We start from the raw sequence: 57,786 nt of genomic DNA on the forward strand, positions 1-57,786 counted from the left end.
GCAGGCTTTTTTTCCCCAAATCTTGTTCCTCCACCTATTCTCCTTAGAAGGGCACCCAATCTCTGCTTTGGAGTTCTGAGCTTTCCTTGTGCAAACCATCATCTCTGAAAACTGGCACTGGTACACATCTTAATCCATAGCCTTGCAAGTCTTCTGTGCGTTGTTGTCTCCTTACAACTTGCATTTGCAGGCATGAGCTGTAGCCAGCTCTGGTGATAGTTCTTCTGTAAAAGAAGAAAAATGACATTGTAAAATCTGGAGCTGATCAACAAATCCGTTGGTGAGGCTCAGAGCAAATCACATTCCAAAGTTAGTCTACTGCTATTATTGCTGCTCGCATGTTGCTTATCATATCATAGAGATTAGCTGGTTACAGCCTAGTTGCACTCTTAATTAGTCGAGCCAGAAGCCTGCCAAGTTTGAAAAAAAAATAGTTTAACTGAGAAGTGAGACATTAACTATTTGAGAGATAATATAATCTATAAACTTGGTCGTTTTGTTCAGCAGTTTAACCTTTTTCTCATTGAAACTTCATTTTCAAGTCAATACAAAAAAGAGAATCCAAAAGTTGGGCGAAAATGTGTGCCTGCCCTGTGAGACCTTAGGCTTGGAGTTTTGGCTTAAAAATCTTTCTGGGGCTTAGGTTTCAAACTCTGCCCTAGATCAATTACAAAAATGATTGGCTTGGTTTTTCCATATGACTACAGGAAAATCATACGGACAGTTGCCTGAGAGCTCAGTTCCTACAGAGCCTTTCCTTGCAGGACTGGGTGTAGATGTCAATTTGCTGCTGACCTTTAAACGACTATAAAACTGTAACTTGGCCATGCTGCAAGCACTCCCACTAATTTTATACTTCCTGGGGCTTATCTATTATGCAAAACCAGACAGGTTTCACAAGCTGTAAGTTGTGTAGAAGAGCAGCTTTTATCACAGCCCAGTACTATGCATGTGTATAGTCTTTGTTTTGACACAGCTCAATTGTGTCCTGTTTAGATAAATGACCAGAGAAGAACTACAAAAATTTCCAGGTTAGATAAGGTATCCATCTTGAGGAAGAACCTGACAGAAAAGACAGATAGGAGACAAAGCATTTTTCTTGGTTTCTCCAGCTAAACTGATTTGTAAAATATACAACTCTCACACAGTTTTTAGAGTAATACAGACCTTGTGGGACAGTTTTAAGACTCCACATGGGAATATCCTAAAACCACTGCAATGTTGGGTTGGAAGTACTATTTGGAATGTGTGTAAAAACTAAAAAAATAATAATTTTCTTCATTTTAGTTAGCCTCTTTTAAACTAGATTCACTAGTTTCCCCACCCAACAGCTGGGTCTTTAAAATGTCAGGTAGCTGGCAGGAGGGCACAATAAATTTGATGAGTATAAATATCAAAGCAAGAGATTCCCCAGTCAGGATGGAAAGCGGTAAGTACCAATTAGTTTTGTTTCAGCTGTTGACAGGAGCACATCCTAACAGCCTGCTTGAACTTTTTGGATGAAGAAACTGCTAGCCATTAACTGGCTCCCACCAGGGTATATCTGAGACCTCATTTCTAAATCAGACAGAATTCTTAGGCCGGTTAAGTTACAGGAATTGATGCTGAGCCAGGAGAGCAAAGGGAATACAAAGATAGTAACAGACTCCCAAGATCCTTGGAGGAAAAAGGTGTTCAGGGCAGAAAGGAGGAAGAAAAGGCAGGGCAAGAGAATTGAGTTGCTCTGCAAAAATGAAACAAACAAGGTGGGGTTTGATTGTTTTCAGAGATTTAGGTTCTTTGTCTCCCAAAATCTCTGCCGTAACAAACTCAGGTTCTCTTCCCAAAACCACTCTCTAGAGAGGGCACATGCTATGCTCAATCCAGAATCTTTGAGCATGCTCTGGCAGGCTGGCGGCTCTCAAGCACTGTGTAAGGGCTGCCTGCCTTCCACCTGCCTTTTCCTCAGCACAGGCACTTAATCACACACATTGTCCTCTGTACAACTGCAGTTTTCACAGATCTCATTTATCTTGAGATTTCAACTCATCTCTCAAATTTTGGTTGAAATTTGGTACCAAAGTTTTTAAGGGGAATTACTGAATGTACAGAGAGATAAACAACACAATCTCATAAACCTCATTTCAAAGGCAACCGGGCTAAAAAATGCCAGTTTTTAGTTTCTGATCCTGTTCATCCCAAGTGTTGTCTAACATTTCAGAAGCAATTTGTGGCCCTGAGAACTTCTTCCAATATCCTATCAAGAACATAAAATAAATTCTGATAAACGTAGTCAGTATAAAATAAAATTAGTTGAAATTGGTTGCTTGGATGCAAAACTGAAGCTGACAGGCAGTTGTGAGGACACTTGCAAGAAAATGCTTCTTTTATGTATTTCTTTGGGTCTTAGCAGCCTGGAGCTGTCAAGATAGTTTTGCACATGCACAGCAGCAAAATCAAGGGTAATGAGTGATTTTACCAGTAGAAAATATAAGTTCCTACTGCATTAAGCAAACTTTCAAGATTAGAAATGCTATTAATGTCTATAACTTGAATAAACTTACTTTAATATGTATTTGGGGGCCTAAGTTTCCCCTATAAAACTACATTTTGAATTTCTTTAGCAGCCTGTTGTGATAATTTTGCCAAGGGCTTGTGAAAATCTAAGTAAAATACATTACTAAGTTCACTTTCACCCACAGCTCTACTGAACCATTCAGATACCAGTATGTGATTAATGAGATTTTTCTACTCTAGAAACTGTTGTTTCTAGAATCACCTCATAAAATGACCCTTGAGGTGCTGTCCTAGTTCAGCAGGAGGGACCAGCTAACCCTGTGTGGGGGTGATCAAAGCTGTGTATTCTACCCCCTCTATTCATTCCCCAAGGTCAATGGGCCATTAGCAGCAGCTGCCCAGGGAGCCATTATCACCTTCACACCCAGCCTGAGGGGGGCGGAGCTGCTAATGGGCCATCAACAGCTCAACACCCCCTGGCTCCCAGAGTTAATCACCCATTGTGTGAGTCCCCGCCCAGGGGGAGGGACTGAGAGCTCCCTGAGGGTACATAAGGGGTGGGTAAGAAGACCTCGGAACCTCTCGTCGGATCCAGAGCAGCAGCAGGACCTTGACAGGAGGAGATCCCCGCTCTCGCCCAGACCACAGCCCTCGCCTGCACCAACAGGTTTTTCTTTTCCTTTTGCTCTGGACTTGGGGGAACCACTTGGGTCTCAGCACAAGGGCAAACAAACCCCCTTGGGTTTGTGCCCCAGGACACTGGGTTATACTGCTGGGGTTTGTGAGTTGAAAGCAATTTCCCTTTTGTGTCAGTGTATTTATTGTAATATTATTATTAAATTTTAGGTCTGACTTATAATCTCTCTTGTGGTGAGTTCATTTCCCCTGCTGGTTCACCTTTAAACCAGCACAGGTGCTGTACTGTTTTATTTTTAACTTCAAATAATCATCTCATAAACAACTCACTGTATTAATAATTCCTTGGATTACCCTACAGAAATACAGATTCAATATGTTACCCATGTTACTCATTGATCCTCTTAATGGCAAATGTTTATAGTGAGAGTTGAGAAGTCAGCATGTATCCTATACCAGCTGTTTCTTTTTTGGAGACCTCCAGAAATACTCAGAACATGCCTCATGAGACTGGTAACTTGCACCTTAGCATTTTTTTCTGATCCCTCTAACAACTCTAACAGCTATGATCTAGTTCTATAGAATGTAAAGAAAATAAATAATTTCTCTTTAAAAAATAAGAGATAAACTCAGGATAAACCCATGCAAGACAAGAAGCTCTGAAATTAAGTGGCAGAAGTGACTTGAAACAAAACATGGAGGTTTTCTCCTGACAATCAACATTAAACTAACATGTGCGAATAAGCACAGATAAATAAAAAATGAGTCCAAAAATAAATCAAAGTAGGTATAATAGAATTATGTTAGTCTCAAGTTTGCTTTGAGACATCCTGTCTCTTCTGGTAACACTTCTAAAGTATTATCTTGCTCACTCAAGAGCAGCTATGCATAACAGAAATGATACAAGCTAAAAGAGTTCTGAGTTCCCAAATCCCAACAGCTATTGTTTGCAAAGAGTAAAGAACTGTATTCATCTATAAATGAACAGGATTACTATGAATTCAGTAATCCAGCCTGGTATGAAGGATCAGGATGAGACTGATGCACAGGTAATTTATCAACATCATGCTAAGAACACTTGTACTTGTACTTGTAGCCTGGAGGACTCATGTTCAGTCCGTGCAAGCATCCCAGGGCAAAGCAAGCCTGTTTTGGCACCGTCCGTCTTACTTCCTGCGGGCAAAAGGGTGAGGAAAATAGATGTGATGTACTCTTTAAGTGTATCTTTAGAAGGCATGCAAATACCTCAGCATTGGACAACCATTTCAGAAAGAGAATATAACATCATAATATATATATTACACCAGCAGGCCTCTCTCTAGCCAAGTGTTTTCAAACACTCATGCTAAATCTCTTTTCTTGTTGCTGATGCTGGGGATATTTCCTTTGATTTCTTCAAAGTTCTGATGACTGCACCAGGCTCCCTCAAATGCTTGCTCCTTATCTATGTTTCAAAATAGTCCGATTAATTAACTTCATTCATGAGTGATGAACTTTGTTCTTCCATGCAGCTTTTGAGTTTGTTTCTTATATTGTAAAATCAATGCAGGTGCAGAAACAATTTTCCCTAGGAAAGCAGATACACCCAAAGCAATGGCAAGATGTCTTTTTTCAAAATGCACTCTCAGCAATTCAAGAATTTGCACACTTTTACAACGCCACTAATGTCCTTAAGCACTACAATGAAAGGAAACAAATGAAATTCAGTATCTATGTATGCATACAAACTCACAACACAGGCCCCTCAAACCCTCCTTCCAGCTAACGGGTTCCTGGAAGTTATTGCAGCCCTGTGAGTGCAGCCAAATCCTGAGGTTTTCCTCCATCTCATACACTGAGGTTCAGAAATAAAGTTCTTTAAATTAAATTCAACTCTTAGTGACCTCTGTGCAACCTTACCATCTTTCATACCATTCAGAAGCTTTTTCTAAACAAGGAAGACCAGCATCTATCTTCTTTTCTCAGAAAGGTCAGTAGGAAGCAAAGAGCAGTGCTGATTTATCTTCATCACTTGGTGACAAGTTCTGTGAAGGCAGTTGCCATTTTACATTACTTTTTTTCAGAATCTAGAAACGTGGTAACTTACAATTCATCATTTCTATGCCATTTATTTGGTGGGTATCCTGACATCCTTCTTAGATATTTGTCACTTTGCTGACAAGATGTTTGCAAACATTTTTAATTATTTAGGTGAAAATGACCTTTGCATTGTACTGACAGATGAATTGGAGAAATCATTCTTGCAGACACTTCCAACCATGCACTAACTCTCTAATATATATATATTTAAATCCATCTATATACAAAATTGTTTGGGGATTTTAATCTAAGGTACAGGATTACTTATGCAAGACTCATTGGTACGTTGATTCCTTGGCTAAATATGTAATTTTTAGAAAACTAGACTATGAACAGACTGGTGAGGAGGTTAGAGAAGGTTCAGTGAGGCAGAGAGAAAGGTCATGTGAGATCCAGCAGCTCTATTTTCTGGTCTGTGATGGAAATTAGTAGCCTCATCCACAATTTATATATTTTATCACTGGCACCAGAGTCAGAATCTGACTCATTGTAGACCTCTGGAGTGGGGGGAGGGAACAAAAAACATAAGAAAATTACATGCATGCATTCTTCACTAAAGTCTTTCAGTTGGGCCAACCTACATGAGTATCCTGATGATGAAGGGTGTCCATTGATCCAAAAGCACAATCAGACTACAAAGGAGATGAACGAAAGATTTCATTTCCTAATGCAAAGCTTGAAGTTTGACTTGCAGATCACAGGCTGTGGCCAAGGCAAGAAATAAAGATAGCTAGGATATATCCCTAAAAATATTAATAAATGTTTTGTGCCAGAAAGGTGGTAATACTCCAGCAATCCTGCTTTTGCTAAGTTGAGGAAAAGAGGCACAGAGCCCTACAGAAGCACACAAAGGCTGCATAAAAATATTCCTATATACATAACAACATGTAGCCTGAGAATCAGCACAGAAAGGCATGTAACAAAGTCACAACAGTCAGGATTTTGAGCAAGCAGCTTTTGGAAAAGTAGCTCTTAACAGTAGCAGAGTACATGACAGAGCTGCCAACTTCTTTTTCTCCCCTCTGCAGGCCGTAAATTTGCAGAATCATCTCCTGGTCTCTGGAGAAATGTCCTTTGCTCGGCTGCCTTTCCTCATTTTCCTGTTCTCAGGAAAAGAAACCACAAACCAACCAACAGTAATTCAGAGCATCTCTATTTTCTAGCAGCAGCCTGGTTAGCACCAAGAGTCACCATCACCACACCTTCCAGTCCTGACAGCATTCGCTGACTTGTAAGAGCTATTCCTATGGACTTCCTGGATTATTGCTCCTGGTCTGGGTGAGGGTAAACCCCCAAAAAATCCTTCCATCCTCTTCTGGTATGGGGATAACTCTACCTTGTAGTCATTCACTTTTAATTAAATATGTTTAAGCATAGGAAAGAATAACTAACACTTGTAGGAGAAAAATGAGAGGGAAGAACTAAAAGCTGTATTAGAGGGAGAATAAAAGATATCTGGGGTTATTTTCTCCCCTCCCCATCCCTTAATTTCTTCCTTTCATGTAAGAAAGTAAAGTAAGGATGCCTGGAAATAAACATGCATATATATACTTTCATATGCAAATGTTTCTAACTCTACAAATGAGTTTTTGCTGCTGGCTGCTGACTAGTATGCCTGAGAGTCTGAGATAGTGAAAGTGCAAGTCATCGAACAAAAAGCTGTGGAGAGCAGCAAGAAAATGCATCTGAAGAACAGGGAAGCTGCTTAAAGCCACGCTTTTTAAGAGACCAAGTTCCCTGGTCAAAACTGCAATAAGCAAGACAAAATAAAACATTCCACACTGGGGGAAAAGTGCAGGAAATATAAGAATAGAAGACAGCAGGAGAATATCTGTTCAAGAGACAGCATATACAAAGGTGAGTAATGTCTAATTTCTTGGATCTGTTTCAAATGGCAGTGTTCATGAAATCCAGGGGAGTGGAAATGGTGTTTGGCAAAAATAGTCCACTTGAAGGGGAAGGAGTGCAGTTTCTATTGACACATGGGGCTGTTAGCAAACAAAAACTATGGTGAGTGGCAATTAGGGTTGTTGATGATGTTCCCTTTGCTCCCAAACCAAAAATAATGGAAAGGACCCAGTAGAAAGGCTGATGTGTTTCCTCCCACAAAAGTATTAAGGCTGCCTACAGTATTGCAGCACAAGGGGTTCCCCTGTATTTCCTGGAAGTATCAAAAAGCAATACAGGCTCGTGTTTCATCTAACACATGCTCCAGTCTGGGTTCTTATGCACTTTTAAGGATTACAATTTTTTCTGTATTTTTCATTATGCTACCACAAAACATTCAAGTACTTCTGCAGACGTATGGTCTATATTTGGGTGGTTGCCATTTCAATGAGACTTTTCTACAAAATAAAGGTTTAAAGCTTATGTTAAAAATGAACTCTGTAACACAACTTGAAACAAGTTGCAGCAAATGCTGTGCCATCATACCATCTGTGTTCAAGTACAGCTCTAAAGCTCTCCTCCTATTGCTTCCTAAAGTGGAATATAATGGTAAAAACTAAAAACAGATAAAATGAAGAAGAATTATGTATTGGATTACATTATGAACCTTAGCCTTACAATGCTTGTTTCAAAAAATGAACCCCTCTGGACCTGTACACACCAACAAAGCATCTCTGGGGAACGAAAGAGGAAGGTTATATACTTCTTCACATCTAAATTAAGCAATGGTGATGTTCTCACCTGACACAGCTAGTAAATTCTGGTGAGCTTCACTCTACACAATATTTCCCATTTTGCTTTTTTTAGTTTTCTTCACAAGCTTTCCAACAATAATCCATAAGAACGTGAGTGAAATTCATTAAACCTTGGAGTTAATGAAAGGAACTAGAACTGATGAGAAATAATTTAAATTAACGTCTAAGATAACAGTGGTTGCTGACAAAACTCACATTATGACAAACCCCAACAAACATGTTAGGCCACAAGAAAAGGTAGTAAGAGATCAAAAAAACCCAAAAAACAAGAAACCAACCAAACAAAAACCCCTGCAGGTAAAATGCCACTGCAGAAGTACTAACTGCTCTTTATATTATACAATTAAAAAAGCCCTGTTCTTAAAAATTCGACTTTGTCATGCAGAGCTTAGAATAGCACCTTTCCGATATTCAGTCAAGCTACAGGGTCACAGTTTTGGAGATGTAGAAATAAACCCCCTGGTCACTTTATCTCACTCTCAGGTCTGTGGTCAATTTGGCACTTCAGGGTGGAAGACAAGGAGCATATCGGGAAGCTTCCCCCGACCTGGCTGGAAAAGACAGAGAGAGGCACGCAGACAAGACCAGGAGGCCCGAGGCAGAAGGCAGTGCATCTGTGGGAGAACTTGTTGATGCTGCTTTCTCTGGTACTGCACCAACCTGCTCCCGGCCAGTCACTTGTCTGGAACACAAATAACTTCCTCTTGCTTTCCCAGAAGCGAGCACTTCACTCTTCCTGTGCTATTCCCACACACTGCCCCACCAACAGATTCTTAGAGCTCTGTCAGCATCCTTATAGGCCCGTCCTGCGCTGGGGCTCTTCTGCGTAAGTTGTTTGCAACAATCAGTCACACCACTACTGGTGATCCGAGCAGGAGTCGCTCGGGAAGCCGCTGCCGCTTCACTTCCAGTCGCGGCTTCACAGCCGGGATACAGTAACGGGACACGTGACTTCAGCCCGAGGTTTTATACGAGACCTTGCTCTGAACAGGAACAGGGCGGAGAGCTCACCGGGATCTCCCGGAGCCGCGACAGCCTGGAGCGAGCTCCCGGGAGGGAATCCCACTCTGGAGATGCTCCTGTCCCGTGGCACTGTCAGATCCATGAGTCTAGAAGAGAACCTTTAGCCTACCTGACCCTTTACAAAAAACATGTTGAGCTGCTTTCTCCATTTTATTTTTCTCCATTTTATTTCTAATCCCGTGAGACAGTGCCGCTCCCGGAGCCCAGGAGAACCAGGAGAGGTCAGGACACTGCATACCTGAGACAGGGATCCAAGCTGAGGCACGCTGTTCAGACACGGGACAAGCCAATGCCAGCTTCTAACACCTTTGGGAAACACTATTTTCTTTCAAGAAAAAAAGCGTTTCCAACAACAGCAATGTTTATTAATATTCTTCCTACTCCTGTCAGCACGTTCTAATCAGTGTGGCGCGTGGTGCTCCCCGAAACGCCCGTTTGCATCCCAAGGCAGAGGCTTCCCAAGGGACCGCCCTGCGCGCTCACCAGCCAGCCCCCGGAGGGTGTCCCAGGGCCCTGCACCGTCCCCGGGCTCCCATCCTCTTCTGGATCTTTCCTTTCCAACCCACAGCGTGTCCCGCTCCCGGTGCAGGAGGAGGCTCCCGGGGCGCGGTTCCATGCGGGGCCCTCCCGCAGCCCCGCGTATGCCGGGACAATCACGGTCCTTGCGTACCCCGGGGCTCACCCACCCACCCACGGGGCTCGGCGGGGGTTACGGGCACTCTGGGCGGCTCAAAGCCGGGAGGGCCCGCCCGGGGTGACACTCCCCGCGGCCGCACGAGGCGGTGCTGCCACCCCCGCTCTGCGCCGCAGGCACGGGCACGGCTCGGCCGGCCGGGGGCGGGCGCGGGGGTGTCCCCGCGGTGCCGGGTGTGTGGGCCCCGGGGGGCGGGCGCGGCGGTGTCCCCGCCATGCCGTGCCCGGGTGTGTGTAGGGCCGGGCGCGGGGGTGTCCCCCCGGTGCCGTGCCAGGGTGTGTGTGGGGGGGGCCCGGGGGGCGGGCGCGGGGGTGTCCCCGCCGTGCCGGGTGTGTGTGTGGGGCCGGGACGCGACCCCGAACCGGCGGATCCCACGGGCGCCCCCCCGGCCCGTGCCGGGGGCAGGGGGGGGTGTCAGGCGCGCGCCCGCGGGCGGGGCCGCCGGTGCCTCTGGGCGTGTCCGCCAAGGGGGGGGGGGTGTATGGAGGGGGGGAAGGCTCGCGCGCGCCCTCGCGCGCCGTTGCCATGGCGGCGCTTGACGTCACGGCGGCGCGCGGCCCGCGCGGTGCGGCGCGGTGATTGGCGGAGACGCCCCGTGCGCGGCGCCGGCAGAGGGAGGGAGGGAGCGAGGCTGCAGCGCCGCGAGCGCCAGAGCCGCACAGTCCGCGCCGGCCGCCCGCCCGCTCCGACGCACCCGCGCCCGCCGCGCTCCCGCCCGCCCGCCCGCCGCGCACAGGTAACGGGGCCGCCGCCCAGGGCCGGGCCCCGCGCACACGGCGGACCGGGGGCGCCGAGAGGGGCGGCCGGTGGGCAGCGCCCAGCCCGCCCTGACGCCCCGGGGCGGCTCCGCGGGGAGGGAGCGGGGCGCGGGGGCCGCTGCGCGCGGGGCCTCTTGCCCACCGGGAATGGGGGCGGAGAGGGAGGAATAACCGGCGGAGGGGGCGGCAGGTGAGGCCCCCGCTCGTGGCGGCCCCGCGGGGAGAGCAGGGCAGCACCGCCCCCGGCGGGCGGGGGCCGGGGCGCGGGCGGCGGGCGCTGCCGGGTGTGGTCGCCCGCCGGGAGCGCTGCCCGGGCGCGGAAGAGCCGCAGCCGCCCCACGGCCGCGCTCGCTCCCCTTCCCCTCCCTCCACCCAGCTCCCCCCCTCCCCTTCGCCTCCGCCCATCTTCCCCCTCCCCACCCTGGCTCAGGGGTCCAGGCGGGAGCGGCGGTTCCCCCGGGACCAGAGGGGGCTCCTCCTCCGCCGCCCCCCACTCCCTGAGCCCCCGGTTCGGACCCCTGAGCTTGCCCTCGCCCGGAGCGGGGACGCGGCATCCTCCCCCCGGGGGCGCTGCGCGGAGGGGAGCGGGATTGGGGCGGGCCGGGCTCCGGCGCCCACCCGCCGTGACAAAGGCGGCGGGCGCGGTGCGGGAGGGAGGGAAGGAAGGAGGGAGGGGCGGCCGCAGCGCCCCGGGGCCGCCCGCCCGCCCCGCCCTCCGCTCCGCCCGCCCCCGGGCCGCTCCATTTTCTGCTGTCACCGCGCTCGCTGTGCTGGAGCCGCGGCGTGCTCACCCCGCGGGGGTGGCCCCGGGATGCTGCGCCCCAGGGGCTGCCGTGTCAGCCGACCGGGCCCCGGGGGCGGCGGCGGGGCCCGCACTCTGCCCGCGCCCGCCCCGGCCACGCCGAGTGGTAAATAACCATCGCCAAAACCTCGCTTTAAAATGGCTCCTTAACCCCGCTGTGCGCGGTGCCGGCAGGTTCTCGACGCGCCTTTGCAAACAAATCGCGGGTTTGTGTCCCCGCGTTGGGGACAGGAGCTACTAAAACTGGAAATCACCTGGAATGTGAAATTGTGTTTCATTTATTCCCGAAGACGGGAGGTAGCCCTGCTATTGTTTCTGGTAACGTCATGTGAAATGGCAAAAATGTTATTAGTTAAAGATGAAGATGCAGGGTTAGGGTGTGTGGAACATACAGAAATACATAAAGCATTCATGACTGGAATTGGTTCGTGGTTTAATAATCTTGTAAAACTTTAAAAGATGGTATATCCTAAAGCACATGGCCAGTTCCTCAAAATTATTGTCAGGGTACCTAGAAGGATGGAGGGTGAGGGAGGAGTATTTCTTTCCTGCTACACCGAAAGAAATTTCCCAATACCTCTGTTCAGCCGAGCTTGCTTTTTATTTGTTTAAGTGGTGGTAAGATGCAGGCTAGGAAGCATCTCAGCCAGGTTGTGCTGTCTGAAATACTGATGGTGAAATAGTATTTTTAAATAGTAAGATTTTCTTCCATCTCTGAAAGCACAGTCTCTCAGGCAGAGCAATATCTGGCACAGAGTATCCCATAACAGGGATTCTCATTTTGGGAAGGAGACTTAGCATCATGAAGGGTGTGCACCTTGAAATTTAGATATTTGGTGCATTCTGACTTTCTAACATCCAGTGTGGTATTTGATTTGCAGATCTCTATGCCAAGTCTTTCTACCTGTAGCTGTGTGAATCTGTTAAGGCTTACAATGCTGCCTGATACTGTTTGTCCAGCCCTTATTTGGTGTTCTGTGAAAAGTTTACTATTGGGTATTTTCTTTGTCAATTTTGTTATATTGGTAATTTGATGCAGGTGGTACTGCATCTGGAATGTAGTCTTATGAAAGAGTGATGGCAAAGAATTAGGATTATTTTTACATCCACAAGATGGGAATGATTTTCTTTCAGTTCACCTTTGGATGCTTTTGCTTGTGTTTATTAAAATAACGTACTTTTAAAAGTTAACAGTTTTACAGGAGCAAGCAGTGATGTTTAACTCTCCGGTCTGTGTATTCACATGTTTGAGCATTGAGTGCTGCTTCTATGCCTTGTGTTCTTCATTTCAGTTGTACCTCTTAGAGTTCCATACTGGTCTGCATATGAAGTTAAAGCACCTTTGTCCTTGATCAATGTCTGAATAATGCCTCACTATTTTTCCTCTTCAGAACTATCACCATGGATAAAAATGAGCTGGTGCAGAAGGCCAAACTGGCTGAGCAGGCTGAAAGATATGATGACATGGCAAGTTGCATGAAGTCTGTGACTGAGCAAGGAGCTGAGTTGTCCAACGAAGAGAGGAATCTTCTCTCTGTTGCTTATAAAAATGTTGTAGGAGCCCGTAGGTCATCTTGGAGAGTCGTCTCAAGTATTGAACAAAAGACGGAAGGTGCTGAGAAAAAACAGCAGATGGCTCGAGAATACAGAGAGAAAATTGAGACTGAGCTAAGAGACATCTGCAATGATGTGCTGGTGAGAAATAATGAAACTGTTGATCCATTTTTACTTAAGTTACAGAGTACATGTTGCTGGGCCCCATGGGACTATTTCTAGACTGTTAGTTAAGCTGTGGTCTCCTATGCTATTTCTGAAGGACAGGTATTTTTAAAAGTCTGACTTTTCTTTCCCTCTAACATACTGATTATTTATATACAGATTATAGTTATGAATGCTAATGAATTTGGAGACATGTTGAAACATTATTGTAAGGAAAGTAACAGTTATGAAAAGTCAACATACCCATCTGAGACTGAACTGGATATAGGTTTGGTTTGGGATTTTCTCCTCCGCCATTCCCCCTCAAGGCAGTATTTGTATCCTAGATCACTTTGATTTCTATAAGTTTAATATGCTGCTCTAGTTGTAAGAGGTAGTTCTTACTCTACGGAAATTGTGCTCCTCCCTGGGTAAGATGATGTAATGTTAGTTATGACTCAGCCATGCAGAAAATTGTCTGCAGGAAGGAGGCAGTAGAAATGTTGTGATACCCTCTTAAACTTAATTTTTAGTAGCAAACTGAAAGGGCGTCCAAGTTAGACATTTTCTCTGGCTTGTAGTTCTGTTAAAATGTGCATGTACCTGGAAAGCAACCCTGTATTTTCTTTGGGATGCTGGTTTATGAAATCCAAACCTCTTCCAAATGCTTATTCCAGATTGTCAGGTTTTTTCAGCTGCATATGCCTGTAATGCTTCAGTGAGCACACGGTGAGCAGCTGTTCAGTCCTGCAGCCACTCACGAGGCAGAGGTCACTGTCAGCTGCAGAGCTGCCCACTGGCCTGCAGACCCTGCTGCTGTGACACCCTGTGTGTGACGAGGGATCGGGTACCCAGGGATGACAGAGTGACATGTGATACAGGGGAAGTGTTAAATAGCCAAGTAATGTGCTTGAAGATCTGATGGCAAATGAAAATTAAGATCAATAAGTAGCATAAATTTTGCTTGATGTGGGAGATAACTGATGGCATGGGTGGTGATGGCTCCTGGAAGACTGGTTCTCCAAGGGTGGGAAGAGTCAGCATGGATAACTCTCAGTTTTGGCTTCCATCTCAGGCTGGCTGCTCTGGTTATTGTAACACACCCAATTTCATACCTTTCCTTATCTTGTGTAAGGATAACTCTTCAATTTCCACTATGAAAATAGAAATGCCAAACTGACTCACAGGAAAGAACTGATTTGCTAGTTCTTGTAAAGTGGTGTCTCATCTGTTCAGGCCAAGGAAATAAGGATCCAAAGCTGGCATTCTAATTGCTTGTTATATCTTTAATTATTTTATTAATGGGAAAGTCATGAGGGGTGGATGCTTTCAGTTCATAGTGATCTGAAATTCTTTTGTAAGCTACATTTGGCTTTAAAAAATCATTTTAATTAACTCTGGGGGCTTAGGAACCCTAGAAGAATTCAGTGTTAATTTTTTGTCTGATAATGAAAACCAGGTTGAGGTGAAAGTAGCTTTTACTGGGCATGCTAAATTCAAAAACTAAACAAAAAACACAGCTTTTGAGTTTGCCACAGCAACTAGAATGTCTGGTAGAGGAAGTATATGAGTGGGGAATCGTGTTAAATATTCTGAATCTCAAAATGAACTTGAATTTGTCTTTGTGTTATTGAAAGGTACATACATTATTCAGAGAAGTTACTGTTCTTTGACATGTTACTATTTTTAGGAAGCTAATGGCTGACTAATCTTTAACATTGCCAGTCCAATTTTTCTTAATAGGTTAAGGAAAAACTACCGTCCAGAAGAAATAGTGCCTTAGGCAGAGATGAGCAGTAATAAAACTGCTGTTTTAGACTAACGTTTTAAAAGAAAAATATAAAACTTTTATATTCAAAGCATAGGGTTTAAAAATGCTTTCAGATGGCATGTGCTACCTGTGGTGTTGCCAACTACATTTAAAAATTAGATTTATATTTAAAAACATATTCTTGTTTTCTTTTTTGGAGTATCCTGTTTACATTCATTCTTACCTTATAAGACTGACCTTATTGTTTTTTTGACATCAACTTTGCTTTAACAGAGAAAAAAGAACTGTGGTGACATTTAGTTGTTGATTATGAACAGGAGACTGCACAGTGCTACATACAAATGTAGAACTAGGGTTTGGGGTTTTTTATTTTATTCTATTTTAGAAGATTTCTGTAATTCCTGTGTGGCATAATCTAGTCTGTAACTGTTTACCGGAGTTAAAAACAAGGCTTACAAAATCTTGATTGATGTGAAGTGTGCCATTAATTAATAAGACCTGAAGTGTTAAACTTCCAAAGCTTTTAGCCTTATCAATTAGAGTACAAAAGCAGCTTGGCAACTTTTATATCTTCTGTTGAGGCTCTGAATCTGTTTAAGCTGTTGTTGTGTCTTTGGTTGTCTGCTGGGCTCTTAAGTGATATTTAATGCCCTAGGGTGTTACGTCACAGCTGAGTGTGACTGGAGTTCTAACTTCAGTGTTGAAGGGAGGAAACCAATTAACGGAATGTGTTTGTGACTAGAAGAGTGTGGCCAAAGCTGGCTCCTCTGCTGTTTCTCATTCTTTTCCCTCTGTGATTCGTTGGAATCAAATCACTGGCATACTGGAAGAAATAGCTCCTCTAATCCTGTAGAGACTTAGTATAACAAACTGTGCCTTAGTTGTGTTCCCAGTTCTGCTAATTTTCAGAGTGAAGAAAAGCAATTAGTGATAGACTTACTTCTCTTGCTTTTTCACTACTGGGCCCAGTGATAAAAGTTTTAGTGATTATGTGGGTCAGGCTTGACCATTTATTTTTCTGTTCCACACTGATGTTACAACAGGAAAAGCCAGTGTCTTCATCCTTGCCACTTGCTAAATCTTCTCTCTCATGACCCTGCTGTGGAGTACCTCTACAGCTCTGCAAAGAGTTGGACTCGTCTTCTTGTTTGCTGCAGCCTCAGAGTGCTGCTGTACAAAGAGACACCTAAAGTCTCCTATTCCCACACCAGTTCTGTCAGACTTAGAGGTATATTGAGGGGTAATATAATCAGCTCTGCTCTGGAGTCTGTCTGGTGGTGCTGGCAAACTGGAAATAGTTGTGCCATGGTGTACGTAGCACGAGTTCCTTGCACTGTGTGTGTAAAGAAGTACAGTGTCACACTTGAGAATCTTAAAAATACTTGAATATTATGGAAAATTTCCAGCCTCAGAAGTTTAGATTCAGGAAATTAACCTTTAAGTTCTTTTCCGTATGTTAGTTAAGTGTGTGCTTCACATCCTGTTTCAGGTTCTGTAGTAGGAGTTTTAGGTTCTGTAGCAGGAGGGAGGGTCTGTCTACAGTACCAGTATAATGATACATAACCATATTTGATTTTTAGTTTCCATAATAAAATTGTCATTAATATAACAGGTGTGAATTTTCTTCAAAATGTTTTTTGCTATTAGTAGAAAACTGAGCTGGAACTGAAGTGATTCAAATTAAATCTGTAGTAAGATGAATTTTTCAGCTAGTAAGGATTTTGAAATACAGAGAAGAATGCATGGAGAAGTCTTTGAATAGCTACTTGATACTGCTTGCATGTGAGAAGTTCTCAGGAGCTCTGGTAGCTTTCAGATAGTCTCTGACATGAGCTAAATACAAACTAATAATTGAAAACATGGCAGGCTATCTTCACTTTAGTAGGACTTATTTCTGGGCAGTTGTGCTTTTGTCCCTGGGCTGCCACATACCACACCAGTCCCAGCATGTCCAGATGCGTGGTGTGTGACACTTCCCGTGTTTTTACCCCACACCACACCCTGTCGTCTGGTGAGGTCACTTCCTCCGCTGGGTTCCACCACAGTCATACCCTGAGTAAATCTCTAGCACTGCCCAAGCACTCTGTTTCACTGGTTTGCTTTTTAGTTATTGAGGTCTAGAGAACTTGCAGAAGCCTTGACTGCCCTTCAGCATTCTGGAGTTAGTGTTGCATGCAGGTGCTGCTCAGCACTTCTTTGCCTCTGCCTCCCTGCCAGACAAGCTGCAAGTTAATGGTGCTGTTCAGGACCCTCTAATAAGATGAAAGTATTGCTGTCTTCACTACATTATTTCTTCCAAATTACATGCTCAGAAGCATAAAATGATACTCCTTGTGTGCTGATACTCTGGAGATTTCATTGTGGTTGTTACGGATGCCTCAGTATTTGAAGTGGTAACTGTGAAAAGAGAAGTTACAGTTATATCTCAGATTAGTGACTTGAGGTTTGGATTTCTTTCTAGTGCATATTGTTGAGAGAGGGAGTAGGAGAAAGTTTAGTGACCTGTCATGGGGCTGCAGTTCACTGGGGGGAAGGGAGTCTAATTCCATTCAGAATGCATCTAAATGACCTTTTTAAAGAGCATACCACAGAATTAATGCCTGTTGCCATCAGTCTTGAATTACTGTGGCACTGCTTTCTAGTTGTCTGCAAACACTTAATAGGTTACTATGTTAACATCTATAAACCTGTCTAGTAATTCTTTATGACAGGGTTAGAAAATTTAGTCTTCTGCTATAGGAAGTAATGCACGTTTTGACATGTACATGTGTGAATTGTTTTTTTAAAAATTCAACCATTGTATGGTCAGTGTGCCTTCCTGGTGGTTAAAACAACACAGCTAACCTGGAGAGTGGTGCTCATGGGCAGGTGAATCGATTGCTTATGAGCTTGATTGCTGATACCACACACCCTTCATGGTATGACAGTATCTGATACTAAGAGAAAATTCAGTGTTCTGACTGAAAATTGCTGCCTTCAGTTCTGTGACTCCTTTAGGCTTGCTTGATATTTTTTTATTTTTGACTGCACTTTGTCTTTGAGATCTGTGTCCTTTTTTCAGAAAAGAAGAGGAGGCATTTGTAGAAACATCTATTTGCAAAATGTCAGTCACAGAAGAGGGTGGTTAAATTGTTGAAATCTAAGAGTTATGTGCCCAAAATAATTCAGGTTGGAAGGGAGGTCCTAATGTTTAACTCTGCTCAGAACAACTCCAGTTTGATCACTTTCCTCAGGGCCTTGTCAGTCAAATATTTAGTGTCTTCAAGTATAGAGATTTTGCAGCCTCTCTGGGCAGCCTGTCACAATATCTGGTCATATTTATTGTTAAAATAAATAATCCTTGCCTGTAATCAGAATTTCTCATGTTCCAATTTCTCTGCTGCCTCTCATCACCTCCTGTAGAACTTGAGGCAGAGTCTGGCTCCATCTTCTCTAGACACCTGTACACAGACAGCAGTAAGATGTGCTCATCTTCTCTGGGCTGAAGAACCCCTTTCTCTCAGCCTTGCCTTGTACATCATGTGCTCCAGCCCCCTAGTCATACTGGTGGCCTCTGCTGGACTCACTTCAGCGTGTCTGTGTCTTTGCTGTGCTGTAGAGCTCAAATCTGAACATAGATTGCGTTACAAGTTGGTAATTGGTAATGTGTTAGTGGCACCTGTGAAAATACCTGAGTACCTCTGGGTTGCAAATGCTTCTCTGAATGAACTTCTGTCTCCTGCAGAGCAAAATGTAGCCAGGCTTTGCTAACAGCCAGGGGTGGTTATAATTTAAGCTTTTGATTAACTCTCCAAGTCTGGCTGAGACAGTTTGCATCAACCTCATGATTTCACTTTGTTAATCCTTTTAATCACTTCCCTGATTGTAGCTACACCCTTCAGGCTTTTGTTTGGCTGTTGGGTTTTTAGTTTGGTTTGGGTTGTTGGTCAGGGTTTTTTTCTTTCCTGCAATGAAACCACTGCATAAGCCAGAGCAATTTCCTTCATTTTTTTAAGCAGTTAGACTGTTGAAAAACTGTTGAATCTTTGATAATTAAACCATCATTGATGGATCAGTTCAAATACAAGATGACTTGTGTTGTTTTTTGTTTATTCTAATCTTAGCAAGAAGGGCATCCATAATGTTGATACCTGTGTTTACTGCACCCATTTATCATAAAATCAGCTCAGGTGCTCTGCATAGTTGCAGTTCCCTCCAATACCTGCATTAACTGTGCTCACATGTGCTCACATCCCCTTAGATTTATTAGAAGAAAAAATCTTAACCAGTAGCCTGCTGTATTATTTTCGTTTGGCATTAATATTTGATAATTGGCTTTGATGTACAATAAAAAAATACATAGTGGTTTTACTGTTCCAAAGCATTGAAGGGGCGACTTGCTTTATTTGACAGCAGCCTTCATTGTCCAAGTACTTAATGAACCTACTGCTCATAGGCAGTTCTAAACAGCAAAATAAAATAAATTGGTCTGTTTAGTCACCGATGACAGATGCTCCTCTTCTGTGCTGCTGAAGGAAGAATTTCTTTGAGTGTAAATGTAATTTTGTGAAGCTGCTGCTTTGTTTCACTGTTGGTTACTTAGTTAGAAGGTTAAGAGCAGAAACACTTCATCATTAAGATACCAGCTTGTATTGTGCCTGTGAAAGCCGCGAGTGGTAGAAGTATAAAATTTAGAATGAAAGGAGAGTTACTGAATTACCTCTGTACGTCTGCCCAAACAGATGTACCCTATGCTGCACTATCTCTGCTCTTACCTGGAAACTCCTGTCTTGTTACTGAGCACGTGACAGAAGTTCATGTTTCTGAAACAGGTTCTCAGATGCTTTTCTTGTTTGCTGGGGGCAGACCCAGTGGCTCCTGGCTTTGAGGCTGGTTGCCCATTCAGGCAGTACTTGACTGCCATTTTGAAATAGTTTGAGAAAACTTGTGCTGTTGAAGCTGATTGAGGAGAATTAAAATTGTGATTATTTCTCAAATCTGGTTGTTTTTTGGGTTTTTTTACTGAATGTCAGTTCTTGGGTAGTGACTTATTCTTCTTGAAATGTAGCAGAAGATTGGCAATGCCTCTTCAAATGAAAACTAATTGTAAGTCGCTGCTGCTCAGATCAACAGTAAATTCTTAAATTTTTTATCAGGTTTATTAACATTGTGTTCTATAGTGAATCCCTGATAGATCCATGTTCTGCTTCAGGAGGTTTCACATCTGCTCATAGTGCAAGCTGCTAAAGATAAATGATTCCTGCTTCTATTTCTGAGCAGGAATAAACATTTTACACCATATTTATGGGCAGTTTTATTAGTAATTCTTCAGACACCAAAACTGTAGAGTCTTCAGACAGCTAGAACATGGTCTGGTTCGAAGTACAGCCCAATAGCTGTTGCTCAGACCCACCTCCCAAGCAGAATTCTCATCTGAGACTGTTGATTTCAATTTTGTATCATCTCAAGTTCATCAGAGGATGTTCTGAAAAGAATAACATTCAATGCATCATTCTATTTTGTTGTTTATGCAACATTCTATTTTGTTATAAGCCCACATTATTCAAGAAACAATTTAATGAGGTGATGAAAAAAAAAGCCCAGGTAAAAATTGCATATTGACTTTGGTTCTCAGCAGAAACTGTTTATTAATGTCCATATCAATGCCTCAACAAATTAAAGAGTTTAATCCTAATATTTTTCTATTAAGTGTCTTATTAGCTGCTGTCTTTTGTAGGAGATACCTCAGAGCTCATCACTAAACTGGAGAGGTATTTTTGCCTGTGATTCAGAATTTGGTTCCTTCACTGTCATGTTTGTTAATCAAACTTCGGTAAAAACCTGTAGTGATTGGCATGAAACACTTAAAGAAGAGTCTTTGTCTCAAAGAGTATTTCCTGATATTAAGCACATTTGGCTCCGTTGCTGTAAATAACCAGTTTGAAAGCGAAGTGGTAGAAGGAACAAGCTAATGAAGGACGTGGTATTCTAAGCTGGGGAAGGCAGATCTGGAAGGAGAGCTGTGTGTGTGGCTGTAACAGAGTGACCTGAGATGCTGCTCCGCGTTGCCTCAGTGGCTTTCCTTTGGGATTTTTGCAGACCAGTGGTGTGTCCATGCCATGTCTTCCCTCCAAGAGCCCTATGGGTGCTTTTGTGCATATACCCACTTCTCACTGACCCGTGTCTATCCCACAGTATGTGTCAGCAATGAGGACAAGTTTTCAGGATGTCCTACTTCCATGTTTTCCTCCGCCTGCAGATATGTGTCTCTGCTTTTGTTCTCTTTTCTAAAGAAACACATTGAGACTGTTTTAGTAGTATTTTTATGTGTAACCTAAAATTTCCTGGCATTCTTTCTGTTTTACAGGATTCCCTTTTGGCCATTAGTCATTTTAATCCTTTTTTTCTGTTACCCTCTTACTACTTAGATCTCATTTCCTCTATTTTTTTTCCTTCTAGATCTTCACCAGATTGACTACAGAAAAATTGCTAATCAAGTGTACCTTTTTCCTGCTCCTACCAATCACACCTTCCCATGTGTGTCACATTTCCCGCTGTTGCATAAATGCCACAGTCACATTCCTCCCTGCCTCCTGAATTCCTCCCCTGCTGAGGCTCATCATTCTTCCCTCATCTCTTCCAGCCAGCCTTGTCCTCTTTTTCAAACTTCTGCTGCTGTTTCTTAGGACAGCTGGTTCGATTGGAAGAAGGACTGGTGCTGAGAACAGACAGCAGCCTTCTTTCCTTGAGCAGATGTTTCACCAGTGAGATCTCCAGTACCTGAGCAGCCACTAATAGTGACAGATTTTCTTGTGTTCCTGTTCCAGTGAACAAATGCGTAAAGAGAATTCTGTAGCTGACTTTGAACAGGAGGCTTTGCATTTCGCTGGAGTAGAAGGCTGGCAACAGTCCTTTTGGTTTTCCTCCAGGGGGGTTGGAGGTCACCCACGAGGCAGCAGAGCCCTTATCCCAAGCTCTGGGTTGAACTGTAATCAGGAGCAGCATAGTAGGTCTGTCTCAAAAGAGGTTTTGGGAAGGGATTGTCTAAAATAGTCCTCTTAAGAATACAAATATTTGTCACTTCCCTCCAACAATTCAGATAGATGTGTGTAAATAGCATTACTGGCCACAGATGGTTTGGTTAAACCCTTTGCAGTGTGTGTTCCAATCTGTGCAGTGTAGCTAATTGCATGTGTTTTATAGCCTGAGTAACTTTCCTAAATGTTGTACCAAGGCAGAAACACATGCATGGAAAATCACTCACTAGCTTTTTATGGGAATGATAAGTGTCTTGAACTTGTTTGACACAGGTGGCCTGCTTGAGTAACTTTGTCATCAAAATAAAGTCTGTAAAGGTGTAGATTAATGGAGTGTGCCACAGTTACTGTGTTGGTTGGTTAGTGGGTTCCATTGGAACCAGGTACACGTAGCTCTTCCCACAAGGTGTGTACCTGAAAACACTGATCCGAGCCAGTAACTTCAATGTCTGCCTCGGTACACCTGATGCTTTATACCTGTAATTCTTTCAAGTGCACATGTGCAGCTTCACAGGTAGTCAGAAAACCGCAAGTCAACTTTGTAATCACAGTCTGGTAGTTTAGTGTCTCCTCTCACAAAGGAAAGGTTGTTGCCCTTGCGCACTCTGAGTTGGGGATGGTAAGTGTATCTTTATGCATCTGAAAAGCTGAATCTTAAGATTCAATAAAATGTAATGTTATTGCTTGTTCTAGCACAGGGCTTCAGCGCAATGTCCCTTTACTTCATGACCATCGCATCTTCATCACTTTTCTTTCCCTACTCCTCTGCTCACCTTCTTCCTTTGCAGAAAACAAGGTAAAAAGCTACCTGGATACTGTGAAAGTGAAACAAGGACGTTTGATTCCTGTTTGGAAATGGTACTGAAAGTCTCCAAATAAACGAGTTATCTGATAGTCTTCTAAAAGAAATGCAGACTTGAGTACCAGTGCTTTTGTAAGCTAAGCTCTTTTTTTTTCTTTTTTTTTTTTTGTAAAGCTGAGAAGTAGCTATAAGGCAAAAGTAACACTCTCATGTGGCAGGTCAGGTATCTGCAGCTTCTCCAGTGTATTGTGGGCATTAAGGTTATGTTGATGTAATGGGAGTTTGAACAATGTATGGAATGTGGACGAGAAGGTTGTTAAAGGTTACTACATTCAGAGGAACCACATCTGGCTCAGGAAGTCCCTGGGCATTGATGGAGGCTGGGGGAAGCATGACAGTTCCTTGCTTTGTTAATATCTTTTTCCAATGGCATCCCCTTTGGAACTTGTTGCAGGTAGGGTGGCAGACAGAGAATCCTGTCAGCTGGTACAGTTCTTGTGTTCTTAAAATGCCTTGGGGCAAGACAGTGGTATGCTGCTTACATCATGACAATGTTAGCCTGTTGTCAGTAAGCATGAAATTGGTTTCAGAGTGAGCTTTAAAAAAATTATATAGTTTCTTTGATGTCTTTCGTTAATTTAAAAAACAAAGTTCTTCCATGTCATTTTCATCTCTATGTTGTATAGATGTTGTATTGATGGATGACAAGTTAGTTGAAGTTCAGTTAATATTCCTGTGTAATTTACTCTCAAAACTAGAAATAATGTCAGTACTATGTCCAGTGTCTTTTGATACTGCATGAAAACAAAAGGCCTGCCTTGTCATCTCTGAGAAAAACTGATACTGTTTAAATTACCTGATGTTTAGCTGTTTTCTTTTGGATTTTTACTATTCTGCAGTTTGGCTCTTTTGTACAATGAAAAACTTTTTGTTTCTCCAGTAGTTCTAGAGTGGTTGCTCAATTAGCTATCTTAATAATTACAGTTTTTATATTTAAAAAGAAAGTTCCTTGTTTTCAGTACTTTAACTATGTATTACCTGCTTATTTGCAGCTGTGTTTTCCTAGCATCTTGTGACTGTTCTTACGCTCATGTTTCTCAGTAGGGAAACATAGAAAATTGAGCTGTTGATGCAATCCTCAAGTGGATAGGTAATTATCTAAAGTTTCTAGGCAATAAGATGTACTGAAACCTGTTATGAGTTCACCTAGATGGGCCTAGATTTGGGCTCTGAAGTTTGGACTAGGCCAAAGCTGTCAGCTGACTTGAGCTGGGCTGAGCTAACAGCTGACCTCTTCTAGCCTTTAATAAAGGGAAATAAGCACAGAACTTAAAGCAGCAAGGTGAAACTGAGGCATTTGTTTTAGTGCTCTTATGATGATTTGGGAATGGATATCTGCCCCACACAAGTCATTTGCTTTTAAAAGAGGGGGTTTTAGGCTTCAAGTGTCGGAAAATGACTGTTCAAGTCTTATGTTTTGGCTTCCTGTCTTCAGTTGAAGTCCTGACCACAGTTGGACAAACTGAAGCATGTCCACTTGCAGTGAGAAGCAGTCAGACTTCTAGGAGAGGGTTGGGTGTTGAGTTTTTTTTATTACTACTTGTTAGGCTTCCTTCCTGCTCATGACTATGTCTAATAACTTACCTTTTAGACTTTCATCGTGCAAACCCACACAGGCAAGTATGTAGAGACTTTCATCGAAACAGGCTCAAAATGCTTTGTGCTTCATGTTGCCACCTGTTGTGTCCTGTGCTGGCAATAGAACATGTGTGAGAATGAAGAAAGTGGATCTCCAGTTTAGTCTTCAAAATAAGTCAGGATTTCAGTTCACCAGTAGAATAATGCAAGTTGTGTGCAAGCAGCTTCTGTTGTGCCTTTGGAGAGAGACTTTTATCTAGTACATACTTACTAGGGGTGAGGGAACATACCAAATGTGTGAGTTTTCTCATCAATGGTATGTGTGAGCATAGCTGACATCCAACTTCATATGGGTTTGTTTCCCAGTCCAGAATACCAGAAAGCTTTGACTTAGTTCTTAGCACAGTTGCAGACGTGAAGTGTTGAAACCTGATCTTTGAACAGCCAGGATATTTATAAGAGTTGATAATCAGATTTAGTACATACTTTTTTTTTAATTAATAATTTTCCAGTAAGTCTTTCTGAAAAGACTTGCTAGAAGTGCTAGAGGGACTTGTACAAGGTGTTACAGATTGTGGCTGAAAAGTGGACTAAGATGCTGCTGCATCTGCCCAGTTAACTGCAATAGTATGGTTTGTTTCACAGCAGTTAAATTGTTGCTGTCAAATTAAAAACTCTGACAATTCCTACTGTGGTGTTGAGGTTGATCGGGGCAGGGATTGGTGGTTTAGTTTCGTTTCAAAAACTGTTTCTACCAGATGCTGGTCAGGGCACTGTAATTTACTGCCTGTGGAGTTGTACTTGGTGCATATTAGTATATATAAAAATTGGGTGGGAATTTTGCATGATAGCAGGAGTGTTATGAACAAGCATGAGGGCTTGACTACATATCATGTGGTTATAACATACCCGTGCTGTATGGACTGCAGTTGTCAGGGCGTTGCATGCATTGCAGTGATGCAAATCACCTTAGTAATTACAGATCACTGTAATGAGCCAGGTCTTGGACTAGCTATTAACGCTTCAGTGGCCTCTGTGGTGATCACCTCTATCCTGCTAAGCACTGTCAGATCAGCTGGTCAGAGTGGGAAAAGGTGGGCATAGATTGTTGTTTCTGGTGAAGCTTTGGACAGCCTATCAGTAGGAGTTACATATCAAGGTGTTCCTCCTTGTGAAAACAATTGTATCCTCCACAGAGGCTTTGCAGTTAAAGCTATGAAAAAACCCACGAGATAAACAGTATTCCCCATAAGCTGATGTGTTGGCAGATAACCATGTGTTAAATTGGTTATGCCTTTATTATGCTGTCTTCTGTTACTGAACTGTAGAAGGTGAGTAGTTTCTTTGATCTTATCTGTCTGTTTTTCTGTAGCCACACCTCCTCCAAGCAGGTTGCACTTTCACGGTCACTCTCCAGGATAAATCAGTGTACCCTGAACTTTCAGGATAACTTCAAACAAGTGATCTATGTTTACTTATGCCACTTAAAGAAAATATATCTTACAATAAATGGACTAATACAAATAGGAGAAACTGAATATATATTACTAGATAAATAACAGGGTAGCAATCTCATTTCAGTAATTTCACATGCTAGCTTTTAAATGTTCATCTGCTTTCAGGTTTTATTGTTGATGTTTATGAGGTATTTGGCATAAATAAAATTCTTCTTATGTGTTGTTTGTATAGAATAGACTCTTTCATCCAGATACGAGCAAGCTACCAGTGCAGTTTGAGTCGGAGCTCCAGTACTCAGCTATATTCTATGAGTAGCTGTTCAAAGGGATTTTCTCAGTTCATCAGTCTTTGAAATTCAACATGGCTTTAGAACTTTGTTCAGTACAAGATTTACACTGTTCCAGCTGTTCTTGCCCTGCTAGTATCTGATTAGAAAAAAGACAATTAGTGGTCTTTCCTCTTTTCTGGCTGCTGGTGCAGTTCACTGATTCAGTTTGTAAACAACTTTACCTCATTTGTGACCCAAGTCACAAATTTGAGTCTGGAAATTGGTGGCCAATGTGGGAGTGAGTAGAGCTGCACTTTTTAATCTAATGACCATCTAAACAGACGATGATTAATTTCTGTTTCTAGAATCACTGAAAATATTTTCGTCTGAGCAATTAATGGAGGGTACAGAAGGAGGGCAGCTCCCCATGGTGCCAGAAGGGTAGGCACAGACTGACACACCTGGCTTAATTGCGGTCCTACAGAGAAAAACTAATAACAAGCCTTATTTTCAGTAGCTGGTAACCTTCAGTAGTCACTGGAGTTCCTTGGCACTCATGAAAATGTCACAGCTGCAAACATTGAAGTTCTCCAATGGTGAAGAAAGAGTGTGTAAATAGTTACAAGGGAGCTGAGGCCTGTGACCCATATTCCTTCTGTCCTGCTGCTGTGTCCCAGCCTCGCTGGGGCAGAGGTGGCTCTGAACCCTTCTCCTGGCACTGTGGTCCACCCTCCAGAGGGGTGCCTTGGGCTTTAGCAGCTTGGCAGCCCATTGGAGTGGCTCCATAAAAACACTTCTGACTTGATTGTGTTGTGTTCCTTCTGTTGCCAAAGGATTGTCTCTGCTGTCATTCAAATAAGAAGCAAGGACACGCAGTGTCTCCCTGCACAGTTACAAAATCAAGTTGTAGACCAACCCCCACAGTACTGGAAATGTCTAATATTAAAGATGATTCAATAAATCCACTATGTTAAAGCCAATAAAGAAAGTCAACTGACAGGTTTTTATTTTATTGTAGCATTATTTATGTAAATTAATTCATACTCTTGAAAAAAGGCAACAAAAGCAAAGACTGGACTTCATCTTGTTGCTCTTTCTGTGAATTACAGTTTTCTGTAGCCTTCTGTAGCCTAATAGTTGGCCTGTTAGGCAGAGCAGGTACCACGAGTGCCTGTGTCACAGTGGAGTAGTGGCGGCCTACTGCATCCAGGGTGTGCTTATCCCAGGAATGTGTCCTGTAACGTGTTCATTTGATTTGCTGGGTGCTGGGGAAAGGGAAGGACTGTAACGTGAAGCAAAACTGGAACATGAGTCATCTAATTTATAGGAAAAAGATGATGCCCAAAAAGCCCTACTAAAACCTGTTTTAAAAATTCCTTTCTACATAGCTTTAACAAAGTATATGTAACAGCTCCTGATTTAATTCTGACTGTTCAGGAGTCCTTCTGTACTTTTGACTTTCAAATAACTGGCTTTTCTTTCAAAGTTTGACTTCAAGCACTCAATATCACAAAGTCTGACAAGCTTGTACCTTAATTTGACTAAATGTGTTGGAGCTAGTGAATTTTTTTCCCTTTTTATTTCTTTTCATTGTAATAGAACTATTGCAAAATTACATGGTTGCCTCATCTGGGAACTTGCTGTGTTAATAAGCAGTTAGGATAATCGAGAAAAACCTGGTCTTAACTGTCAGCCCACAGGGAGGGAGCGTTTGGTGGAGAGTCTCCAGAGCACTGCCTTTGCTGTAAAAGGTAGAGGAGACACCTGTTAGGGCAGCACAGTAAGTCAAATAGAGGTCCTACAGAGCTAAATGTCAGATTGTCAGCTGTCTGGAAATGCAAGAATATGGGTTCACCTTGCAGTTTCTTGCTGGTTGATGCCAGCAGAGCATTCCAGTTAATGGAAACAAGGCTAAGGAGGCTATTTATTGCCTGTATATGTAAGATACTTGGGTGTCTGATTTGGTAGCTGATATTTCAAATCCTTTTATTGTCTTTTGTGGATGCTGGCTTTCTTCCATGGTATACCCTCTGCCCAGAGTCTTTGGACTTTGTTTTTGTCAGGGTTCTGTATGATGACTTATAGAAACCCTTCCTGTGGTCACACAAGACTCTTCTAAATTGACACAGCCGCCTTCTCCCCACTGCGTCACAAGCGTGCAGCCTTCCTTTGGGTAACGAGAGTTGTGGTCCAGAACATGCTCTCCAGCTGAATGTTATGTAGAATGTGAAGAAAATAAGCAAAAAGTAAAGCTGTCTTGACTTTGAAATGGATTGAAATATAATTGAATTGTCTGTTCAGCATTCTGTAAAAGTATGTATGTTCCAAACACTGTGTTCTTTGTTTCTCTTTTAGTCTCTGTTGGAAAAGTTCTTGATCCCTAATGCTTCGCAAGCAGAAAGTAAAGTTTTCTATTTGAAAATGAAAGGAGACTACTACCGTTACTTGGCCGAGGTTGCTGCTGGAGATGACAAGAAAGGTATTGTATGTCAGCTTGTGGATAAATACTGCCTCATTAGATTGCTTATGGCAGGGCAGTGACACATCGCTAAAATCAGAATAATTTTGATTGGATGTGAATCTCTTTAGTGGTAGGCTTCGTGTTTTCTGAAGAAAAGTCATAGGTTGCTGGCATTCAAATGAGTTACAAAAATTTCCATGTACCTGCTGTTTGAAGGAGGGAACAGGTGTTGAGGAACAAAATATGGATACTGACTCCAACTTAGGCATGTGGGCATCTGGTTTGTCACTGAAGTACAGGTTTATGCTGCTTTCTGGCTGAGAGTTGAGTCTTTCACCTCTTTGTAGTCTTGAGGCTTTTTGAAGACTTACCTGTGCCATTTCTCTGACACTTCTACAGAACAAAAAATGTCTGCATAGGTTCAATAAATAAAGAGACTAGAAATAACCTGGAGGAGAACATTAATAATAAAACTAATCTTACTATTAGGAAAATTTCTTCTGTAGCCATGGTAGTTTAATGTCCAAAAGTCCCATATTTCCTCAAGTTTCTTGTATCATCATGTAAGCAGCTTGTCATAATTGCGGGTAAGTTGCATTCATCTAAATTTAGTTAGAGAACTTAGTATAAGGCACTTAACATTGTTCTGACTGCTGTAGTTGGAGACCCCCCTAACAGGATACTGACTCCATGCAGAGTCACCCTCAGTTCAGAACAATACATCAGTTTGGATGCAGTTTGCTGCAAACAGTGCCAGGCTGTTTCCTGGAGCCAGTTTGGAACTGGTGGCAGTGTGCCCTGGAGAGCAGCACATCAGCACGACCCAGCCTGGTGTCTCACAGATGCCATCGGGTCTGCCCTCAGTCTGCAGAACTCTGGGACGCTTGGGAGAGTGGGCATAGGCTGAATGCACAGACTTGGGACCCTCAGGTTGCTGCAGAGCCCTGAGCTGTGCAGCTGGTGCTCAGTTCCACTCTGCCCATGTGCAGGGCATGCTCGGCTCCTCACGTGGTGCCCCTGTGGCCTGGTGCTGCTGCCAAGGCAGTAAACTGCCAGTATGACCCAGAGAGATGTCTGTGCAGCTTCACAGAGGCTGGATTGAGCTGGGCGTGGAGGTGAAACAGACTTGGAATCATTTCAAGGGGGTAGATGTGCCTGCTGTAGCAGCGTAAGTGCTACACCCACATCACACTGGAAGCCCAGTTTCCCCAGTATGTTGAATAACAGTGTTGCATAAAGACACGAAGGTGTAGTATGTGGGGCTTGATTTGACTCCTGGTGCTGCTGTGTGCAAACTGACCCAGTTCTGGTGACTGCAGAGTTGCAGGTGTTACTGGTACTTCAGATCTCTTACAGAAATCCTTTTAGTAATTTCAGTGACATCAATTCACATGCATAGGAGGAGGTACAGTTTTTTGAGTCCCAAAGTCTCTGCTGAGGATCAAGTTACAGACTCTAAAATTAGGCTGAAAATCTTTGTTTAAAGTGATGAACTTTGTTTTTATTTAACCCAGTCTCTTGACTGAGCAGTTTTTAGGGGGTTTCCTTTTTTTTTTATTTATTCTCCTTACCTCCAGTGTTCCATCTCACAGGCTTTTCCTTTGTGCTGTCTGTGACCTTGAAGAAGAGCAGGAAATGTTTGGGAAATAATGGCAGCTGAGTTGGACATATTCTTTTAGCCCTTTGCAGTAAATACAGCAACAATATATAGCTCACAACTCCAGGAATGGGATTTTTTATTGTTTATTTTATCAACTGGGGTTTTCTTACAGCAATGTAGCAGACAGGGATGTCAAGCAGGTACCTCACCCTGTTTTAGCCTTGAACTTTGGAACTACACTTTCTAAAGAATTCAAGGTTAAAAGCTTCTTTTATACTGTGTGACTGATTTAAAAATTAACAGAAAACATCAAATTTTGCACCAAGTTCCCCAAATCATTGCTCAAAAGGTAACTCTATTTTTTTAAATAATGAGGAAAAATAGGCTTTTTGTTTTGAAGTTATGTTAAAGAAAAATTACTAAAAAATAAAGCTCAGCTTCATTCCTTGAAGATACTTGTTTTTCAAGCTGCTTTGCTTGCCTTTCATAAACAGCACCATCTTCCAAGGGTTTTCCATTATGAGAAGAGTTAAACTTTGTCACTTTTTCTGAATTTAACTTTCTTTAAACCTGTTTTTTCTCAACTGTAATATACTAACTTCTGGTAACTTTAAAGGTATTGGGACAGTTGATCTGCAGCACTCCATTATTATTGGTGAGTGTAGAATAACTGTGCAGTGAGTGTCCATGTAGAGGACAACAATGTGATGGTTTAATTTTTGTGAATACCTAAAGGTGAACAAGAGGGGATTACATAGACATCCTGAGTGTTGGTATTCAGTTGTTCTCAGACTTGGAATACTTCTGAACTTAAATACTGATGTATATTTGAGTCCTTAACCTAAAATTCATTTGTTTTTTAATACATGTGAGGGCTGCACTTGCAGAGATCATACTGGATGCATTTATGGATTGATCCAGAAATGTTAGGATTGTAGTCCTTTTGCATCTGAATTGAATGACTTCCTGCCCACCTTTTTCTCAGTTGCTGTTAACAATGGTGAGAGCCCAGGAACAGCAATCCCTTTGTGCTCAGCATCCAGCCCTTGCCCTGCCACTGCACCATCAAGGGCACAGTCCAGCGTGTGGGCTGTGGGGGGCCCTGATCTCTGGCTGGGGCAAGTTCAAGGGCCTTCAGTGAGAATGGAGACTGTTGAACTCTTCAGTCTTCGTGTTCACGTTGTAATTGCTCTTTTCTGACAACTGTTTATAACTTGTACAACTGAACCATTTAAGAGTGAAAAGAGATTGATCTCTAAAAAGAAAGAAGCCAAATTTTTCATTTTTCTCGCTTCAGAGTTCTACTCTCTTCAAAGTAGAACCTGTAAGTTAGGTAAAAATGTTTTCCATATCTGCATTAGTAATAGAACTATGTTGGAAGCTTTCAAAAATACGTATTTAATTTGGGTTGAGGTTATGCCCCATTATCTTTTCCAAGCAGTTTGAATGGAGGCTCATAGATGACTGTCACTGAAAGGGTTCACCATGATAGGCAAAGGTCATTAGTGTTTCCTGTGACTAAAATTTGGATCTCCAATGCATTCCAGTGTTTAAACACGTTGAAATTGTGGTACTGTGTGGTTAAAACTTTGGAGTTGTACATTTTTGTGTAGGTGGTGGGTTTTTATCTTTCTTAATTGCTGCAAAACTGCTGCAAACATTTGTAGATACAAGTGGTACCAGGGTGGCAGGGAGAGACTCAAACCTGTGATTTGGATGACTTCTCTTTTTACTAATTTGAAAATGTAATTTAGTACAATTTTATAAAATAGGGACTTGTTAGGTACAGTACTCATTAACAGGCATTCATTCATAGTTTGTTCATGCAAGTGTGAACACAGTCCTGATTGTATGTCTGCATATAGTACGTGAATTACTTACTTGTGGGTTTTGTGTGTGTTTTTGTCCCCAAAGGAATAGTGGAGCAATCACAACAGGCATATCAAGAAGCTTTTGAAATCAGTAAAAAGGAGATGCAACCAACACATCCCATCAGATTAGGCCTGGCTCTGAACTTCTCAGTGTTTTATTATGAGATTCTCAATTCCCCGGAGAAAGCCTGTTCCCTTGCAAAAACGGTGAGTCTAAAGGGGGGAAATTCCATACAAATTATTTGCATAACCTTTGTTGCGTGGCTGATGGAGTTGTTTGTTTTCATAACACTAGGCTTTCGATGAAGCAATTGCTGAACTTGATACATTAAGTGAAGAGTCATACAAAGACAGCACGCTAATAATGCAGTTACTGAGAGACAACTTGACAGTGAGTATCTTAAAGTTTGCATATTTATAGTGGGATTGGTCTTTTTGGCACTCAGAGTTGTCCTTTTAGTTCATGCCTCTGGAGCTGTATTGGTCACTTACAAATAAGTTTACAGTACGACACGTTTCTCAGCTAAGTCTTCTCCTGCCTAGGTTTTTGGGGTTTTTTTGTCTGCATGCTGATTAGTTTTTCTGACAGGTGGCAAATTCACTACATTTTTCAAGTTTCTTTATTCAAAGAATTAGCAAGTTTATGTGATGCACTTTGACCCAGGACTAGCAAACCTCCTACCTAACGTTAGACAGCATTTGAGAATACAGTTTTGCATTTGCCTTTTCAAAATTTAGGTTAAATTTGACATAGCTTATTCTGGGTGATTCCATGCACAAGGAGTGGATCCTACATGAAACCTGCAAACAAAGCTAGCAAGTCTGTTTAAGGACCTGTTGTTTGGGCTTTTTTGTTTCAAGTTGGGTAAAGCTGAAATGGAAATCAATTCTAGGCAGGCTATTTCCATGGTAATTGTAAAACGACTGTCTTAAGTCTTTTTTTTTCCCCTTGGACTCACAGCTCTCTATAGCTGTCAGAGTAATCAAAATTTTCATTTTTGTGTGCAGGACTTTTTAACCTACTTTGAGCTTTAAAACTGGCAAAGATAAACATCTAAAGCAAATGAAACCAAATGTAAGCAAACATGCAGTAGTGTAATTAATGGCATTGTTCACCCCACATTGTGAGGGGTAAGAGCTTCAAGCAAGAACTGAAAAATAAGCTCCTCTTCTGGCCACGTGCAGCCAGCCCCTTGCTAACACTACATCTGATGTCAGAGATATCTTTACATCAGAGATAACTTCACAAAACAGCTGCACTGCTTTTAACATAATGAGAAGTTGGACACTTGCATAAAATTGGAGTTGCCGTGTTTTCTGCTTTTGTGTCTAATGTTTAATTTCACTATTTCTTGGAGCCTTTTCCACTGGATTGGCAACTTAACACTGCTGTAAAAACTACTTGTGATGGTTACAGTTGTTGCTTACAAAACAAATGGAATGATTTCTCAACCTCTGGGAGACAGATACAGGGTTGGCATTGCTCTCACTGTCTGTATGTCCTGTCCCCTTGAGTGGGATTGGTCAGGAGTTGTCTCCTGAATGAGTGGTATTGAAGCAGAGAATAGAAGGTGACTTTAATTGCTGGCTCCCCAGTACATATAATGTAAAGCTTGTCATAGCAGTTGGAAAGCAAATTGTTTCACACAAGATCAAAAGTTGGACTGAGCTCCCTTAGTGTGTGAATTACAGTAGTAGGTCTGATAGTTTGTGCGGGCTTTCCATGATAAGGGAGAAGGCAGTAAACAGATGCAAGATTCCATAATCGTGAATGAATGATGTGTCTTGCTTTAAATGCTTAGCATGATCTGTAGGAATACATTGATTCCATGTTTTTCCAAAACTTCTTGAGGTAGAAAATAACTTCTGATATGAGTGTGACTGACAAAGACTGCAGTGAATTTCCTAAACGTAAAAAAAGTCTGTTTTTCTGGTTACGCAAGTCTTGCAGTCTTTGGGGTAGGTGGGCTTTTGACAGTGATTCAGCATGTTGATCAGTTCAGTGCAGGAGTACTTTCCTCAGTTGTTGGTTCTGTTTTTCCTTGAGTCTTATATGGCTGAAGAAGAGACTGTGTTCGTTCTCAGTAGGGACTGAAGGCAGTGAAGTGGTTAAAGGGCTGTTTAACATGTCATGTCAAAATCTGTCTTACTGGAATTGCTAGATAATTTCTTTACTCTGTTACGAAATTTTTTGGGTATTTTTTTATTAAATGAAAAGCATCCCTTCCTCGTAAGAGTCTGTTTTTTTCCCCAGCAGATTTGTTAAACTGTGCTTTCAATTGGTAAAATTGGTAATCCCCCATTCATAGTAGTCAGGGCCTTTTTTCTTATGAGTAAAGGTATGTGTATGTTTAGATTGGACATCAGGAAAATTTTCTTCTCTGAAAGCATTGTCAGGCATTGGAACAGGCTACCCAGGGCTGTGGTGGAGTTCCCATCTCTGCAGGTATTCCAAGGTCGTGTAGATGTGGCACCTGGGGACATGGTAGTGTTAATAATGGTCAGACTCAATGGTCTTGAAGGTCTTTTCCATCCTAAATGAATGACTCTCTGATTCTGTATTGTAGAGGTGAAGATTTAGGATAGAAGCCTCTGATAAAATGCTGATAAAACTGTTTTTACTAACTGTTCCTTACAAGAATAACACTGAAATTGGGACCAATGCAGTAATCTGATAATGTAGTATAAAATGTAGTGCAGGTCTAGAAACAAACTCTCCATGTCCTTGGTCTTTGGTAAAATAACTTCTGCTTAAGGCTTCAGCAAGGAAGATTTGAGTGCATGTTCAGAGCAAGAACAAAGCTACTGGTCTTGCGTGGGTTTCTCTATTGCCTTCTACTCCTGGAAAGGATAAAATGTTTCTGATGGTGGATTTGGAAAAAAAAAAGCATCTTGCAAAGCTCTAGTGGCCTAGCACTGTGGGTGGAGAGAGAATTAGGGGGTTTATGTTTTACCACCCTATGCTGTAGACCATGAATGATTTGGTTAATGCTGCTGTGACTCCATGAAGTGAGAGATTACAAATCATACTGGGCTGGTAATAGTGGGGAAGCAGCCAGCGTGTCCCGATACTTGGTTCACAAAGTAATTTGTTTGCCCTGGGTGTTGCTCTGTAACTGATGCTTGGTTTCCTTAGGTGGTACTTAATCTTGATTTATGGTTCCTGAGTGTGATTTTATGGAGCTGCAAATAACATTTTTTTGCATAGTGCATGATTTTTTCCCCTCCTTGCCCTGCCCGGCAAGTTTGGAAGCTCAGTGTTCTGAAAGTTGCTGAAGGGGAGCACAACTAACTGAACAGAGCCAAAGGATATAGAGATTTTGATGAACTGTCTTTGGTTTTAAAAATCAGAAAAAAAGCCTTCAGATGCCTGTTCTGAAGAAAAGATAGCAATTGCTGTAGCACTGAATGTGGAGAGATGGCTTTACTGAAGCTCTTGCTTCAGAAAGATGTGTAAAATTTGCTTGAGGAGAATCCAATTACTGTTACTTCCTGATTGTCATTTATCTGTTCTGTAGGTCTGATTCTTGCCTGCTTGTAGTTACATCTTAGTGAGCCTGGTGGGTGTGAGGCTTCAGTTTTGACTGTTCATGAACTTACTCATTAAATGCCCTGTAGGGTTGTGTCATCTAGGACTGGGTTTCATTTGGTAATAGCCAAGAAATACATTCATGTTACTGTGTGTTTTTTCTTTTTTCCACAGTGCTTACCTCTTAAAAGTTATTATTTAAGACATAGGCCTTCTTTCTAATGATTTCTTATTAGTTACTAGTCACAAGTGTTAATATGTTACATATTTGACTGTTTCTTTTCCCAAACAGTTGTGGACATCGGATACCCAAGGAGATGAAGCCGAAGCAGGAGAAGGAGGGGAGAATTAACCAGCCTTCCAACTTCCGTCTGCCTCATTCTGAAATTTAAACAGTAGACCATTTGTCATCCATGCTGTCCCACAAATAGTTTTTGTTTACGATTTGACAGGTTTATGTTACTTCTATTTGGATTTCTATATTTCCCATGTGGTTTTGTTTATTATTAGGGGAATAGAGCCAGTTAACATTTGGGGAATTTATCTGTTTTCATCTGAGGTGGCCAATATAGGGTTGTGAAATTTTTATACAAGTTTTACATGTTTGGCATAGTACTTTTGGTACATTGTGGCTTCCCACAAGGCCAGTGTTAAAACAGCTTTCTATGTCAGGCAAAGATGACTGCTTGCATATTGGTCTGTCACGATGGAAAAAAGGGATAATCAATGTTGCAGCCACAGGTGTAGTTAGCATGAATATTCATCTGGAGCACACATGGCTGTGAATAAACTGATGTCCCATAGATATTGCATGTCAAGTGAACATGTGACATCTGTGGAATATTCCAATCAAGTGTACATCTTTGATTGCAGCTGAAGTGTTCCTTAAGATAGTTTGATAACCCAGTCAGCTTTCTCTAGAGAAGGACAGAGAAACGGTTCACATTCCATTATTTGTAAAGTTATCTGCTGTTGCTTTCATTATTTTTGCTACACATTTTATTTGTATTTAAATGGTTTAAGCAACCTAAGAACAAATGTACAAGTAAAGATGCAGTAAAAATGAATTGCTTGATATTCATAATGACACTGTATATCGAGCACAGCAGTAAAACAAAAACCCATGTATTTAACTTTTTTAGGTTTTTTGCTTTTGTGATTTTTTTTTTTTGATACTTGCCTAACATGCATGTGCTGTAAAAATAGTTAACAGGGAAATAACTTGAGATGATGGCTAGCTTTGTTTAATGTCTTACGAAATTTTCATGAACAATCCAAGCATAACTGTTCAGAACATGTGTATTAAGTTGATGTAAGTGGAATAAAAGTTTTATGAATGGACTTTTCAACTACCTTTGGTGTAGATTTCATGTCATCTGTCTTCCCACACCATTTAGATAAATAGCAATATTATACACAAATTAAAATGGAAATAGTTTTACTGTGGAAAATCTTAATACACATTTAGTCATTTAGTTCATTTCAGGGAAGCCGAGACTGAATAAATCTTACTTTAAGATTACTAGTTTACAACTTTTAGATGCCTACAGCTTTCTGACTGAACACCTGGAACTCTGGAGATACCTTAAACATGGATGGTCCTCACACTTACAGCAAAAGGCACACAAAGTTCTTTAAGAGCTGACCTCTTGGAATAGGTCTGCTTATATAGAAACCCAAGTTGTGCTGCCGTTGGCTCTTTAAAGGAGAACTGAGCAGGAGCCTCTGTATTGTTCAGAGGATTCAGACACTGCAGCTCAGTTTGTGGAAAGGCTCCCCAGTGTAATGAAATAATGATGCTCTTCCTTTCCTCATCCCTAGGGAGTTCTCCACTGATGGTATTCACAGAATAGCTACAGCATTTGTAGATACTTGGTTTGAAACTGAAATAATTACAGAGAAATTGAGACTTCATTTTCAAACAATGTCACATCTCTGTTAACTACTGAATGTATCTTGGAAAACAACTGAACTATATTAAAAGGTTAATGTTACATAATCAACATTGAGGGAAGCTTTAGTGGCCTTTCTCTGGATTGAGCTACACCTATAAGGCACAGTGTAAGTGTCTTCTTAGTTTTAGGTACTGTTTGTTTGAGTGGAAAGTTACCTTGGTGTTACTGGGTTAATCTGATACCTGGAAGAATAAGATGAACCAGCCTACTGAATGAGACCTCCATGGCCTTACCCTTTTGCAAATGCAGTTGACTTAAGCAAGTTACAAATCTTACTTCTTACAAGTTTAGTATAGCCTTTTTCTTATATTAAAAAAAAAGTTTAAATACATCATTGGGATGTTCCATTTTCAGAAGCATCTGAGCCTTTTTCTTGGTATTTTAAGCATCAAGATTGGTTGAAAAGGTCATTAGGATAATCTTACACCTTAAAAAAAGTAGTTAGGGACACTCGTCACCATTCCTAGAATTGAAAAATTAGAATCTGGTTAAGACCAGAAAGAAGAGAAGAATATGGAGGGTAGAGGTTAACAAGTCTTTCTAAGGGTGAGCTTGGTACATCCCTCAGTCACTACTGACAAAAGTAACAACGACTTTCTTTAATACATGAAAGCACTTGTCAAAAGGAAAGAGCAGTATTCAAACGCAATTACAAAAAACAGCACTACATTCCAGTCTGGAAGCAGGCAAGTTGGCAAGACCTTGACTAAAAAAATCCCTTTGGGGATATTTGATCCACTTTCAGAAAAGGAAAGACCACAGTTCAACTCTGGCAAAGGTGAGCTCTGTCTCTTGGAGAGGCTTTAATGAAGACATGGCTTGCATCCCTTACTGAAAGGATTTGACTTACAACTTGCATGGTAAACATTTAAATTCTGACTGTATGCAACAATGTGACCTGAGAAATGTCTGGTTTTTTGTTATTTTTTCACTTCTATCCAACTGTTTCAGAAGGTTTTGAGTAATTGGGTTCTATGAAGTTATTCCAGGTACCTGCAGAAATCAAGGTATTTCTGAAATATATAATGAAATGAATGGCATACAGAAGAAATACTTTACCCTTGCGTTTTTTAACACAAAATACGAAGGTACCTTTCCATAGGAAGTCATTGGATGGTGTGATAAGTCTTAAGAAAGCGTTCTCTGATCTCAGCAGCTTGACTGATCTTTTAAATATAGAAGGTTCACCTGGAGTCTTTATTTCCCCTATTCTTCCACTTGAGTGATCTACAGTATTTGATGATGAAAAACATGTCCTGTATTGAGCAATGCTCTTACTGAGCCTGCTCTTATCACAAGCATGTTTTCATGTGTGTTGAGTCTCTGTTCTGAAGGGAGTGGTGTTGTTCCTCACACAGCATGTGCCCTGTCCTGAGCAGAGCCTCCTGCTTTGCTGAGCGGAAAATGTGTTCAGGGCCTTGAATGCTTTGAGTGCAGCAGCAGAGGATGGGCAGTGCACACAATGCCATTCCTGCAGGATCTGCACAGAGCCACAAAAGATGGATGGGTGACACAGCTTGAAGAGGCAAAACAGGGAGGGGTTGGGAGTGTTTACACTGACCCCCCTGCTCTGTTGCACCCAGGGCAGCCAAGCATCCCTCTGCAGCCTCATGCCCCTGCTGAAGGGGAAACCTTTCTGGATGACAGTGTGGCCATACAGGAGCTTTAAAGATGCAAGTTCAGGGTGCTGTGGAAGCAGCCCCTGACAGCCCAAGTAGCACTTGCCTTTTACTTACCTTTTGCTTTGGAAGGGCAGGCAGCTCAGTTACATTCTGGTGGTGAGATGTCTGTGCAATGGGGTCTGCTTCCCTATTTCCAGCAAATTAGAGCTCAGCAAGATCCTGGCAGGCTTTCCAGATTCTGAACGGAGGAGGAAAGGAAGGACAGCCCTGTGGATAAGCAAATATTTTGGAAGTAAAGTCATAGCCTCTTTTCCCAACTCTCAGGATTTTGTTTTTATGGTGAGTAGATTTATTTTCTTCCAAAGTGCAGCTAAAATTTGTTGGAAGATGGGAAATCCCAATCTCTGAAAATGGTTGCTCAATGTACCCTTTCAAATAGGGGAAACTGTTTGGTACTGGTGTGGTTTTAAGGTGCCTCAAAACATGTGAGGAACCTGTTAAGAGAACTGTTCTAAGCAATCACTGTCAGCTTTGAGCTGTATTCAGAGACCTTGCATTAATCTTATGGATGTAACTGAAAATAATTTTTTGCCTGCCCTACCTGTGTAAAAACTGGCAATGTCTGTTAGCTGTAGTAGTAGGAGCTGCTAGTTGGGATGAGTAAGTCCCAAGCATGCCTTTTGACTCTTGAGGTTATGAATTATACAGTGAAAGTTGCTTTATTTTTCTGTAATAGAATTATTTGTCCTAAGGATTTTTCCTTTTTTTTCCTAACCTCTTGTAGCTGGGTCTGAAATAACAAAACCAAAATTTTTAAATCTACCAAGTGCTAATTGCTGTAACAATTACTTGCTTTTTAGAAAATTCAGAAGTATTCATGATAAAAGAGAACTTCAATATGAATCCAGATAATTAAGCTCAATTCAATGTTCTTTACATTGTGCCCTGCTGTCCCCAAGCTCTGCTTTTGACAGATGAGCAATAGAAAAGTGCTCTGAAGACTTTATGTCCTGTGTAATTCAGTTTCCAGCTGAAACCAGAAAAGCTGAGGCAGCTCTCCTGGTTTGGTCTCAGGGTTGGTGTGATTTTGCTTGAGTCAGCACTTTGCATTATCACTAGTTCTTTGAGTGGAGGGTCAAATTATCTTCTCAGCAAAGCCGAATTGTAGCTTCAGTAGATGCAAAGCACATCCATCTTTAACTGGGTGCTTGAAGCAGAATGAACTATTTTAGAACTGTAGATTTGCTTTGCAGATGAGCAGGGATATGAGGGGGGCATTAGTCATCCCATTAGCAGTGCTTGGTGCGGGAGGACTCCTGGATCCTGGGGGGAGGCTGTAACTGGGCATCCCTTATCTCTACCAGTAAGACGAGGGATGCACCTGCTGGTTTTCCAGGGAGAGAATAGTAGTGAAATACAGGGTAGAACCAAGCTGCTTTTTTAGAACTAGAGAGAAAATGACAACTTCAGATTTTGTTCCCAGGCAAAATACAGCAACAATTACGGCTTGGAAGTAGGAGTTCCTAAGGGCTTTGGAGGTTCACTGTGCAAACCATGCCGTTTTTCTTGACTGCTCAGGAACCCATATTTTTGGAACATCCAGGGTTCCCAGCAGGACAGTTTTCCCAGCAGGACAGTTTTAAATATGCTTGGAGAACTTTCTGGTGGAGCTGTTCTGCAGAAAGTTACTTTTTTATGCAAACTTTCTTCTAAGGCAGCTGCTCAGATGGTTGCTTTGCCCTCCTGGCAAAGCCTACAGACATTACCAGACTGAAAGTAGCCTTGAAGGAAACTGAGAAATACAGGGCCCCCCTAACTCAGCTGCTTGGAAGATCTGGAATGTAATTCATTGCAGACCTCCTGACTGGAAGGAAGAGGGCAAAAAGAAAGCATTTCAAGGACAGAACTTCAAATATGTTATGCCTTGGATTACATGGCTGGGGCTTGTCTTTAAAAGGGTTTAGAAAACAGTTGCAGAAAATCAAGCATTTTAAACCACAAACTACCTTCCATTTGTTTTGTTCTTTCTTAGGATGAGTGTGTTTCATAGTGAGTTTTTTCTTTCTGGATATACACTTCTCTGAAGCAACTTAGCAAATTAATTTTGTTGACCAGACATTTCTTGCCTGTTGTTTGGACAGGAGGGATTACTCCCTTACTGTGTGTTTGCTCTATGTTCTTTTTTCTCCTTGCTTTTAATCCTGGTCCCCTTTATAAACTCTGCTGTGGTGGGTTTGAAGCATCAACGTTTTTGGTGAGTAAAGTGGTATCTGCATATTGGCAGCATTCATTGACAGTGCCATTATTGCTGTAGATTAGAGTTCCAGCTACATAAAATCTAAATATTATACACCTGAGCTGCCATCACAGCCAATCATCCCAGGCAGGCTGGCACACAGGTGGGCCCCAGGTGATAGGAGGGGCAGGCACAACAACTTACCAACATGTGTGAATTTGCAAAGCCAAGTCCCAAGCTGCTGAATTTTTTAGGTTCCTTAATGAGGAAAGAATTGTTTAAGGATAAACCCTTATCACAGTAGAATATACTTATTCTTAGATTAATGTAAAATTTAATCCCATCAGATTATTTCTTCACATCTAAATTTCATAATTTTGGTTTTTTACATTTCAAAAGTAGTACTTGGAAATGTTTTCCCTTGGATTGACACTTTCTGCTGCTGTGTAGCCACACCGTGAGGAGCGAGGAAGACCAAACCCCATCCTTGTGCTGTGGAGCCTGGTGCTTGTCCATTGCACTGTTTTCTAAGAGACTCATTGCAGTTTAACCTTCTGGGACAGGGTATTGAAGCTGTTTCACTGTTAATGCTAAGCCATTTAGCATCAGCAGGTCTAATTCCAACTCCTACTGCCAAAAGGAACTGGAGAACCCTTCTAGGTCAGTGAGGTTGTGTCTGGATTGCCATCAAGGGGCATTTCATGAATGAGAATTCTTATCAAGGCATGCCCCATTGCTTAATGTGTCCTGGGGTTACCAAAGAGAACAGCAGGAAGCCTGAACTTCAGCAAAACATCTGTCTGTGTGTTTTGAGACATGGCAGCATTTCTGTACATGGCTTCACAGTCCTGTTCAACATAGAGGAAAGTTAACTCCTCAGTCTTAAAGCTGAAGTTTCACCCAAGCTAGATGATGTCAGGCTTTGCAGTGAGAACCCAGACCATTCACCTCTGTGTCCTCATCCTGCCATGTGTCAATGAGCAGTGACCATGAAGGGGTGACAGGCTCTTACACTACAGTGAAGAAGTACTGAAGCCAAGGGCCTGCCTTGTAATAACAGAAAACAAGTGTAGGTCTATCACCTACACAAGCAAACATCAACAGTGAGCTATTTCCTCCTCCAAGATGAGGCATGTTGACAGTCATTCCACAATTCCAGCATAGCTTGACCTGCCAAGGTGTAAGGATGAGTTTTACTTCCTGCTGCCCATCAATATTATTAAGGAAGTCTAACTTTTGCATAGCAAATTTTATGGACTGTCCATATTTTCCCAGACTATTTTTACAGGCTTGAAATTCATTGTGTGCTAAACCCCCAACAAAAATCAGATTACACAGCTGGGTTATAGAAACAGCATATGTTTAAATGTTTAGGAAAATAAGTCTGTGGTGTTATGTATTCTGGTACAGAGTTATTTTACAAAGAACGCAAACAGGCACACTGGTGAGGTAAGCAAAGAAAATGCTGACAGCAAGACGAAAACAAAAGGAAGTAAGAAGATGGGCTGAGAGAGATAAGGGAGTGAGGCAGCAAGAATCCAACCTCAAAGCATGTAGGAGATCACCCAACCTCTGAGCTGGGACAGTTTGACTGGCAAGTGCAGTGGAACCCTGTCATACTGTAGGACTGGGAGGTGTTTCACAAACTGTTCATGTGTGGACTTGACACACAAGAATTTTCAGATGGAACATGACCCAGAAAAATGGTCAAGACAATGCAAAATGGGATCAGGTTTATTAAATGTGACCTTCAGAGAGAAGCAGAGTTAACTTTTATCTTTTTTACTTTTTTCCCTGCCTTTTTCTAAATTAAGAATTCATATGTTAAGCATGTATCAGGCCTATGTTACTGATATAACTCTGATGAGATGTTGATGAAAATCTGGTTTTGGTTCTACTGCTATCCCCAATGGAAATTCAGGACACAATTAAGGTCCTAGGGGAGCCTGTAAAATGACATCATCGTCAGAGTTAAGATACCAAATGCTGCAGAGACAAGAGTTTTAAAGGGACTGCCTTACTGGTTTGGGATTTTCTTCACTAAAAAAACCTGCCAGAGCCTGCTGAGTGCTGGGACATGTCACCACAGACTCTATAGTCTCTCCTTTTCTGTTACTGCCAGGGCTCAAAATGATTATGCTGGGCAGTTGTTCTGCAAAAAGGAGGTTTTGCTTCAGTGACTGTTACAGTGGTATAATGTGCACCAGAAACAATTCTTCCCTGCTCTGGAAAGGAAGGCCCAAGATTTTGAATAGGCTTGCAAAGTAAAATGAAAATCAAACTTGACATTCCCAACTGCAGCACGTACAAACCAAGAACAATCTCCAGGCATCGTGTGGGAGCTGCCTGCCTGCTGCCCACCTGGCTGAATCCCAGCTGCTTTCCCCAGCTCCGGCTGTCAGGAGCAACTGCCAAATAGACAAACTGCCTAAGGAAGCCCTGGGGCTTCCCAGAGGTATTCAGCAGGTGTGGAGAGGTGTGGAGTTAGGAAAGCAGAAAGTGATAGATTTTCAAGAAGGGGAAGGAAATAGTTCTGATAATTGGGGTACAGTGGGGAGTCCTCCTATAGTGGGATAAGCTTAATAATAGTTGGGAAAAATCTCCAAAGAAGTCTCTAGTTAAATATTTTTGTAGCACCTCATGTTCCAAACCCACAGACATCTAAAAGATGGATCCAGGATGCTTTCTAGTCAAGCTGGGCTTAATTAGGGATATCCCTGAAAAGTCAGGTAAAAGGCCAGAAGTGATGTCTAGATGACCATTTGGTGATGTCAGAAAATGTATATGTTGAAGCTAAGGGTGTCTTCCAATGATCACAGTGGTGAAGTTTTCAATGAGTTTGCAGCCTCCCCAGTTTCATACCTCTAAAGAGCCACAGTGATTCATGAGTCACCTTCTTCTTTATCCTACTAGTACTTTGGGATTGATAACAAAGGGAAGAGATAAAGAAGTTGCTGTGCTGTGCCAAGAAGTTGTCTTAAGAAGGAACTTTACTCAAACTGAAAAAATCTGGATTTTCTATCAGTTTCAATGTTTTTATTGCGTTTCTTTTATCAAATGGTTGATACAAACTGGCTGGTTACTGAATTAAATGCTCAGTTTCTTCTGGTAATAGTGTATATATGTTGCAAAATGATAAAGAATCTTCCTTGAAGAAGTTCAAGAGTTTGTTCTCTTGGTTCTGGACCTGACTGAAGCCATGCTGCTTTCCTATTCCCATGAGCACCTTGACTGGGTGTGTTCAGCACCTGCTGCTGACCACAGGAGTGCTCCAAGGGCTGCATCCCCCCTGTCTGTGACTCACTTCTCTGAAACACAGAGCAAATTTCAGCAAAGCCATGAAGTTCCCCTCCCAGCAGGCTGGCACAGTGCATGTCCAAGTCATTTTTGCAGATCAGTCAGTTAACACATTATGGTCAATAAACTTTGAAACATGAACAATCCTGGCTGACAGTGTGAATGACAAAGCAAGCAGGGAAATGGAGAGCCAGTTTGGAGCTGTCGGCAGAGCGTAAGTTTATGGCCACCACTGTCATTACTGATGCAATATCCCAAAATGGTTCCCCAGGAATTCAGTTTGTTTGAACCAGGGATGATGATGTGACCAACCTCCTTCCCCTGCCTGTCAGCTCTTTCTCCACTTGGGAGGGCATTGCAAGGGATAAACCTGCAAAGAGGTGGAGAGTCTCTGCAGGCATCCAGTCCAGACTGGTGATGGCACAGGTCACCCACTAAAGGCCAGCCAAGGGGGCCGTCTCTGTGCTGAGGTCACACTGTCTGTCCCTGGTGCTCTCTAGGGTTTGTGGGGTGATAATAGGAAATTACATTTTCTTGGAAGGATAGTAAAAAAGCGTAAAACTCTCCTCTGTCCCTAAAAGATGTCCCTAAGGATCACACCTGAGACACTGGCAGAGAAATGCAAGGTGGCTGACTACCTTGCTCCTCCTCCTATTCCCTGGCTAAAGAATGGAATTCAGTCTGCAGTGGACTGCCAGGTTTGCCTTAAATTCATATAAGAGAAGTTTTAATTGGAATGTTTGATCAAAGCATTTATTGTTCAAACAAGAAACTTCAAGATGTGATTAAAACCTTATACAAAATCAGGTATTTTTAGGAAGGGTAAGCTGACTTTGTGCCACATACTGAGCAAAAGCTACATCACACTCTCGCTAACTAGATTCCTGGAGCAAATTAAAGAACCAGTTAAGTATCCTTCAGAAGAACATGAGATGTCCAAGAGGGCTGAGCCAGATGACCTTTTCTTGATTCAAGAAATGTCTGTTATGCTCTGCTGATACATTTTTCTTTTACTTGCAAGCCCTACAGAATGGACTCTGATACTGTTCTTTGTGACAAGATCCTCTTTAATTATGTCTTTTCTATCATTTGGCATGTGTAAAGGTTTCCAGTTGTGTCACAGACTGAAACTCTTTATGCTAAGACCATATGTATCTGACGATAAAACAAAAAAATCCCAAAACAAATCAAGAAGCTATCAGATACTCTAATGCAATTTCAGTGATGAATTACAGCAAGAAGTAAAATCTACCTTTCAAAAAATGAAAATGTTGCTTATGTTGCTGATGGATAAGCAAGTATTTTTGTAGTTACTTAAGAGCTACTGCTGAAAGTATCTGACACCCACCTTCAGCTGCATCTCTGAGGATGCTGGGCAGAAGTCTGACTGTTCTGTAGCTGTGGAAGGAGCACCAAGAGAAGGGCGTGTTCCTTCTCAGAATTGCCAGAAGATGCAGAATTACCTGAGAGAAGAGGAAAATCTCTCAAAGATGTTTGCACTATTGATAATGGCAGCAATTGCTGTGGTGAGCTCTACAGAGGCATAGCAAACACATGCCCTGGGGGTTTATGCTGTCAGCTGTTCAGTGCATCTGTAGAATTCCATAGTATATAATGAACTGCAGCTCTCTTAGTAGCACATCAACATGTTTTCTGTCCAGGATGTCTGTCATCTTTGGTTTTGCCTTGCCCATAGAACTGCATTGTCATCTGTCTCATGAGAGCAAGCATCTGGTGTGGCAGGTCCTGTACTAGAAAGATGTCAGGCTCCCCAGTTTCAACATCACATCCAGCCTAATAGAGCATTTTTGAGCCCAAAGACCCCTGGACAGTATTCCTCAGCATCAAACCATTAGAGAGGCCACGGTGCTGAGCTGTAAGCATCTAAACTTTGGACTTGGTCCATTAGATGGGGAAAGCCAAATGTCCCCTCCACCTACCTTCAGGAGCAAGCTTCAAAGTGGTAAAAGTCCCCATGGTCTCCTCTAAAGCCAACACAAAAGAATGGAATCCTTTACCTGGGTAACTAACTCTGTTTGGAAGAGAGAGGAATTTACTGGAGATGCTGTTCTCTCCTTTGGTGGGCAAGTGAACCCATGTTTTTGATGGCTGAAGTCTGAGGAGCTGCCCCTTTGTCTGACACATGCCTGCTCTTTGGCATGTGTGCAGCCTTGTCCACTGCCCTTTGCCCCTACGCCAGTGCCTGGCTCTGTGTGTTTGAAGGTCCCTGTCCCTGGCAGCACTACCGAGCTGACATGTGTGAGGAGCTCTCAGAAAGGGCACCTCTGCAACACTTGAGATGACAATCTGAGGAGCAGGGAGATTCCTAACCTTGTGGGGTTTGTAACAAGTTCCCTTGCTGCCAAGCATCGGGGCAAGCAGCAGTTTTCTCTCAGTTCTATGCTTATGTGGCTGGGGCAGAAGGGCAGCAGAGCAGGGCAGCCCCTGTGCCTGCAGACACCCCAGGCTTCAAGAATTTGTTTCTTGCCAAAATCATACTCTGAACAAACAGAGGAGCTGTGCAGATAATAAACCTTCAGTGTTTCAACCTGTCATACATGCAAAGCCAAATGATGCTGAGAGTAAGTGCTCAAGCAGAAAAAGCATTTGGAAAATCTGCAAATGGGACCTGGGCATGCTTTCTTATTAAGTCAAAGCTGTCTGCAGTATGTTGATGCTACCTGCATGGGGTGATGCACATCAGGATACTGACCTCTCTCCCCTGCAAAGTGAAGGAAGGGAGCCAGGGTGCCCTCGTGCCCTTGTGTTTCTTTCCCAGGAGGACTGGGCTACCCTGAGCACACCTCTTTGTGTGGTTTCACAATCAGAAAGCTGATGCAGCTGGAAACCAAGATGTATTTTCTACTGGATGGGGCCCCTGATTGCCAAGGGCCCAAAGACAGCAGTGGCAGCACCAGGAGGGTGTGGGACCATCCTTTCTGATCACAGCCCTTTAGGAAACCACAGCCTTCATGTAGAACTCGACCCCACAAACTTGCAACAGCTACAAGCAGTACTCAGCTTCTCCATCTCATGGAGCAAAGGGGTATTTTGTGTGAGCATTTATGACCTAAACTGGGATGATTCATCCCTGAGCCACTTCTGTGTCAAGCAGAGGTCACACAGTGCTGGGTCCTGCCCTGCACACCCTCTATTGCTGTGTAAGATATAAATAGTTACTGAGCCTAAAAATGTTTACAGTTTTTTCAATACCTGAAAAGAAACTAGGTTAGGGAGTATAAAAGCACTTTGCCTCATCTAGTTTTTCTCTAAGGACAGAGGAAGGTGAACTTGCTGTTTATAGACAATACATGTAAAGGATTTTCAGTGAATGTATCTCATCCTTGTGTCGTGTTGTTACTTGATGAAAACAACGTGCTGATGAGATCTCTTAATGTTTGCCACAGGATTATGGTTTTAGGTGCATACTAAGCCAGGATGAGCTGGAGACCCAGACCATACCAGGTTTGTACAGAGACAACCAATAGTTTGTATCAGACCAAGTTTAGATTGCAAATGTTGGACAGAGCATTTCTTGGTGCATTTTCATTTGAGAATCTCTCCATGGCACATGGCCAGCATCCAGGGCAAATAAACTGAATTTTACAGTTTCCAGCATTTGCTGTCTCCTACCAGCTCATTTGCAGGAGAGGGGATAGGAAAGGGAGAGTGGGGAATTAATTCAGTTTCCATTGCCCTGTGATGTTTGTTCTTAAAACACTTCACCCACTGCAACCCCACTGCAGTGCCCAGACTCCAGCACCTCTTCCAGAAACAACAGAGGATTGTTCCCACTTGCCCTGATTGCTCCCCAAAACTCTGGCATTGCTAGCAGTTGCCTGGAACTGGGGGTGTTGCTGCTTGTCAAGATGAACCATGGTAACCGGAGAGAAGAAAGTAGTCTCTGGGGGTTCTTAATATTCCTAAATTCCTGAAGTACATGTGCAGTAAGATAAAAAAAGCCTAAATCATTTTGCATTTTAATAAGTCCTTTGGTGAAGAACTTTGATTTCCTGAATCAGGAAGACTGGCAATGTCAGTCTGAACTGACACCAATGTCACTATGGCAAGATTTAGTGGCACCCTTCCCTCATCTGAGATCAAAAGACAGTCTGAGAAATTGCCTTTGAAAACGTACTGCTGGAAGGAAAGGTACAATCCAGACATTGTTTTTCATTCTTTATAAACATGATCATATAGCAGCTTCAGCAGCTGATGTTGGGATTGCTGCTGCTTGGCTGATGCCATGCTAAGTTGCTGTGACTTTGTCAAGAACCACTCTAAGTGTTTCTGTCATGACTGGCAACTGTGGGAGGCATGAGGAAGGGCCACATCTCCTGTCCAGCTGTTTCTGTGGCAGAGGTGAGTGTCCCAGCTCCTGCAGCCCCTCCTCTCCTCTCAGCAGCTGTCAGCCACCAAACCCCCTCCCAGACGCTGGTGGGAGGATGCTCCACGCGCTGAGGCTGTGGCAGAGGTGCAGCAAGGCTGCCACAGGGCGCTCCTTCACTGGCGAGAGCAGTGGGTGTCTTCCCACGCTGAGGATTACTGAAATGGACCCGCTTATGCTGGAATTAAATTTTGCGTATTAGCAATAACTTACACTGCTGAAAAGGGATCATGAGATCATCTGAAGTTGTCTTTTGTGCAAGCTTAAAACTACATTGTCTGGGATGTGATGATTACTGCTTACAAAGACTCAGGCGACCACCCAGGAGTTAATATGATTAAGATCATTTATTCCATTTGTAATTCTCAGAAAGCTTTCAGATTCATCAAGTGAGTGGCTTCTGTTCCTTTTATCCTGAGATGGGTACACCTACTAGAGCTCGCTGCATGTCAGTTTGACAAAGCACATTTTCTGAGCCTTATTTACATGAAAAAAATCCAGATTTTTATAAACATTTCTATTCACATCAAAAGCATTTTTATTTTGCAAGCATTTCTTTGTTATTTCCTGCTTAGGCTTTGCTACTGAATCACAGCTGCTGAGAGGGATGCTGGCACGTTGCTCAGCCTTCTTGCCCACTGCTGTTGAACCAATGGGGCTTCCATTCCTGCACGGGGATGTCAGGTCTGCCACCAGTGGTCCAGAAACACACACATGCTCAAAATAATCCCTGGACCATCCAAGCTGAAGGCTTCAGCTCCTGGGGAGTCAGGGAGCACTGCAGGATCCAATGTCCCATCATTGCTCTGTCCAGGTTTCCCCATGTGTGTGGAGTGACCATCCCTCCTGCCCCACCACAAACACCCATGGCTGAAGGTGATAGATACCGAAGCCTCAGCAGGGAGCCAGGAGGAGCAAGAGCTGGCAGCTCCTGCTGAATGCAGCTTGCCTAGCAGCATGCAGCCTCCTGTGTCTGCTGGGCATCACTGTTCCCATGCAGAGGCAGCAGGAGAGGCGCTACTGGTGGGTGATGCCACCCTGAATGGGCCCTGGGTGAGACAGCACCTTGGTGTGGAGCGCTGTGCTGCCAGGATGGGGCCTAGCCTGAGACCTGCACCTGCTCAAGGCAGAAACATCTTTCAGCTGGTCCTGGGAAGGACACTATAATGTGGCTGCTGGGCCTTGCCTGCAGATCTGAGCTGCAGGGAAGAGGACGCAGACACAGACACAGGTACAGATACCACTGCAAGACAGTGGAGTGGCATCTGCCCTGCCAATGTGATTCACACAATTCACTGTGGAGTAGGCTCTGGGCTCTTTTTTCTTAATCTGCCCATAGCGTACTTGTTCCCAGTTGCATCTCTGTGAAGACCCTGCAGTCAGTCACACAAGCTGGCTGTTACATAAACCAGTTACTAATTTTTTCAGTGACTGAAATACCAGTCAGCCCCCAGAATGGCTCAGTTAAAGAAGCAAAACTGGCGGGGGTGAGAGAAGGGGACAAGAAAGCCCCACGTGAGCCCAGCAGCGCGTGGGGTGCAGGCAGCAGGCAGCAATGGGGGCTAAGCTGAGAACAGGGTTTCCACCTGCCCAGAGCTTGCTAGCAGAAGCAAAAATTAACAGGTTCAGTGTGTTTTAAGTACAGCTATGAGCCCGCAGGACACTGGGCAGCCAGGTTGATACCAAGCCACTCCCTGCACCAATGCACCAGTCTCCTCCCTCATGCCCAGTGAAGCACCTTTGGCTCTCGCTGCAGTGACCACACAAACTCTTTAGTACTTCAGATCCAAGCAAGGCAGGCAAGGCTGCAACCTGCCCAGGCACAGGCAATGCCACATCCTGCCCCTGGGGAGAAAAAACCTCAGGCACAAGCTGGAGCCAGATGACTGAGAAGCACAGGGCTGCTCACAGCAGCCTTCTGCACTCCTCCATTCTCTTTCTTAAATAATTTCTTTTATAAACACATTAGTTTCTCAGCTGATGCCCTCGACTATTTGGGTGTTGCTGTGCACTGCAGTGCTCAGCAATGCCCTGTGGCAGTAGGCTGCTCCCAGCAAGCGCGGGGTGTCAACATGACTGGGGCTTGGAGCTGGCAGACCTGGCCTATTTCTGTGCAGGTAAAAGAAGCCAGACTTGGTACGCTGAGGGAGGATGAGACCTCAGCAGCCCACAGAAGTTGAGCCAGTCTCTTGGATGGCTGTACCTCACTGCCAGAGGTCATCCACTTGTGCTTGGAGCCTTGCGCTGTCGTCATCCCTGACAGGTCTTGGTGTGGCCACAGTAGGATGATTGGAGAAGTTTTGCCAGGGGTCCCATCCAACCCATGTTAGCCCTGTGACAGCCTGCCAAGGGTTCTTCTGGGTGTTTGTCGTGTCAGAGACTGGCTAATCACTGAGTACTTGGACAGCCTAATTACAGGGTTACTTTTGCCCTCTACAATAAAGTGCTACCTCATAATTAAAAATAGAGAGAATGGCAGTCCTAATTATCAGGCTTTTATTAGGCTGATGAAGGCACACTTGGCACTGCAAGGACTGTTCTTGCAACTTGCTCTCGGTGCCCACCCATCCCTGCCTGTTACACTCCCAGGGAAGCCCAGAGCAATCTCTCCCACTGAAAACAGAGGGTGAGATGACTACTTCCAAGCAGACCTCACCAAATGCCATTCAGATCAGGGAATCGAGAGGAACCTGACCTTGAGCACCCCTCAAACTTCAATGCCTGCTGCAATCCAACCTGCAGGCTGTTGATGACACTCAGTCCTCAGCCACCTTAGCAGCTCATGCATTGCCATGTTAACATAACCATAAATTTCACTATGTTTCATGTGTTCACATCCACATGGAAGATAATCATAGACTGGTATGTCTTTGTGCTTAAAATATTGCAGCAAATACACCGTGTCGTTCTTCCCAGCTTTCCCAAGCAGCCTTACCCCTGGCACACCGGGGAAGAAAGGGCTGTGTAGGGCTGTCTCAGGCTGCCTGTGCCCAGGTGCTGGGTACAGGCAACTTCTGCTGGAAGTAGGAGGAATTACAAGCCTCTCAGAGTTCACTAGCAGCTGTAAGTCTTGCTCCCACTAGTGACAAAGTGACAAAATACTGTGTTAAAAAAAAGTAAGCTCTTCTGTGCTGTTTGTAAGGCAGTGCAGAAGAGATGCCAGGTTATTCCTATTCAGCAAATGCTGAACTCGCCTTAAGATCCACCCATTACAGGAAAGACACTTTCACAAGGACTATCTCTGCCTTTCCCTTGTAAGACAAGACTTTAGCCAAGGACCTGAGGGCCTAAGATGTAAGTTCTGAGCTGAGGGAGCCCTGCTGGACTCAAGCCTCTGTGAAGGATAAAAATTTGGCTCTCAAAGGTGTCTCATTCTGGGCAGACAGTGGATTTGCCCATATTCCTTTGTGAGTCTTCAGGAGTGCAGTCAGGTCCCATTCAGGCACACAGCCAGCACCTCCCTCCAGCAAGGCCATCAGTTTCAGCTGGACAAAACACTCCAGTGCTCCCTGCTAAATAGAAGTGTAAAACCAGCTCTCTGTGGGATGACTGTGTCTCACTGACCTGGCCCTCTGTCCCTGCTCCCCATCCCTTCATGCCCCAGGACAATCCTACCCAGCCCTGATGCTTTCATGCATACTGTCTACTCTTAAAAGCAGCCAGGAACAGCTTACGCCATATGTCTGAGGCTGTCACTGAGGAGCACCCTGACCTGAACCACTCTGCTCTGCTACTCAGTGTGCAGGGGTATGTGACCTGAGCCAGCTTTCCTCTTCCTTCTGGTTAATCAGTTTTAATTGATTGATTGATTGGGGATCAACCCCCACATTTGGGAGAAGAGAGGCAGCATCACTCTTGATGGAGCCCAAGTATTTGCTTTCAGAAAGCTGCCAGCATCCTTTGGAAAATAGCCATGTACATTCCCTAGCATAACAAGAAATCATCACATAAGAGAGATGGGCAGCCATGTGCCTGTCCATTACTCCAACACCTCTGCCTGAAGTGGAACCAACAGTGATGTGCTCAAGTGCTGCACAGTGCAATGACCACGTGCTGTAAAGGGCCTCTTCCCCATCCCTGTGCCGTGCTGAGACCTCTCAGTGCATTTAGCAGGGATCACCCGAACCGGGTTTTTCCAATTGTCCTTCATCTGGGGGTGCAAGGGATTGGGAACACAAAAACAGTGTGGGGACTTGGTATTTTTCCCAGGGGGTGGAGGTAGCACAGCGGACATTGACTGGCTGCCGCAGGGAGAGGGACAGGGAGGGGCCAGAGGGGAGAGGGGAAGAAAGCAGTGGTTTTCAGCAGCAGCAGGAGGGGAAATCCAGAAAGACAGCTACTTCATCAGTGCTGGAACCTCCCAGGGGCCACGTCATCTCACTGAAAAAGGAGCAAGCTCATGTGCTGGGAAGGGTAAAAATTGACCAAGGGATTATTTAGTCATTGGCCAAAAGCTGGTAGTGGGATTATGAGCTTGACATGGTGATTCCCCAGCACATGCAGCGTGGTGCCTGGGTGATAGGCTGTCTTTGCTCCCACACACCTCACTCCCTCTCATCCCCAGCACTGTGGTAACAGGGGACATGCAGCTGGTGGCCTTTGAAAGGCAGCTCCAGCCAGTCAGCAACCCTGCTGCTGAGCTTCCCTCGCCTGCCAAGGCAGCAGCAATGCTGGCTCTGCCTGCACCCAGCCCGTCTCCAGCCCAGGGGCACAGATGCCCTGCACAGCACTGCCAGCCTGTGGAGAGATGGGCTGTGCCCCAGGGACATGCCTGGGGAGATGGACCACGGGCTGGTGGGAGCAGGCTGAGGCTTTTGGATTCAGTTATTCCTATCCAACTGGGAGTTATCTTGAACATTCCTCCAGGGCACCACATGGTTTAGAGGTGAAACTGTCCTCAAGAGCCATCATTTTGCACATTTTAACACAGAAAGAAGAGCAGCTCCCCACTCTGTGCCACAAAAAAGTAGATGGTAGGAGACCCAAGAGACCTAAGCTTCCCCTAGGCAGGGGGGCAGTGCTGCTAGGAAAATAAAGTGAGTTAAAAGGCATGATGGCATCCTTCTCTGTGAAGGCTGAAGGACATGGCAGTTTGGAGATCAGAAAAAGGAGATCAGAACAGCCTTCCCCATTCTGTTGCTACCCTTTTTTTTACAACCTCTGAAGGATGAGAAGCATCATGGAGGAAGCCAGAGGAGCAGCAAAGGCTGTGACCTGGGATCTATGTGCCATGAATTCATTGCTCACAGAATGGGGATGGCAAGTAACTGTTTAAAAAGTGGAAGCTGAAGGAAAGCTCAAGTAAGGACCAATCAGCTTTTTCAGAAAAAAATAAGCTACTTGAATTGCTGTGGTCACCTGCATGTGAGACATCACAGGACAAGTTAGGAGAGACACCTTTCTTAAACTCCCTTTTAAGTCTCACACCCCAAATGTAGCTTCCCCACCATGTTTTTTTTTGTGGGGGACAAGCTGCCCAGGTCTTCAGGAAGGATTTTGCAGCTTCTGGGACAAAGGACCTCTAAGGATATAGGCTTGTAACCAGCAGTTTGAATTCAACCTGTCAAATAAACATGGGTTAGATCAAGCTCAAGTATTAGTTGTGTGAGTGAAATTAAAGATGTGTCCAGATCCACATGGCTTGAACTTTGGTGGAAACTGAGCACATCCCCACACATTCAGTCCTGAGATACAGTGAAGCGGACACTAGCAGCAAATTTTGGACATGAATCAGATGTTTCCAAAAACATATGCAATTTTTGAGATCCCACCTTCTGGATCAAGCCCACCTGCAACATACAGTTCTGCTTTTCAGAAGAGAAGGCAGAAGTGCTAATTAGCCATAAAGCTCTTGAACAGCCTTCTGTAAATGGTGTCATAAGGCTATAATTTTCCATTCAACTCTCCAGGCAAGCTCCTACAGACAGGATCTCATTCCCTTCTGGATTGTTACTGGATTTCAGAGAAACGTTTCAGTCCTTGTTGCTATCAGAGAAACTAACATTGACTAGACAGGTCTACCTGGCAGGCTCTGTCACACCAGGCACCAAACACTCCACCCTTGGCCAGAAAAGCAACAATAAAGCATGTGAAGACTCCAACTGAAGTCAGTGTAAGGGGCCAGAACCCTCTGGATCAGGCCACCAACAACTCATGAAGGAGGAGCCACCAACTGGCAAACACTGCCATCTCTGGATATAGTTCCTCAGAGTGATGAAGTGGTGAGTCCTGGTCAGTTCCCAGTCTATACATCTCTGGTCTGTGACACTGGTTTTCACTGCAGACATTTTCAGTTCCTCCAGTATGTGTCTCACCCTTCTTATTTGTAGAAATTAGTGAGGCATTTCATTAAGAAAAAAAAAAGACTTCTTATGAAAGGAAATAATGACAAAGCAAGAGATATTAGTTGTAAAAAAAATACAACTTGCCTAGCAAAACAGCCATCCCATTATCTCATCCTCATGGCACAGGCAGGAGAAATTATAAATAGCAGCAGCGGTAGTGCCTGGGAGTTGCATCTTGGCACCAGTGCCTCTGGCCAACTCTTTCTGGCTCCTGTTCACAGTGATGTACGAGCACAGAGTACAGCAGAAAATCCCCATCAGCCCTCTCACCCCCTGCTCAGGCAGGGCAGGCCCCAGGCTGAGCACTCCCTGGGGACACAGCAGGCAGGCTACCACTGACACTTGATCCTGGCTGAAACAGCAGCAGAGAACAAGGCTCTTCTGTCAGGAAACACAGTTTTTCCTGGTGCAGCTACCTGAAAGGCACAGGGGACGAGCCTGGAGATGGAGAAGGTCATTGTTTTTAACTGGTTTTCCTGACACTTGAGATGATGGTGTATAATGTAGCTTTGGCTACGATAATCCCTGTTCAGGGCAGGGAGAAAGCCTTTGTGCCACTACTACAATATTGGACTAAAGAATGGCAGGAGGACATCCAGTGTAGCCTTCATGGGCTGGCTCTCACACCAAAGCAGGGAATGGAGTGTACCATCTATTCATCTATTTTGGGGCTGCTTCATTAAGGATGTAATGACATTCATGGAGTACAGCAAAGGAAACAGCCTGAGCAGCATTCTAACACTTGCGTATTTCCTCAAAGATATTGGGGGATATGGATGTATATGAGCACTTCATTGAAAGGCCGTCATGATATGGGACAGACTCAGACACAGACTCACCCTGCTATTTCAGAGCGGTTGCAATGAGTTCCCACCTTCTTTTGAGTTTCAGACTAGCACACATCACTGGCAGCACAAGCAACTTGGGAACTTTAGTAATCTGAAATGCTTAGGGTCAGGCCAAGCTCAGCAGATGGGATGGAATTTGAAATATAATGAATTTTTTTATGATGAGGGTGGTGAAACACTGTAACAGGTTGCCCAGAGAGGTAGTGGATGCCCCATACTCAGAAACATTCAAGGTCAGGTTGGATGAGGCTCTGAGAAAACTGATATAGTAGATTTCCCTGACCGTGGCAACAGGTTGGACAAAATGGTCATAAGAGGTTCCTTCTAATCCAAACTATGCTATGATTCTATTCTATGATTCTAACTTGCTGACTTGACTGCTTCAAATCCTGTGTCCTCTGCCTAAGATCTGTATTTAGCCAAGATACTTCCTTCTGCCTCAACAACCAACCCAAATTTCATCCCCACCACTGCTGTGAAGGTCATCTGCTCAGGGCCTAAGGACCTGATCATGCTGACTAAGGAAAGAGGGCTGAGCACACCTACTCCAGTCCACCACAGCTGAGGGCTTACAGATCAGTTGCACATCTCAGCAGGACTCCAGCAGAATAACCCCACTTGCAGCAGTGTGGTCGTCACAGCGCTGGCTCGTTGCCTACCACTTTGGAAAAGAAAGGGTAAATTTGCCAAAAAAAACCAGGATACAGGCTCTTTCCAAGGGAGGCCCTCGCTGACGTGTTAGCTGTGATACCTACTGGTGTTCAGTATGGAAATCATCCTTGGGTGCTGATTCATGGCATAATCAAGTTTATGACCAGTGCATGGAGGCGACATGTGCTTCAGCCCCTTCACAGGACTTGGCATATTCTGCACATACCTCTCTGCTCCCAGTTTGTCTTTAAATCTGATTTCCTCAGTGACTGAGAAAACATCATGCAGAATCTCCACAATCACAATAGGAAATACTTAAAAAATATGCTGTGGCTCAAAACAACCTGTCTGGTAGCTGCGTACAGAAGGAGAGCTGGGACATGGGAAACTGTGCCAGGCTCTTGAGAGCTGATGATTCATGTTCTGCAACCACAACCTGGCCACAAACCTCTGTGCCAGCAGAGAGTGCGGCACCAACTGAGGGGCTAAAAACAGCCCAAGCAAATAGCAAGGGATCTGGCAGGAGGCTGAGTGAAAGACAAGACAATAATTTTAAAAAAATATATAACCCGAAGAACAGGAAATTCTTGAGTGGGGCTTTTCTTCTGACCCTCTAGCAAAGGGGGAAAGGAGGATGAAGAGAAGCAATTTGCAGATGCATGTGGTGTGAGCAATGCAAGGGGGAAACGGGAGGCTGCAGAGTGCCTCACCGCCGAGAGCAGCACCGGCAGTGAGGCGAGCGAGGGGTTTCACCCATGTGGGCAGCTGGGCTCAGCAGGGTTCAGCTCTCCCCAGGACCCTTTGGCTGGCATCAAGTGCTTTCTGCTGGTTGCCCAGAGGTGCTCGGAGATGGCACAAATCTGTGCCCTGCCTGCATTATGTGCTGGCAGCCTGTTGTCTTAGCCAGGACTCAGGATCTCCAGGAATTCTCCTTCCATCACGTTTTCTTCTCCCATGGCATAGCCGGGGGGGGCAGCAGTGTGGAAGGAGCACAGGGTGCTGGCTGCTCAGACTTGTTCTGTTTAGGGTAACTAAACTCTTTCCTTCAGGGAAGGGAGTTGCACAACTGGTTGTGTATCCTGTCTCCTGCAGTTTCTCACCATACAACCCTGCTTTCTGATAAACCAGGCATGTCAGGACTCCT

General features: G+C 43.5%; 1 protein-coding gene across 1 annotated transcript; it reads left to right on the plus strand.

Annotated features, from left to right (window-relative positions):
• The first annotated feature begins 10,218 nt into the window (after window positions 1–10,218).
• On the plus strand, window positions 10,219–36,643 carry YWHAZ (tyrosine 3-monooxygenase/tryptophan 5-monooxygenase activation protein zeta). Its single transcript, XM_071554067.1, has 6 exons — window positions 10,219–10,366; window positions 12,582–12,885; window positions 28,197–28,320; window positions 31,817–31,980; window positions 32,069–32,164; window positions 35,595–36,643. Exons 2-6 carry the CDS (start codon window positions 12,592–12,594, stop codon window positions 35,652–35,654), a joined length of 738 nt encoding a protein of 245 aa, XP_071410168.1. The 5' UTR covers window positions 10,219–10,366; window positions 12,582–12,591; the 3' UTR covers window positions 35,655–36,643.
• The last annotated feature ends 21,143 nt before the right edge of the window (window positions 36,644–57,786 follow it).

This window comes from Pithys albifrons, chromosome 4 (genome assembly GCF_047495875.1).
Source record: "Pithys albifrons albifrons isolate INPA30051 chromosome 4, PitAlb_v1, whole genome shotgun sequence".
In the NCBI taxonomy this organism is placed as follows: Eukaryota; Metazoa; Chordata; class Aves; order Passeriformes; family Thamnophilidae; genus Pithys; species Pithys albifrons.

Coding starts and splice junctions, on each gene's coding strand:
- YWHAZ (XM_071554067.1), top strand. CDS start 12,592: ATGGATAAAAATGAGCTGGTGCAGAAGGCCAAACTGGCTGAGCAGGCT. Junction 31,981..32,068: donor CCTGTTCCCTTGCAAAAACG/GTGAGTCTAAAG, acceptor TCATAACACTAG/GCTTTCGATGAAGCAATTGC. Junction 32,165..35,594: donor TACTGAGAGACAACTTGACA/GTGAGTATCTTA, acceptor TTTCCCAAACAG/TTGTGGACATCGGATACCCA.